Below are 60,948 nucleotides of genomic sequence, written 5' to 3' on the forward strand. Positions count from 1 at the left end.
TGAACTTATCTTTTTTAATTGGTTTGTAGAGTGGACACAGCTTTTTTTTTTTATTTCTTCTTGTTCACATTCTATATTATAGTTTTTTTAGAGTAGAGCAGGAGGTATACCCATTTTTTATTTATGCCCCCATACATTGCTGATCAGTAAGATAAATGAGCACTTGCAATGGAAGGCATGCTTTGTTATACTGCTCAAGGAACCACTAGCAATGTCTACAGCACGGATACGCAATTAGCGGACCTCCCAGCTGTTGCCGAACTACAAGTCCCATGGGGCATAGCAAGACTCTGACGGGCACAAGCAGAGGCATGATGGGACTTGTAGTTTTGCAACAGCTGGAGGTCCACTGATTGCATATTTCTGGTCTTTTGTAACCCTGGTTGAACAAGACTGCTCTAATGAATAAAAGAAAAAGAAGGCCTGGGGCAGAAGACAATCTGCCATGTCTTTGAGGTAGGTCCTGTACTAGTGCTCTCCTCTTGTCAACAAGTGTTCTCTGCAGAACTATGAAAGAAGCCACTGCAGCAAATCAAAGGCTTCATACTAGGTCCTGCATTCTTTAAAGTGAAATGTAAACTACAGGATCAGAGTGGAGTATTTTATATGATGTTCTGCTAGTGGAGAGGGATAAGCAACAAGTAGGCCCCTTAGGCCCCATGCACACGAGAAGCAATTACAAACACCTCTAAACTCACGTTTTCAAAGGCAAAAAACGGCATTTAAAACGCCTGTTTTTGCCGCGAATTTCGCAGCGTTTTACCGCGTTTGCGGCTGAAAAAAAACAAAAGCTTCTGAACTCAAAATTTTGCGTCTGAAAAAACGGACATAAACCCAACTGCTTTAAAACGCCAAAAAAACGTGATTGTGTGCATGGACACATAGGATAACATTAAATGTGTTCAGGGGCAGTTGAAAAAAATGCCCAAATGCCTCTGAACTCGAGTTTAGCAGCGTCTCGTGTGCATGGGGCCTAAATGTCCAGTAAACAAGCTGAAGCTGAGAGGTGGCTTTGGACTTGAACTTATAAAGTGTTGCCATTTGCCTGGATTTGGCAAGAGTTGAAAGTGTGTAAATCACCAGGCTGGCTGTACAGAATACAAATCCTGGGCAAGTAAAACAGTAACTTTATAGGAGTCCCGATTTCGGTTCTAGCCGTGTGGCTCGCGTTCCGATGGTTGTTAAATTTTAGTGTTTTAACCTGTACTTTCTGCCGTTTTAAGATGACCCTGTCATGAGAAAGTTTTAGTAAAACCGCTATTATTTGTTCGGACCGCTGAAATCTGCTCTGATCACTGTAAGGCTTCGTACACACGGACAGACTGACTGTCCGCTGAAAACGGTCCGTTTTCAGCGCACATGTCCGCCCGGAGATTTCTGTCTGATGGTTGTACACACCATCAGACAAAAATCCGCGCGTAAACAATACGCGGGCACGTGGCCGCGACGATGACGCGGCGAGGTGGGCGGCCCTGGAAGTTCAAAGCTTCCATTCATGCGTCAAATCACTTCGACGCATGCGAGGGATGGCTGCCGATCGAACATGTCCGGTGAGTCTGTACAGACGACCGAACATGTCCGACGGACATGGTTCCAGCGGACATGTTTCTTAGCATGCTAAAAAACATTTGTCTGCTGGAAACTGCCCGATCCGCCGGACAATTGTCCGGTCGGCCCTACACACGACCGAACATGTCCGCGGAAACTGGTCCGACAGACCAGTTTCAGCAGACATGTTTGGTCGTGTGTACGGGGCCTAACTGGTCCTGTGCAGTTCCTTGGCTCCTGGGTGCCTTGCAGCTCTCGCTGGTTCTTGCCTCCTGAGCTCACATCACCATCACGGGGAGGTCAGCAGGAGGAACCAGTTAGTGCTGTGGGGTACGCAGGAATTTGGCCTACATTTATTGTGGATTATTAATTGCTGCCGTCACATACATCATAAAATATACCTTGCCCATGCACATAAAATAAGGGTCTGCCTTTGCAGTAGCAATCCCATAAGTTCCCATGTTGTGATTGTCAATACTGACCCCATGGAACCTGGACATCTCGACTTTAAAGCGGTTCTCCACCCTAAAGTGAAGTCGCGCTGATCGGAACCCTCCCCTCCTCCGGTGTCACATTTGACACCTTTCAGGGGGAGGGGGGTGCAGATACCTGTCTAAAGACAGGTATTTGCACCCACTTCCGGCCCGGCATTCACGGGCATTGCGTCACATCCCGTGGCCCCCCCGTTGTGTGCTGGGAACACTCGGCTCCCAGCACACAGCGGGAGCCAATCGGCGGGCGCGACTCGCGCATGCGCCGTAGGGAACCGGGCAGTGAAACCGCAGCGATTCACTTCCTGGTTCCCTCACCGTGGATGGAGGGGGGAGCAGCAGGGTGACGAGCGATCGCTCGTCATCTGCTGTGGACGGCGCTGGACTCAAGGACAGGTAAGTGTCCTAATATTAAAAGTCAGCAGCTGCAGTATTTGTAGCTGCTGGCTTTTAATATTTTTTTTTTTGGTGGAACATCCGCTTTAAGATGCATTTCCCAGTGCAAAAAGGAAAAAATATATATATAAGGATATTGCGGGGCATGTGTGTAATTTGATTTCAAGCTTGGTGCGGACTTCTGCTACGGACAGTAAGTTGGTTCCAAGAGCAAAGCAGTGGAAATGCTTATAAAATCCTAATAACTCCGTAGTTGGCATGGCGGCACGGAGGGAAGCAACCAGAGATTGTTAAAAATAAATCGTCTAAATCTGATTGGGTGGTAACAGCAAAAGCTACACTTTTCTGCCGGGGACCAACATGTGAAAATAGGACCGAGAATAGCCACGCCTCCTTTACTTGGATTTTCTTGCAGTACTTTGCACTTGAGAACTACATGGGTGGAGCCATTGTTGGACGGATTTCACAGTCTGCATTTAAAGGAAGGCACTATAGGCTCTTCAAGAACACAGAGAGCAGCACCTTGTATATATGTATTCATGCTATCAAGTTTAGAAATTTGTGGACCCAGCAGTGTATATAATGTGTGCTTGGTTAAATCAGCTTGAATAAATGTGTTTGTTTGTTTTTTAACTGATTGTTTAATGTGTTCAATCTTAAAGTGGCTGTAAACCCACTTTTTTTACTTTTACCTACAGGTAAGCCCAGGGATCGACGATTTTTTTTTTTTGTGAGCTGGCGCCATCTGGTGGTGAGCCGTTGGTATTACAAGTTATTACCACCAGATGTGAGCTGGCGCCATCTGGTGGTGGCCGTTGGTATTACAAGTTAAGCATTACAAGTTAAACAGCAATTCTAATGTCTTTTTTCACTATTTTCACTGCCATCTTCTTCCCTCTAATTAGAACCCCCAAACATGTATATATATTTTTTATCCTAACACCCTAGAAAATAAAATTGCGATCGTTGCAATACTTTCTGTCACGCCGTATTTGCACAGCGGTCTTACAAGCGCACTTTTTTGGGAAAAAATTACACTTTTTTTAATAAAAAAAATAAGACAACAGTAAAGTTATCCCCATTTTTTTTAATATTATGAAAGATAATGTTACGCCAAGTAAATTCATACCCAACATGTCACGCTTCAAAATTGCGTCCGCTCGTGGAATGCCGACAAACTTTTACCCTTTAAAATCTCCATAGGCGACGTTTAAAAAAAATCTACAGGTTGCATGTTTTGAGTTACAGAGGAGGTCTAGGGCTAGAATTATTGCTCTCGCTCTACCAATCGCGGCGATACCTCACATGTGTGGTTTGAACACCGTTTACATATGCGGGCGCTGCTCGCGTATGTGTTCGCTTCTGCGCGCAAGTTCGTCGGGATGGGGTGCGTTTTCTGGCTCCTAACTTTTTTAGCTGGCTCCTAGATTCCAAGCAAATTTGTCAAACCCTGGGTAAGCCTATAATAAGGCTTACCTGTAGGTATAAAGAATATCTCCTAAACCTGTACGGTTTAGGAGATATTCCCCTCGCAATGTGCCGCTGATTGCAGCGGCGCATGCGCAGGGGGGATCCTCGGCTGAAGGGCCGGCCCCGCCGACCCATGCCGGAAAGGAAATCTCCCTCGCGCATGCGCGGGAGTGACGTTATCGCTGCTCCAGCCAATCACATCGCTGGAGCGGCGATACCCGGAAGACACGCTCGGCTCGGCGTGGACCAGGTAAGTTCCCTACCTCGTTCCGAGGTAAGTATTTCATAATGAGCTAATATGCGGTGCATACTAGCTCATTATGGCTTTTGCCTTGCAGGTGCAAGAAAAAAAAAAAGTATATGCGGGTTTACATCCGCTTTAAGATGCAATTTTTGATGCAGGAAAAATGTATTACAAATTTCCCTCCCACCCAATGACATTACCACAAATATTAGATACAACTTTTTTTTTTTTTTTTTTACTCGGATCTATGGAAAGGTCATTGTAGTCAATGGTAGATGTTTGGAATTGCACAACTCTGCTGTCTATTTGGAGCCGAGGTTACCACAAACATCTTATTGGAGGTCTGCGATTTTATATCTGCTAATGTCATAAGTAGTGGGAGTTGCATTTGGAGTGTTTTTTTTTTTTTATAAAATGTTAGTTATACTAATGCAGGGTTTGACAAATTTGCTTGGAATCTAGGAGCCAGCTAAAAAAGTTAGGAGCCAGAAAACGCACCCCGTCCCGACGAGCTTGCGCGCAGAAGCGAACACATACGTGAGCAGCGCCCGCATATGTAAACGGTGCGTTCGCTTCTACGCGCGAGTTTGTCGGGACGGGGCGCTTTAAAAAAATATTTTTTTGTTTTCTTATTTATTTTTATTTATTTTATTATTTTTTACACTGGAAAAAAAAATGTGATCACTTTTATTCCTATTACAAGGAATGTAAACATCCCTTGTAATAGAAAAAGGCAAGACGGGTCCTCTTAAATATGAGATCTGGGGTCAAAAAGACCTCACATCTCATATTTAGACTTAAATGCAAAAAAAAATTGAACTTTTGTCATTTGAAAAAATGACAACCAAAAAATGCGCCTTTAAGACGCATGGGTGGAACTGACCCTTTCACGTCACTTCCGCCCTGCTATGGGGACGGGTGGGGGCCATCTTGCCCTCACTTGTATCCCCACACAGCAGGCTGAAGGACCCGATCTCCGGTAAGCGGCGGGAGGGGGGCTCCCCCCCTCTCCCGCCCACGATAACGGTGTTCTCGCGGCGGATCCGCCGCGGAGACCACCGTTATCGTTTACAGGACCGCTCATGCTAAAGATGGATACCTCGGTTGTGGCAGTAGCTGCTGCCGTTACTGAGATATCCATCTTTAAAAAAAACGATGTATATGTACATGAGCAGGTCCTTAAGTGGTTAACACAGCCAGCGGAACTTGGCCCTGCCCCCACGCTCACGTGTCACTGGATTTGATTGACAGCAGTGGGAGCCAATCTCTTCTGCTGCTATTGACCGCTTCAACGAGGAGAGAGAGAGAGAGACAGTGACTGGAGCTGCTGCACTAGTGCACATCACTGGATTAGATCAGATTCAGGTAAGAAAAAAAAAAGGGGGGGGGGGGGGGGGGGGAGCTGCAGCACAGAAGTTTTTTCACCTTCACGCAAAGAATGTGTTAAGGTGAGAAACTTTGATGCTTTATGACCACTTTAAGGTTCTCGGACACTGGTAAAAGCTTTACTGTGCCCCCTCTTATACCCCTACCCACTCTGTGGGACAGTTTTATAGCCAGCAATAGGGAGAGACAAAGGCGAGATTACTTGTGTGTCTTGTATTGTGCTCCAAGATTTACTAATAAGTCCAAATTCCTATGATCTTAATCGTACATGACAAAACGTCATAGACTGTGGGACATTTCCACTGAAAAATAAGGGGTGGGCAGCAACATGGCAAACAGGCCAACAAAAACCAAAGGTAACGGTCCTGAAACACTCACGATTGCTTGCAACTGAAGCTCGCATTGGCAGAGCCCTGGAGATCGACACGGAAAAACTTGGAGAAAATATGGACAGAAGACTAAAACAGTGAAATGGATGCTTGATGTTGGGGTGGGGAGTCACATGAGCAGGGGCAGACTGACAACTCATGGGGCCCCCGGGCAATAGAAGATTCTGGGGCCCCTGGGCTTACAGATGGCCACCATGCCAGGAGGCAGAGGGGGGGGGGGGGCAGCTAAAATCTCGAGGATTTTCACATCAAAAGCATGTCGGTTTTGGACATATCAGGGACAGATCTAAAAAAAAAATAGATTTTTACATACTGTCCCTGGTTTTACTGAGCCTGGCAACCCTGATGGGGTCCCCTAGTGGCATGGGGCCCTCGGGCAGTGCCTGAGTGCCTCAATGGTCAGTCCGCCCCTGCACATGAGCAACTCCTTGTATAAAGGAGTGAACAAGGCAGAAACCTGACACACACTAGAGTTCTAATGGCATTGAGGTGCTTGCTCTCACATCAGCCAAACTAGGCCTTGCAGGGGCGATGTAGATCTTACAAGAGTTAGATTTTCTCACCATGAGAAAGGTGAAAATATCCATGTCAGCAATGCCCTTTTTAAAAAAAAAATGGGTTTTGATACTTATGCCAATTAAGCCAGCAACTGAAAAGCAGGGTGACCTAGAGGCCCCTGTGACAGGAGGTCTGGCCTTTTTGGTAGCGGCCAAGGCTCCTCTGCTAGAAGTTTGTATGGCAAGTTCTCCTGATGCCAATGACCCTCATCAATCCATATTGGCATTTGTTCATCCCCTATTTTGCAGGGCAGTCGGGGGGAGAACCCTGGAAATGACAAATTGGACCCCAGAGGTCCAAGATGTCTCTGCTCCAGACTGGTGCAAATTCACAAAAATGTCCCCCTACTTTGGTGAGTCGGGGTTCCCCTTTATTGTATGGAGGGCATCTGGGTAGGCTTGGAGAGTTTTGAGGTCCAAGGCTTGTGATGAAAGGATGGACCTGCCCTTCACTTAAAGTGGAGTTCCACCCATAAATATAACCTTACATCGGTAGTTTTAAAAAAATGTCATTAGTCCTTTACGAAAATTTTTTTTTTTTTAGATGCCTTCAAAGTGTTGTTGCTAGGCAGAATAGTTAATCTTTCCACTTCCTGCACCTAGGTGCTTAATGCACCGCACAGACTCCTGGGAATGTAGTGGGTGTAACTTTCCAGGAGTCTGTGCACTCCCCAGTCTCAAAGAATCATGTGACTTGAACAGCACAGGTGCTGAAACCTGATCTGACACTGCTTGTGCAGCACTGAGCATGTGCGAGATCTGCAAGGCTGAAATCCAGGAAGTCATACAGTCTTGCTTCATGATGCCCACACTTAAGATGGCCCCAGTCAATTTCTATTTTATAAAGTGTCTAAATGCTGTAACAACCTAACAAAACGGACCTTAGTTTACAGACTAACTTTACTAGAATACATTAAGCTTGTGTATTACAGGGGTATTTATATTTAAAAAGTGAAATTGTGGGTGGAACTCCGCTTTAAGAGGAAGATACCTGAGTAGAGGGTAATGTTCCCTTTCAGAGAGAGAAGTAGTAGACTTAGGCCGTGTACACACGGTCGTTTTTCGGCATGAAAAAAAAACCGACGTTTTTAAAAACATCATTTAAAATGACGGTGTGTGGGCTTCACATTGTTTTTCGTCAAAAAAAAAATAATTCGAACATGCTGCATTTTTTAATGTCGTTTTAAAAAATTTTGTTTTTCGGGTTGTATAAAATGATCGTGTGTGGGAACAGACGATCAGTGACCTATCACTAGGAAGAACGGGGAGATGTTGTGTTTACAATGACATCTCCCCGTTCTTCAGCTCTGTGACCCGATCGCTGGACACCGGCGGACATCTAGTCCCGCGGTCACGGAGCGTGCGACCATTCTGCTATTCTGTCAACGTAAAAACGTAATAGTCACCAAGTGCAGAAGTTTTTATACACAATTCGACAAAGTCAGAGAGGCTCCGGATCGAGCACGCACAAGTGCCCCATAGCAGGCAAGGGGAGGAGCCAGGAGCGCAGAAGGGGACCTGAGAAGAGGAGGATCAGGGCTGCTCTGTGAAAACCATTACGCAGAGCAGATAAGTATAACACGTTTATTATTTTAATGAAAATTTGTAAAGCTTTACAGTCACTTTAAGAAGCAAGAGAATTGTACAATTATATTGGAGACGAGAGAAAGGCTTAATACTAAAGTATAGATTGTAAGGGAAGGAAAACCCCTTCTTCTGAATAAAGCAGATCCTCCAGCCCTGGATAACAGGAAAGAATTCCCTATATATGTTGTGAGGAGAATGTGTAGGAATAGAACATTTATTAAAAATGTACATAAAATTCCCTGAGAACTTGATATATTTTCCTAGTTAAGGGGAATGTTTCATTACAGGATTTAATTGTAGATCCCGTTCTTGGGGTGAAGCTAGAAGACCCCTGATGTCTCCAATGAGAGGACCTTGTTGTCACTACTGTCACATAAGGGGCTTGTCAGTACATACATATATACATGGTTAGGACACATGTTAATACATAAACACCTATTATACATCCCTATACACACCACAAGAGGAAGAAGTAGCCATAGAGCCCCTTCCAGACTTACAAATGTGGCCTGTGCATCCAAGTGGTCATGAAAGGATTAAATAAAAGAAGAAGCAATTCAAATGTAAATATTCCAATTTTTATTGTGTGTTTTATGAAAGTATAATTATGGGTCTGTACACATTTTTTCCTTTTCCAACTATAAATACTCTGAATAAATCAAGAGTCCTTTGGTAAAATCAATTGGCCAGAAGTGAAGATCTAGTGATCCTCTCGCCCAATCACTGACACACTTTTGACCAAGAGATTCCAAGCCTGCCCACCACGGCAAGGTAGACTCTTCTAGGGCAGGATCTACACTGACTACACTAATCTACCCTACTGGATGCTAGTCATCCTTTTTCTAATGTTGGGTGTATGTTTGTAGTACGGCCTCATCCTATAATCTGTGTGTGCGATCTACTCTCTCCTAATTTGGTTGTCTGTCTGTGTGCATCTCTCTAAAGCATGGAGCGGTCAGTTTAAGTACATCTGGACGTCCTCGGTTAGTGTAGGTCAGTGCATGCCAGTCGATGTATGTTGTCCAGTGTGTGTCAGTAAATAAATGTTCATCAGTAATCAACAGAAGAAAATATCCGTGAACCAATCTGGGGCTGTCATAAACATTTTATTTTTATAGCTTTTTTTTTTTTTTTTTTTTTAACAAACAGAAGTGAGGAGAAAGGGAGAGGATCGGGAGGTAACAGAGGATGGGACAAGGAAATGATTTCATTAAAAATAAATTACAGATACATGGAGTAGTAGATCTATATGGATTATGTAAAATATTATATATTTAGTGTTGTGAAAAAAAAAAATCCGGCCTCCTTCCATCACCCAATAGCCGGCCAGCTCCACCTTTTATGTTAGATGTCTGGGAGCCTTCCCCCGAGCGATAGAGGCTGCATCAGGGTGAAGGGACTCCCCTTCTGCGGAAAGTGTCTGGGGCACTCACCCCGAGAGCTAGAAGCTACATCAGGAGGAAACGACCGCTTTTCGGCGGTGTCTTGGGCACTCAACTGAGAACTAGAAGCTCCATCAGGGTGAAGCAACCCCTTTCGGTAAGAATTGTCTTGGAGTCCTGGCCTGAGAGCTGGATGCTACGTCAGGATAAAAGGCAGGGCTGTCTTAATGAGAGGGCACAACTGGGCACTGCCCAGGGGCCCCAGCTGCACAGGGGGCCCCTGTTTTTCCCCAAAGCAGCTGGTCCTTGAGCCCACATTGCCCGATGATGGCACTGAGAGTAATACATACACAGGGGAGGCAGTCTGCCTTCTACCTACTTGATGTCTGTTTACCTGCCCTGTCATCATTGTAGGGGCCCCAGAGCATTACTTTGCCCAGGGGCCCATGATGCTATTAAGACGGCCCTGATAAAAGGACTCCATTTCTGTGGTATTTGTCACAAGTATATTTGTTTTCTAATCATTGTCTACTAGAAGCAGAAGATAGAAACAAATATACATATCGGTATACATTACCCCATGATGTCTCCAGGGTACATGAAATATACATTACCCCATGATGTTTCCAGGGTACATGAAATATACATTACCCCATGATGTTTCCAGGGTACATGAAATATACATTACCCCATGATGTTTCCAGGGTACATGAAATATATAGGTGTTACGTTATATGTACACGAAGATGATGTTGGGGTCTCCATGTTGGTCCAGTCCCACGTTGATGGGAACACACACGATGTCCTCACGTGGAATGGGCGCTCGGCACATCGGACAGGTTGGGTTCCGCTGGAGCCACCTGCGGATACATGTAAAGTGGAAAGCGTGAGAACAGGGCAGAGTCATGCAATGCTGTACAGCATACTCACAGAGGCAGATGGCACAGGTAGGCTGCTCCACTGCCGGTGGTCCCTGTGGTGGCGCTGCCTCCTCCCGCCCTCTTCTCATGAGATAAGCCTGGCGGGATCGCCTTCCCCGGTGTCCACGTCTTACAGCTCGTGGCATGGCGGTGACCTAGAAAAAGACAAAAAATGTTTATAATAATAACAATATATACAATAATACGATAGCAATATATTCAAATAGAAAACGCTAATAATCGCAGGAGACACAATGTGACTCGGTCAGCTCCCAGTGCAGGAAAGTTATGAAACAATTGCAGTCCGGTTTGCAGCCCACTATGACATCAGACACCTCATACCAGCTGCCACTTTTCAGGCCTGGAAACTCTGACTGGGAATACCTCGGTCATGTAACAATGTAGCCAAATTTGATATCATTTCATAGATTTTACATAAACTGTACTATGGTCATTTTAATGTCTGGGTGTCATTCCTTGTATCTGTTCTTCTCCTGTATGTATGGACTCTCCACAGTATCACTTCTCTTGTCCCGTATGCTGGGTGTTTTTTCCAGTATCATACTTACCTAGGTGGGTGCTGCATCTGCCCCCCCCCCCCCCCCCGGAGCCTGTACACTGAGAACCGAGCGATGGAACACCATTGATCGCTCGGTTCTGCCAGCTCCGTGAGCAGAGAGCTGCAGACTGTCAGACACTTCCCTCCTCCCTCACTGGAGCGCCGGGCTGTGGAAGGGCAGAGCGTCCTGCTCAGGCTCTCATTGGCTCGCTGAGAGGATGAGCTGGGTGTCGGTCCAGAGCCTTGGCGGATCCCGACTTCCATTGTCGTGATGATGCGGACCCTGGACCGACTTCTGTGATGTCAGCAGAGAGTGGATTTGGCTGTACTTCTCCTTTAACCACTTCAATACCGGGCATTTTCACCCCCTTCCTGCCCAGGCCAGTTTTTCGTTTTCAGCACTGTCGCACTTTGAATGACAATTGCGCGGTCGTGCGACGTGGCTCCCAAACAAAATTGACATCCTTTGTTTCCCCACAAATAGAGCTTTTGTTTGGTGGTATTTGATCACCTCTACAGTTTTAATTTTTTGCGCTATTAAACAAAAGAAGAGCGCCAATTTAAAAACAAAAAAAAACGATATTTTTTACTTTTTGATTTAATAAATATCACATTTTAAAAAAATAAAATAAAAAAAATAAATGTTCCTCAGTTTAGGCCGATATTTTTTTACTTTTACACTTTTTTTTTAATTTACTTTTATTCCTGTAAACATCCCTTGTAATAAGAATATATTGTGACAGGTCCTCTTTTCGGAGAGATGCAGGATCAATAAGACCTCACATCTCTCCTCCAGGCTGGAAAAAAATGTCACCAATCTCATGCTTTCAGCCGCGATTGCGGCTTTGTTTACTTCCGGGTACCCGGGAGTGGCGTCATAACGTCGCGCCCGGGCCTCCGACGGTCTTAGAGATGACCGGTGACCAGAAATCTCTATCCTCCTCATCCGGTGCTGGCAGATTCATTCTCCGGGCTCCCGATGGCACGGGAAAGCCCAGATGGCGGCGGGAAGGGGGGGGTGTCCCCTCCCGCCGCCTATAAGAACGATCATGCGTTTTTTTTCCTCCTCCTCCCGCCTTACATACTTCTGTCCCCCCTCCTCCTCTACCCCCCTTGCCCCCCCGATTGGGAGTGGGGGGGGGGTAACGATGCGGGTAGGACATTGGTATGGTTCCTCTCTGGAGTGCTCCCCCCTGAATGTTTCATGATGGTTTGTTCCCACTCTCTGTATCGCCGGGGTGATATCCCATCATTGCTGTATGCTTGTGAGACTGTCCGCCGCAATATATCACAGTGCGGCTAGAAGTCACTAATCGCGGCCATTACTAATAATACAAATATCACATCGTTTTTTGGACGCTATAACATTTGCGCAAACCAATCAATATTCACTTATTTGGATTTTTTTTACGAAAAATCGGTAGCAGAATAAATATTGACCTAAATTGCTGAAGAAATTCGATATTTTTAAATACTTTTATTAGATGTTTTATAGCAGATAGTAAGAAATATTGCGTTTTGTTTCCATATTATCGATCTTTTTTTTGTTTATGGTTTTAAAAAATAAAAACCACAGAGGCGATGAAATACCACCAAAGAAAAGCTCTATTTGTGGGGGAAAATGACACCAATTATGTTTTGGGGGTACAGCGTCACACGACTGCGCAATTTTTAGTTAAAATAACGCAGTGCCGTAATGGAAACAATGGCCTGGTCAGGAAGGGGGGGGGTAAACCTTCAAGAGGTCAAGTAGTTAAACCCACAAGTGCATTTTTTACCACAAATATTCCTTTTTTTGGCTTTTTCCATTTACAAATACAGTAATGTAGAATTTGGATGGAAGGGCCCCCCCTGTCATGTGAGGTGTTGGGGGAGGAGAGAAAACACTGAGAGATCAATACACAAGGCGGTCCAGCTCTCTATCGCCCCCCCCCCCCCCAATCCTTCCCTCCCCTCCCCCCTCCTCCCCTCCCCCTTACACACGGTGATTTTACCGCTAAAGAGACCTACTGTGTCTCCGATGGATGTAGGATGAAAAATCTTTGGTCGTAGTCTCCGATTTGTCCACTGGAGGGCGATCTGTGAGAAGCGCTCCGAGAAAACACCGTCGACTCAATCCAAAAACGACATTCAAAATGGCGCCGCTCCGCGGCGCGTACTGGTATGACTCTGAAGGACCGCCCCCTTCACAATCACCAATGAGTCATCAGCCGTCCTTTCCCCCGCGCGAGGTACGCGCTCTCCGCTCAGCGCGCTGTACAGTATAGGAGAGCAGTACTGAGAGAGCTGGAGAGAGGATTCAGTTTTCTCCTCCCTCCAGCCTGCAGGTGGCAATAGAGAGCGCCGCTGTGCAGTGAGGAAAGACTACATTTCTCCTTCAGTCTTTATATCCTTGTCACATGACTGGAGGGAGGAAAAAGATGTTCCATACACAGCGTGTCCGTATGTACAAGGGGGAGAGACAACTTACCTCACATCTTCCCCCTCCATTCCTCACACCCCTCTATTCCTTACACCCCCCTCTCTTCCCTGGACCCCCCTCCCAGGGGCTGCTGTTAGAATTAATAATTAATGTCCCCCCTCCCCCATAGAGTACAGGTGTCCCCCCTCCCCCGTAGAGTACAGGTGTCCCCCCTCCCCCATAGAGTACAGGTGTCCCCCCTCCCCCGTAGAGTACAGGTGTCCCCCCTCCCCCGTAGAGTACAGGTGTCCCCCCCCCGTAGAGTACAGGTGTCCCCCCCCTCCCCCGTAGAGTACAGGTGTCCCCCCCCCGTAGAGTACAGGTGTCCCCCCTCCCCCGTAGAGTACAGGTGTCCCCCCCCCCCCGTAGAGTACAGGTGTCCCCCCCCTCCCCCGTAGAGTACAGGTGTCGTCCCCTCCCCCCGTAGAGTACAGGTGTCCCCCCCCCCCCCGTAGAGTACAGGTGTCCCCCCCTCCCCCGTAGAGTACAGGTGTCCCCCCCCCGTAGAGTACAGGTGTCCCCCCCCCCCCCCCGTAGAGTACAGGTGTCCCCCCCCCCCGTAGAGTACAGGTGTCCCCCCCTCCCCCGTAGAGTACAGGTGTCCCCCCCCCCGTAGAGTACAGGTGTCCCCCCCTCCCCCGTAGAGTACAGGTGTCCCCCCCCCCCCCGTAGAGTACAGGTGCCCCCCCCCCCCCCCGTAGAGTACAGGTGTCCCCCCCCCGTAGAGTACAGGTGTCCCCCCTCCCCCGTAGAGTACAGGTGTCCCCCCCCTCCCCCGTAGAGTACAGGTGTCGTCCCCTCCCCCCGTAGAGTACAGGTGTCCCCCCCTCCCCCGTAGAGTACAGGTGTCCCCCCCTCCCCCGTAGAGTACAGGTGTCCCCCCCCCGTAGAGTACAGGTGTCCCCCCCCCTCCCCCGTAGAGTACAGGTGTCCCCCCCCCGTAGAGTACAGGTGTCCCCCCTCCCCCGTAGAGTACAGGTGTCCCCCCCCCCCCGTAGAGTACAGGTGTCCCCCCCCCCCCCCGTAGAGTACAGGTGTCGTCCCCCCCCCCCGTAGAGTACAGGTGTCCCCCCCTCCCCCGTAGAGTACAGGTGTCCCCCCCTCCCCCGTAGAGTACAGGTGTCCCCCCCCCGTAGAGTACAGGTGTCCCCCCCCCTCCCCCGTAGAGTACAGGTGTCCCCCCCCCCCGTAGAGTACAGGTGTCCCCCCCTCCCCCGTAGAGTACAGGTGTCCCCCCCCCCGTAGAGTACAGGTGTCCCCCCCTCCCCCGTAGAGTACAGGTGTCCCCCCTCCCCCCGTAGAGTACAGGTGTCCCCCCCCTCCCCCGTAGAGTACAGGTGTCCCCCCCCCGTAGAGTACAGGTGTCCCCCCCCCCCCGTAGAGTACAGGTGTCCCCCCCCCCCGTAGAGTACAGGTGTCCCCCCCCTCCCCCGTAGAGTACAGGTGTCGTCCCCTCCCCCCGTAGAGTACAGGTGTCCCCCCCCCCCCCGTAGAGTACAGGTGCCCCCCCCTCCCCCGTAGAGTACAGGTGTCCCCCCCCCCCCGTAGAGTACAGGTGTCCCCCCCCCCTCCCCCGTAGAGTACAGGTGTCCCCCCCCCCCGTAGAGTACAGGTGTCCCCCCCTCCCCCGTAGAGTACAGGTGCCCCCCCCCCCGTAGAGTACAGGTGTCCCCCCCTCCCCCGTAGAGTACAGGTGTCCCCCCTCCCCCCGTAGAGTACAGGTGTCTCCCCCTCCCCCCGTAGAGTACAGGCATCCCCCCCCATAGAGTACAAACCAGTACTATCACTTGGATCTAGCTGCTAAAATAATAAAGGAGGAGGATTCGGCTCATCATCACTCCCATAACCAGAATAATCTGTTTTGGGCCGACTAAGGCAGATCACAGATAACAAATGGTCAGTTCCCCATCAACACTGGCTGCTCCTTTCCCGGAGATATTATGTTCTGCTGGGGGGGGGGGGGATTCATGCTGGAAGAACACAGTGATTATTGCCAGCGGCTATAGCTGCTGGCAATAATCACATGCTAAAAAAAATGATATGCTGGTTGCACCCAAGTTGATGGATGGATGGACTTGGGTACAATCAGCCTGCCCATACATGGATGTAATCTTGGCCAATCCCTGCTGAAGGGGTCAACATTCAAACCATCTATGGCCAGATTAACCCTTTAATGTGTACCAGTCACCAATGTACAACAAAGACATGGACAGGTGACCCAAGGCACAGGCTACCGTCATAAATTGCCTCCAGGCAATGTACTATTACTGCAATTGTACAATAAATGAGAAGACGGGGGGGGGTTCACATACTGCCTTCCATCACTCCGGGGGAGGGGGGCGGGGTTCACATACTGACTGCCTTCCATCACTCCGGGGGAGGGGGGGTGTTCACATACTGACTGCCTTCCCTCACTCCGGGGGAGGGGCAGGAACATGTTATAGTGATGAAGAGTTTTCACCTAGAAAGATCATACAAATGTACATAACACATGAATAGAATGCCAACAGCACTTCACCACTCGCCCACCAGCCTCCGCACTTTTATGTCGGCAGGTTGGCTCGGCCGGGCCAAATCTGTGGCCACCAGGGGGGCGTGTGCGCTCCCTGCTCGCCACCGGTGCCGATGCGAGTGCCTGGCAGGCATGCTGACAGCCGGGCCCCTGCAAGCGCTCATGACAGCGAGAATCGGGAGCGGCGTGTGTGTGTGTGTGTAATCACACAGCTCCCGGTTCTTTCAGGGGGAGAAATGACGGATCGTCTGTTCATACAATGTATGAAGAGCGATCTGTCATTCCCCCTAGTCAGTCCCATCCCCCCCTTCAGTTAGAACACACTTTAGGGAACATAATTAATCCCTTGATCGCCCCCTAGTGTTAACCCCTTGACTGCCGGTGCTATTTTTACAGTAATCAATGCATTTTCATAGCACTGATCGCTGTAAAAATGACAATGGTCCCAAATATGTGTCAAAAGTGTCCGAAGCGTCCGCCATAATGTCGCAGTCCTGATAAAAATCGCAAATCGCCGCCATTACTAGTAAAAAAAAAAATAATAATAATAAAAATGCCATAATTCTATCCCCTATTTTGTAGGCGCTATAACTTTTGTGCAAACCAATTAATATAAACTTATTGCGATTTAAAATTTTTTTTTGCAGAACCTATCACCCCAGGTTGCTTTGGGTTGTACAGGGACAGCTGTCAGTTCTGGAGACACTACAAGTCCCAGCATGGCATGATAATCGCCACTGGTTGCCCTGCCTTGTATAGGGCAGTCCAAGGACAGCTGGCATCTTTAGAGGCACTACAAGTCCCAGCATTGCAGGATCCATCACCACAGGTTGCTCTGGATAGGCACTACAAGTACCAGCAATGCAGAACCTAACACCACGGGTTGCTTTGGGTTGTACAGGGACAGCTGGCAGTTCTGGAGACACTCGGTAACAAGGGAAGTATTAGTCTTGGAACGCATAGCCCAGTGTTTGCATTGTCTGTAATGTCACTTCCGTGACACTATCTGACGGTTTCACTGGTCTGTATTGTCACAAATCGTTTGCAACGCGTCGCGCATGCGCAGTGCAAAATTTCTTTAGCGCGACGTCACTTCCGGAGCATTCAGTGATAGGGAGCCGAATGTGACGAGACACCATTGGCCCCTAGTCACATGGGATGCTGAACTTCCTGTCTTCAGCTTCCTTTCAACAAAGGGGGGGGGGAAGAGTTTTCAGAGCACACAGGAAGTTGGTGTGCTGTACTCTCCTGCTGTTTCCGGTATTGGAATGTAGCTGGCATGGTGCGCTGGGACTATTAGTTCCCTATTGAGGACAGGTTGTCCCCAGGTCCTCTCCCAGGTTCAGGGCTCACACCACCTTCTTCCATACACATGAGGAAGAATCCTGCAGACTGATAGGAATCACAGAGTTCCCATTGTATGGTCTCTGACCCCCAAACTCTCCTCATTGTAATGTATGGAGTGTGAAGGAGTCGGATCCTCTGCCAGGTGTTTATTTCTGACTGTGTCCCCATTGGGGAGGTTTTCCCTCACTTCCTGTGCTAGTGACCCCCGCTCATGCTCTGACATTAGGGGATCCTCCAAGGACAGAAGTGAGGGGAAATCGCAATGGGGCCCCAGACAACTTCTAACCCTTCCCCCACTGTATACAGAACATAAAGAGACCCTGTCACCACCTGATCACATGGCAGAGAAAAGCTTGGACACTTCTAGGATTTTACAAGTTTTATTTTCAGTTTTTCCTTTTTATAAATCCATTTCTCTTCTCTTGTGACGTTGAACTTGCTGGGAGATGTGACTCTTCTTGTTGTGAATGGATCGCTCTACAGATCTGCTCTGCTTGTGGTTTAAGCCTCGTACACACGACTGTTTTTTCCGTTAGGAAAACTGCCATGAGAGCTTTTGGCCGGGAAAACCGGCCGTGTGTATGCAGGAAAACAGCCGGGGAAAAAAAAAGAACCAGCTCTCTTTTTTCCCGCCGGGATTCCTGGCGGTTTTTAACCCGGCAGTTTTCCTATTAGAAACACTGCGGTGGAGCATACACACAGCCGGGATTCCCGACCAAAGCTTTCATGGCAGTTTTCCTGTCGGGAAACCCGGTCGTGTGTAGAGGGAAAAAGTTACAGAGCAGGTTTTTGGTTTTCCCCTCGGGTTTCCCGGCGGGAAACCTGTACGTGTGTACGAGGCTTCATAGTGATCATCCAGGTTGGAGGGGAGGCGGCCATGTTGTACACTCTCTGTAGAATCTCATACCGGGGACAATTAACCAACAAGCCTGTTGTGGAGTGTGGGGGGAACCGGGATGTGAACTACGGACCCCAGTGCTGTAAGGCAGATGTGCTAACCACTGAGCCGCTGTGCTGCACATACTTCTCCAGGAAGAATCCGTTCCCTAACGCGGCCCCCTCCCCCTTACACGTCATAGCCCTTGCCTCTCATGGGGTCTAATGTTATTCTCTGAGCTGGCCCAGCCCATCAGCCCCTACTTTAGGCACCTGACAACCTTTTATATATCGGGGGTAAAGAGCAATGCCAATGGTACTCGGCCACCAGGACCCGACCTCCCTCCAGGCAGTGGCATCCTGTTCTTCACCTCTATGGCCCTGGGAGGACCAGAGCAACGTCATTGAAGTCACTTCTGGTCCAGGATGGAAGAAAACTTTATTTTTATTTTATAAAGCAATTTTTTTTATTTTTATCTCTTGCTTTTAATGGTGAAGGAGAGATTTGGGGTCTTTTTTGACCCCAGATCTCTCCACAAAGAGGACCTGTCATCCCTATTTATATTACAAAGGATGTTTACATTCCTTGTAATAGGAATATAAGTGCTGTGGACTCCTTACCTGTGGTCAGTTTGTAATGGGAAAGCAGAGGGACTGGCAGGAACACCAGAGATTTCACACAAAGGAAGCAATTCAAAGAGAACAGGAGACTTTCTCATACAAGTACATTGTACAGCAGCCACATATCAGGAATATGAAGTGTTGGGGTAACAAGTGCTTTGAGTGAGCCTCATACCAACCGTTACATAGTGTTGTGGCCTTCCTAAAAATGATTACGTTTTTATATAGTCATGTGGCCCTTCACCATGCATAGTGTTTTGAAGATGTACAGATGGTCAGATTGATATCACATTTAGCTGAGGAGATCGGATTGTCTGGAACTGGCAGAATATGTTCACTTACCATGGAGCATTTGATGTATGCAGGTGATACTTTGGCAGACATGCTACGAGAGATGCTCAGAGACGGCAGACATACTACGGGAGATGCTCAGAGACGGCAGACATGCTACGGGAGATGGTCAGAGACAGCAGACATGCTACGGGAGATGCTCAGAGACAGCAGACATGCTACGGGAGATGGTCAGAGACGGCAGACATGCTACGGGAGATGCTCAGAGACAGCAGACATGCTACGGGAGATGGTCAGAGACGGCAGACATGCTACGGGAGATGCTCAGAGATGGCAGACATGCTACGGGAGATGGTCAGAGGCGGCAGACATGCTACGGGAGATGGTCAGAGACGGCAGACATGCTACGGGAGATGGTCAGAGGCGGCAGACATGCTACAGGAGATGGTCAGAGACGGCAGACATGCTACGGGAGATGGTCAGAGACGGCAGACATGCTACGGGAAATGGTCAGAGATGGTCTATATCTTATCTATACCTTCTCTATTTAATTTTTTAGGGAAGGGGAGTGAGAGGAAAAGGAGAGGTTTTGGGAGTTGGTAGAGAAAGTCAGGAACACACACATACTATATAAGCTATATCTTTTCTATACCATATCTATCTTATCTATATTTTTTTTTGTGGGGGGGGCGGTGAGCAGAAAAGGAAAAGCAATCCTGCAAGGACCCCCCTAGATGTAAATAAAAGAGGGGAGAACCCTTGGGACTGCACTGATTGTGGCTTTGGGTAAATAAATAGACACTTAAGGTTGTTTTTTTAAGCCAGCGAACAGTTAGGGGTGAGTGAGAGGGATGGGCTGTAAATTTGTGAAAAGCCATACTTGCCTTCTCTCACTTACCTTATTCAGCCTTGGGTCGTTTGGCTCCTTGACCCTTTGGCTTGCCCTGTGCTGGTCTTTTGCGCTCTTTCAAGACCTCCAGGAGACCTTCAGACACCAGCTCTTTGTATTTAGCCCCTTTGCTCGCTCGGGAAGAGCGTCTCTGGGTCCCGGTGGAAGGCTCCTGGGTTGTGGGGATGTCCATAGGCTGTCCAATGGCTTCGCTCTTCTTGGGCTCTCCCTGGAGGCGATTTACAGCCGACACCAGGTCTGTGTGTATAGCTCTTTTACCTGTGTCAATATCTCTTTTACCTGTGTCAATGGCTCTTTCGCCCCGTTGGGAGGAGTGCCCCAGGTTGCTGGTGGAAGGTTCCTGAGATGTGGAGCTGATGGTGATATCCCTCCTCTTCACTTTGGCGGCTGATCCATCTCCAGTCTTCTTCTTCCCGGATGTCTTTGGGAACCTCACTGGATAATGATAGATGGGCGCCATGGAGAAGGTTGTAGACATGTCCAGAAGCTGTTCAAGCGCCTCAGTCTTCTCAGCCTTTCCTCCCTGGAGAGTCTTCACAGCCGCCATGATGTCCTCCTCTCTCTCCTTCCCAGTGGAGTCCGAAGAGGCGAACTTCAGAAGGAAAAAAGGGTCCGCTGATCCCCAGTTGAAGTTCTGATCCATTTTTCAGGTTGTTGATAGCAGAAAAGGTGAAATATCGCTGAAATATAACAGATATCCGGGAGCTCCCAGTGTCTGTGTCCTCTCAGCTAGCCACCAACTGCCACTTGTGTGATGCCCTGGTGTGAGGTTGTTTACTCCTTTCTGCTGACCTGAGGTGGCCAATGGCATGCTTCCATGGATTCACCCCTTTAAGCCCATTTATATTAAAGATCAGACTTTATATAATTCCTCCCCCAAATATCATTCTCTGGACATACACACAGTAATATTACCATCAATTTATAAAAATCTGAACTTGGCCAGTTTAACCCTTTCTCTGCCAGAGACGGTGTGTTTTTACACTCCTGTTTTCAAATTCATTTAAGGTAATGACTGAAGATCACAGAAAATTTCCAGATATGATATATTTTCTTAAAGCAGAGACCCTGGGAAGTAAAATAATGGTATTTCCAAGTTATGTCCCATAATATTTGCACAATGGTTTTTCAAACGCAATTTTTTTTTTTTTTTTACAAAAAATGTCACTAAAGTTAATTTTAAGGCCCCACAACACCATCTATTACCCAAGGTTTTGGTAAAAATGTTAAATAAAATGTGTGAGCACATAAACAAATAATATTTCTGTGCTGCTACTTTAACCACTTAAGACCCGGACCATTATGCAGGTAAAGGACCTTGCCCCTTTTTGCGATTCGGCACTGCGTCGCTTTAACTGACAATTGCGCGGTCGTATGACGTGGCTCGCAAACAAAATTGGCGTCCTTTTTTTCCCACAAATAGAGCTTATTTTTGGTGGTATTTGATCACCTCTGCGGTTTTTATTTTTTGTGCTATAAACAAAAATAGAGCGACAATTTTGAAAAAAATGCAATATTTTTTCTTTTTGCTATAATAAATATCCCCAAAAATATATATAAAAAAACATATTTTTCCTCAGTTTGGGCCGATACGTATTCTTTTACCTATTTTTGGTAAAAAAAATCGCAATAAGCGCTCATCGATTGGTTTGCGCAAAATTTATAGCGTTTACAAAATAGTTTTATTGCATTTTTATTAGTACATTTTTTACTACTAATGGCGGCAATCAGCGTTTTTTTTCGCGACATTATGGCAGACACATCGGACAATTTTGACACATTTATGGGACCATTGTCATTTTCACAGCAAAAAGTGCTATAAAAATGCACTGATTACTGTGAAAATGACCATTGCAGTTTAGGAGTTAACCACTAGGGGACACTGTAGGGGTTAAGTGTGAGCTCATATGTGTTTGTAACTGTAGGGGGGCGTGGCTGGACGTGTGACGTCATTGATCGTCTTTCCCTATATCAGGGAACAGATGATCACTGACATTGCCACAATGAAGAATGGGGAAGGTGTGTTTACACTCACCTCTCCCAGTTCTTCAGCTCCGGTGACCGATCGCGGCACACCGGCGGTGATCGGGTCTGCGGGTCCCGCGGCGGGGTCACGGAGCTTCGGACCGGGTCGCGTGCGCGTTGGTGGCGGCGCGCTAGCGACCCCACGGCTGGGCCTTAAAGAGACACGTACAGGTACGTGGTTGTGCCCAGCCGTGCCATTCTGCCGACGTATATCGTTGGTAGGGGGTCTTTAAGTGGTTAAATACAATAATCAAACAAAATTGGTGAATCCAATACAATCCAAAAACATGCACATGCCACAGTAGCACATTAATGTGTGCAAATCATGTGTAAAATCACAACCAATAATCCTAATACATGAAAGAAATATCCGTAAAAATTGTGTCCATAAACAAAATGCATATATATATATATATATATATATATACACACACAAACTATCTCATGTGACAACACTGAAGAAATGACACTTTGCTACAATGTTGTGTAGTGAGTGTACAGCTTGTATAACAGTGTAAATTTGCTGTCCCCTCAAAATAACTCAACACACAGCCATTAATGTCTAAACCGCTGAAAATAAAAGTGAGTACATCCCCTAAGTGAAAATGTCCAAATTGGGCACAAAGTGTCAATATTTTGTGTGGCCACCATTATTTTCCAGCACTGCCTTAACCCTCTTGGGCATGGAGATCATCAGAGCTTCACAGGTTGCCACTGGAGTCCTCTTCCCCTCCTCCATGATGACATCACAGAGCTGGTGGATGTTAGAGACCTTGCGCTCCTCCACCTTCTATTTGAGGATGTCCCACAGATTTTCAGTAGGGTTTAGGTTTGGAGACATGCTTGGCCAGTTCATCACCTTTACCCTCAGCTTCTTTTTTAATCATCAACCATGTGATTTGCTAAATGTTGTACCTTCATTAAATGTTACCATATTGCTACACTTAGAGTGCTTTCACACTGAGCCGCCCCGGGCATCTTTGCAGCGCTTTTTGGCCGCTAGCAGGGTGCTTTTAACCCCATGCTAGCAGCTGAAAAGGGGTTAAAAGTACCGCTAGAGCAATGATTTGACGGTGATTCGACGGCGCTGACCATTGATTTCAATAGGCAGGGGCTCTTTAGGAGCGGTGTATTCACCACTCCTAATGCATTGCAAAGAAGCTGCTGGCAGGACTTTTTCTGATGCCCTGCCAGTGCACCGCTCCAGTGTGAAGACCCTCGGGTTTCCACACTGGAGTGAATGGTGTGGCTCTTTCAGGGTGCTTTACAGGTGCTATTTTTAGCGCTATAGCGCCAAAGTGTGAAAGGGGTCTTAGAGGCACCTCTCTTCTCTTTTATACTCTGTAGCCTCTGATGGATTTTTCTTCTATTCCCCTTGTGGAGGCTTCCATTTGTGGATGGACATTTTATGGATACACAACCTATCAAATTGCTATAATCTTTTATTTTATTTTTTTATATATATATATATATATATATATATATATATATATATATATATATATATATATATATATATATATATATATGAACTATAAACTGAAATGCACAAATAAATGGTTGTGGAACGAATAATTGGAGTTTACATTATTTCTTATGGGGAAATTTGCTTTGATATAAGAGTGCTTTGGATTACAAGCATGTTTCCGGGAACCAATTATGCTCGCAATCCAAGGTTTTGCTGTGTGTGTGTGTGTGTGTGTGTGTGTGTGTGTGTGTATATATATATATATATATATATATATATATATATATATATATATATATATATATATATATATACATATACATATACAGGTGCATCTCATAAAATTTGAATATAATCAAAAAGTTTACTTCAGTTCAGTAATTCAATTCAAACTGTGAAACTCCTGTATTTTATATAGAGGCGTTACACACAGAGTGATATATTTCTAACATTTCTTTCTTTTACTTTTAATTATTATGGCTTACAGCTAGGAATGGGCTTGCGTGTGTTCAGGATCCCACCTGCCCAATCCCTCCAGGAAGCCAACACAGCATAGGACTAATCACCGGCAGTGAGACATTTTCCGGTCCGCAGGTGCACAGATTGGGATATGTCTCACTGCCTGTGATTGGCTGTGTAGTGTCAGGTTCCTGGCGGGATCGGACAGGTGAGATCCCGAACACACCCAAGCCCATCTCTTCTTACAGCTAGTGAAAACCCCAAATTCTTTATCTCAGAAAATTAGAATATTAAATAAGACCAAAAAAAAAAGGATTTTTAATACAGAAATGTTGGCTTACTGAAAAGTACAGTATTTATCGGGGTATAGCGCGCTCCCGCGTATAGCGCGCACCCCTAAACTTGCCGCGAATTCCTGTGAAAAAAAGATGTTTTGTACTTACAGTTTTGGTGTCTTCCGCGGCGTCCATCGGCGGCCTCGTCGGGTCCGGCGTCCGTCTGCGGCTTCGGGTGTCCTCTTCGTCGGGTCCGGCATCCTTCTACGGCGTCCTCGCGTCCTCCCGCGCCGAGTTTGAATACTGAGCCGACATATACCGAGCGCAGTACACTAGTGTATCGTCGGGCAGGCTCGGCTACTCTCGCGCTGACGTCCTGTACGTCCAGGACGTCAGCGCGAGAGGCGCCGAAACTGCCCGAAGATACATGAGTGTACTGCGCTCGGTATATGCCGGCGCAGTATTCAAATTCAGCGTGGGAAAGTGGGTATCAGCGTATACCGCGCACCCACGATTTTGCCCTGATTTTCAGGGCAAAATAGTGCGCGGTATACGCCGATAAATACGGTATGTCCATGCACAGTATAGTATGCACTCGATACTTGGTCGGGGCTCCTTTTGCAAGAATTTCTGCATCAATGCGGCGTGGCATGGAGGCGATCAGCCTTTGGTACTGCTGAGGTTGCTTTGATAGCGCCCTTCATCTCGTCTGCATTGTTGGGTCTGGTCACGGTGTCTCATCTTCTTCTTCAAAATACCCCACAGATTCTCTATGGGGTTTAGGTCAGGTGAGTTTGCTGGCCCATCAAGCACAGTGATACAATGACCATAAAACCAGGTATTGGTACTTTTGGCGGTGTGGGCAGATGCCAAGTCCTGCTGGAAAATAAAATCAGCATAAAGCTGCTCAGCAGAGGGAAGCATGAAGTGCTCTAGAATTTCCTGGTAGAGGGCTGCGCTGTCTTTGGACTTAATAAAACACAGAGGACCAACACCAGCAGATGACACGGCTCCCCAAATCATCACTGACTGTGGAAAATGTTGCATTTCAATTGGATTCTCTCCACTCTTCTTCCAGACTCTGGAACCTTGATTTCCAAATGAAATGCAAAATTGTCCACAGTCAGTGATGATTTGGGGAGCCGTGTCATCTGCTGATGTTGGTCCTCTGTGTTTAATCAAGTTCAAAGTCAGCACAGCCCTCTATCGGGAAATTCTAGAGCGCTTCCCTCTGCTGACCAGCTTTATGCCTGCGTTTCCCCCCTGCTGCCTTCCGGGGTAGACACACTTGTCCCAGGATACAGCGGAACCATTCAGAAAGCACAGCGTGACTCACGCATGCGCAGTAGGAAACGGGCTGTGAAGCTGCAAGGTTTCACTTCCTGTTTCCCTTAGTGAAGATTGGGGTGCGGACATCGCTGGATCCATGGACAGGTAACTTTCCTTATATTGAAAGTCAGCAGCTACAGTATTTGTAGCTGCTGAACTTTAAAATTAATATATATTTTTTTTCCCAGGCTGGAACTCTGCTTTAATAATAAAAAAAAAAAATCTATTGCTCTCGGCCTTCTCCAAATTCCTTTTTGTTTTTGTTGCTGTGACTTCTTGTTAGAGGATGGCTACGTTCATTCCCTGTGGTCACACTACAAGTAAGAGCAGTCCCCATTTCTTCCTCACTCCCGAGGTTCATTATGGATGATGGGATATGTAGTATACATAGAATAGTGCACATGACCACAACTAACGTGCACTGCTCATTTATAACAAATGGAAGGGAGGAGGAAAAGGAGATGTTTGGGATCTTACAGAGCATGTTACATGGAGACAGAAAAACACAGTAAAGCCCCATACACACGGTCACACTTTTTGCCAACCAACTTCAAAAGTTTTCTAATTTGTCTGACCGTGTGTACGCTCCATCGGACCAACTTTTTCAGGTTTCATCCAACAAAAAGTTGGGTCTGCAAACGGACCAACTTTTTGGCAACAAAAGTCCGATGGTGCCTTGTCTGACTGTGTGTACAGCAATCCAACCAACTTTTGGACAAAGTGCAAATACGCATGCTCAGAACCAATGTTAAAAGCAACAAACAATAGCAGAAGTTAACCAAAGGGTGGCGGTAAAGAGCAGAAAATAGCAAAAAAAAACACGTGATGTTAGGAAAGTTTTAGAAAAGTTTGCAGAAAAGTCTGACTGTGTGTGGCCGGACAAATCAATTGGGAAAAAAATCCAAGGGAAATTTTGTTGGATGTCTGAGGCCCCATACACACCATAGAATCTATCCGCAGATAAATCCCATCAAATGGGTTTCAGCGGATAGATCCTATGGTGTGTACACTCCGTCGGATATTTATCCGCAGATAAATCTCCCCTGGGATGGATTTCCAGCAGATGGATATTTGCTGACATGCTCAACAAATCCATCTGCTGGAATCCATCCCAACGGATGGATCCGCTCGTCTGTACAGACTTACCGGATCCATCCGTCCAAAGGGATTCCCCGCACGCGTCGTAATGATTTGACGCATGCGTGGAATTCCTTATATGACAGCGTCGCGCCCGTCGCCGCGTCATAATAGCGGCGACGGCGCGACACGTCATCGGCAGAGGATTTCAGCGCGGATTTCAATGCGATGGTGTGTACACGCCATCGCATAGAAATCTTCTGAAATCCTCGAGAGGATTTATCCGCGGATACGGTCCGCTGGACCGTATCTGCGGATAAATCCTCTCGTGTGTATGGGGCCTGACTGTGTGTATGAGCCTTAAGAAATGATTTAATGTAAAATAGATCACACAGCCATTAAGTAGTGCATGTGTATGAATTATTATTTTAATATGAGGATATTGTTTCATGTCCCTATAATCTATAGAGGAGGTATAGATTTTTTTTTTAATATAGAGTTTCAACACACTATTTCCATGAACAGGTTCATACAGATGGTTTTTACTTAAAATAACCTTTTAATTTATTTATTTTCAGAATACACTGAGTTTAATTTTCTTGGCTTGTGAAGTTGTGCTTCTAAAGTTTCCATGTGTGGAAATGTTTTTCTCAAAGATGGTTTGATTACATCCTTTGTCTTCTCCCAGGTCCATTATCATGAAGAAGTGAAACGCGTGGTAGGAGAACCCATGCAGCTTGCACAGAAATTCTGGAAGTTTGATCTCGACAACCCCTAGGAAGCGGTCCCAGTCCACCTGAAGGTACAAGAAAGCTCAAAGCCGGAGAATGGAGATAAGAAAAGGGATACAAAGTAGGGCACATATGCTGTAGAGCAGTGGTCCTCAACCTCAGTCCTCAAGTAACCCCAACAGGCCATGTTTGCAGGTTTTCTTTTTATCTTGCACAGGTGCTTTAAATTGGAGTCAATGGCTTGGTATTTTGGACAGCTATTTAATGTAAGAGAAATTCCCAAAACATGACCTGTTGGGGGTACTTGAGGACTGAGGTTGAGAACCCCAATGCTTTAGAAGACTATTGTGCTGTTCATGTACATACAAGAAAACAATAAAGTTTATTTTATAAGAAAATGCCTCTGCGTTTATGTGAGGACATCAAGGCTTCATGTACACTGGCAGCTCCTAAACTTGAGTTTATAAGCTTTTGGCGTTTTTTTTTTTTTTTTGTCAAAGCTCCCAATTCCATAAGAAAAAAGAAAGAAAATTACATTTTTAAAAATGTCATTTAAAATGATCGTGTGTGGGCAAAATGTCATTTTATGTCTTCTGAAAAATGACAAAAAAAATATTCGAACATGCTTGAATTTTTTATGTCATTTTTTAAAATGTCATTTTTTGTGTCATAAAAAATGATCGTGTGTGGGCAAAAATGACGTTTTAAACCCGCACATGCCCAGAAGCAAGTTTTGAGACGGGAGGTAAAACTACCATTCATAATGGAGTAAGCACATTCATCACGCTGTAACAGACAAAAAAGCACGAATCGTCTTTTACTAACAAGTAACCAGCTAAAAGCAGCCTCAAGGCGAATAGAACTTCCCCTTTAGAGTGCCGTCACTTTGTTCATCATTTTTCAAAAACGATGGTGTGTGGGCAACATAATTTTTAATGATGAATTTGGAAAAATTTCATTTTTTTCATGATAAAAAATGACATTTTTTTTCATCACAAAAAGTGATCGTGTGTACAGGGCATTAGGCTTTTAGCAGTGTTTAGGTGAGGTTAAACCTCCCTTTCCTGAACATGGAAGAGACACAAGGGTCCCCCTGAACCCCCCCTTTTTTTTATTGGTCTTTTCCCTTTCCCACCCCCTCCCCTTGTTTCCTACGCAATACCTTTTCCCTGTGGCATAACTATTCTCAGTTCTACAGGTCAAAGTGGCTCATTGGGACTCTATATAGATAGATTTCCGATTCGTTAGGGACTATTTCATGACCATGCTACTAACGATTTGTTTCCAGGAGAATGTTTGTAATCCAAAGTATTGCATATCAAAGCGAGTTTCCCCATTGAAGTCAATGGAAATGAAAATAATTTGTTCCGCATTGACTTCAATGGCATGCAATACTGCATGTAGCTAGAGGTGGGGGGCGTTGGAGAGCCTCGGAAACAGCCGAAAAGGCCCAAGGACAGCTCGGCTGACCTTGGAAAGGCTCGGGAATTGAGTATTTCCGTGTCTTTCCAAACATTTCCAAAAGGCGACGATCGTTCGGCTCCGGTGACCACCCCCCCCCCCCACCTTACGCCAATTTCGGTACTGCACACCGCTTTGGCCTGAATCCTGCTTGGTTTGCGAGACAACACTCGCAAACAGAGTTAGGACTTTTCAAAATACAGTGCTTGTATTGCGAAACGGTCGTTAACCACGTTACTCGCAATCCGAGGTTCCACTGCATGTTATTTCGTTTTGTCAACCTCACCAGTATTTCCACCAAGTATATTTTAGAGCGAGATCTCTCGCTTTCATGTTCTGAGGTTGTGAACCCTCACCATTTTTTCACCTTAATGCATTAAGGTAAAAAACCTCCTGTGCTGCAGCATCGCCCACGAGCCCCCTCTGATACTTACCTGGTCCCCGTAATTCCCACGATGGGAACAAGCACACCAGCTCTGGCCTTGTGTCCTGATTAAATAGATTGATAGCAGCGCAGCCATTGGCTCGTGCTGCTGTCAATCAAATCCAATGACGCTGGGGTGGGGGCGAGTCCTGCTTTCTGTGTCAATAGAAGCAGAACACGGGTGTCCATGAAGGAGAGCGCTTCTCTGATTGGCCACTCGAGAAGAGGAGGAGCCAGGCATGCTGCTGAGGGACCCCAGAAGAGGTGGATCGGGGCTGCTCTGTGCAAAACCAACTGCACAGAGGAGGTAAGTATGACATGTAGGTTTTTTTAAGCCCTGAACCATTATGACCCCTTTAAATGTATGAATATCTTAATGGAGGGATGTTCTGATGCTTATGCTCAGTTTCGCTTTTATTGTTTATTGATTGTACTTTCTAAGACATTGTCTTGTTACTTGAATAATAAAAATATTGAAAGTTAAAAGCAAACGACTTTTTTTTTTTTTCTGTTATTTTTGTACATTTGTCAACTCATAAAATGTACTGAGGAGAATTTTCACCGAAAATCTTCTAGTGTATGACCAGCATAACTCTGCAGCTGAAGGACCGAGTGCATTTATTTTATTTATTTTTTTTAGAGAGAAAATAAAAATAAATTCTTGGGTCAGGAATTTATTAAAAAAAAAAAAAAAAAAAACACTGATTTGTCCACTTTAATATACCTGAACAATTTTCATCTATTGCCTACGTAGTGGTCGGCATGGAATTAGGAAGAACAATTTTATTCTGATACTAATACACAGTGATATGAACAGAGAGATTTTGGCTGTTTTTCTTTATTTATTTTTCATGGATGAGGTCAGAGTTGTAATATTCCATAATATAATCATCTGTCATTAAAGATGATTAAAGTCTTCAGTGATCAAAGGAAAAATATTATATTCTGATCAGAGCCAAGACTGTCCCTTACAGTTACAAAATGAACAAATAAATAAAATAAAAAATTACTGAGGCCTCATATAAAGACGCTGAGTCCCGTACACGGGGAAGGGCCATTTGTTTTTACCTCCCTAGCCAACAGCTGCTGTGTGCAGGTCGTCCATTTTAGCCTATGAGGACACAATCACTCGTCCTAATGTGACAGAAGTGTTGGTACGGGTGAGCAGCTATAGATGAAATATTAGGGCTCATTTCACTAAACTACAGTACGAAGCATGTCATTTCCCATAATAATAGTTATCGGCTGTATATCTGTTATTTTAGGCTCTCTCTGTTCTGAAAATAAGGATCCTTATAGCAAATAATAATTATTACAGATTTTTTAAGTGCAGTGCCTAGGAAATGGTAAAAACAAAGAACCCTGGAAAAAGGAATCCTCCAATTTTATTTGAAAATCCACTTTAACCACCTCACTTAGAAGTATGGCGGCAAAGCGCCATCGCTGCGCTGGCTCACGTCTCTGATTCATGATCCGGCACTTGTGGGTAGAGGGCACGCTTACGCACCACCCCCTGCCCCAGCTGTTCTGCAAACAGTCACAGCACAAGTCAATAGGTAGGTGCCGGCCAATGATTGGCTCCCACCAGGGCCGACATCAGGAACTATGGGGCCCCTTACACAGCTTCAGGCATGGGCCCCCTGGAGAAGAGAACCGGGAGGGGTGCTGCCGCCTCAATTGATAAGAGAAAGCGGGGGGGGGGGGGGTGTCGCCGCTAATTTTCTCAATTGGGCCCTTTAATAAAAAAGAAATAAAAACGGGGGGGGGGGGGTTGCCATCTGGGGCCCTGGGGACCACCGGGCCCCTGGTGACCTCTGGGCCCTTTAATAAAAAAAAATTTTTTTTTTTTTAAAAGAGAGGTTGCCATCCGGGGCCCTGGGACCCTCGGGCCCCTTAAAACAATTTACCAGCGTTTTTCGGGCGCTGGCAGTGTGAAAGGGCTCTGAAAGCACTCAGGCTTTCACATTGGGATTGCAGATGAGGCTTCTTTCAGGCGCTTTACATGCTTTTTTTTAACGCCAAAGCGCATGAAAAACGCTTGAATAACGCCCGAAAAATGCCCCAGTGAGAAAGGGGCCCTATGCAGAGAATGGATGAAGGTAAAAAAAAGCTTGGGCCTTTAGAACCACTTTATCACTCAGGCTGGGGTCATCATTCTTCCACCCACCATGTCCCAGGTTCCCCTGGGAGACAGGGGGAAGTAATAAAGCTCCGGTTAGACCTAACTAATCAAATAATGCTCCCCTGCTTGCAGGGAGGCCAAAAACTAGATTTATCAGAACAGTAGCTCTATGGGGCGAGACATACTGCATGCAAATCGAGTTCTGGGTCAAAGATCCTACAAAAATGAGTTCTGCTTTATTATATATGTGCAAACAATGCAATAAGGGCTCTGGCAGTAAAGGGGCTTATTCTCACTTGGGGGGTGGTAAAACCTTAGGGCTGAGCCACACTTTTACCACCACCCCCTACACACACCAAGGAAAGAATTATTCCCCCTGTGGTAAGCTGTAGTGCCTGCTGACCACAATCTATGCAAGTGAGTGGGGCTGCTGTGCAATGCATACAGTTTCAGTGTGCTGTTGTGGCAGTAAGACGGCGATACAACATCTCCTCACTGACAGATACTCTCTGAAGAGCAATCCAAATGTGAATCGCTCTTCAAAGAGCACTGCAAGTGTAACTGGTTAACGCCCGCCGCATGTACATATACGTCCACAGAATGGCACGTACAGGCAGATGGGCGTACATGTACGTCCCCGCCTTTCCGCGGGTCGGGGGTCCGATCAGGACCCCCCCCCCCGGGACATGCGGCGGTCGGTAACCCGCGGGGAGCGATCCGGAACGAGGGCGCGGCTATTCATTTCTAGCCGCCCCCTCGCGATCGCTCCCCGGAGCTGAAGAACGGGGAGAGCCGTATGTAAACACGGCTTCCCCGTGCTTAACTATGGCGCTGCATCGATCTAGTGATCCCTTATATAGGGAGACACGATCGATGACGTCAGACCTACAGCCACACCCCCCTACAGTTGTAAACACACACTAGGTGAAACATAACTCCTACAGCGCCCCCTGTGTTTAACTCCCAAACTGCAACTGTCATTTTCACAATAAACAATGCAATTTAAATGCATTTTTTGCTGTGAAAATGACAATGGTCCCAAAAATGTGTCAAAATTGTCCGAAGTGTCCGCCATAATGTCGCAGTCACGAAAAAAATCGCTGATCGCCGCCATTAGTAGTAAAAAAAAAAAAAATAATAAAACTATCCCCTATTTTGTAAACGCTATAAATTTTGCGCAAACCAATCGATAAACGCTTATTGCAATTTTTTTTACCAAAAATAGGTAGAAGAATACGTATCGGCCTAAACTGAGGAAAAAAAATGTTATATATATTTTTGGGGGATATTTATTATAGCAAAAAGTATAAGATATTGTTTTTTTTTCAAAATTGTTGCTCTATTTTTGTTTATAGCGCAAAAAATAAAAACCGCAGAGGTGATCAAATACCACCAAAAGAAAGCTCTATTTGTGGGAAAAAAAGGACGCCAATTTTGTTTGGGAGCCACGTCGCACGACCGCGCAATTGTCTGTTAAAGCGACGCAGTGCCGAATCGCAAAAACTGGCCTGGGCATTTAGCTGCCTAAAGGTCCGGGGCTTAAGTGGGTAAACAAGCCCAACGAGTTACTTCCCAGCAGACCCTGCATGTGTTTTATCATGTCTGACACGGATGCAGCAATGGGAGGATGTTACCCATAATCTACACAGCAACAATCACTTCTGTATTCTGATTTATTGTGTAATGACATTGTAACAGAAGTCCCAACACAGAGAATACAACTTTTCTTTACAATGATTCTTTTTATTGGTACATCCATGGAGGATTAGAGGACAGAGAGGAGGACATCTGTCACCTCCACACACAGTGCTGAGACTCCAGTGTGCCCTCACTCTACTATACACAGTCTATTGCTTTTGCCAGTATTCAAGATGGCGCCTTGGGAAACAACAACACGCCCTCCAGTCACATGGCACTCGGGATTCCACCACGCCTGGTCACGTGGTATGCTGAACTTCTTGTCCACTGCTTCCTATCAACAAAGAGGAGAGGGGAGGAGTTTTCGGAGCACACCGGAAGTTGGTGTGTTCTAAGATTCTGCCGCTTCCGGTTCCTGAATTGCGAACTCACCGGGCCTGTGCAGAGGAGTAAAGATGTCGTCTGTGTGGGATGAAGCAGAGGTGAGGGGAGGCGGCGGGGTGATGGAGGACGGGGGGGCTGTGCTGTAGAGGGAGGTTGCATAGCCATGTGGGACTACAAGCACCAGCAATGCTGGCAGGGTGTGCTGGGACTGTTGGTTCCTCTGTAGATCTCCCCCATCGATCTAAATGATGTGGGGGCTGTTTTCCTATGGGCCCCACTATTCTATCACATTCTCCCCATGGAGCCCACTATTGACCCCAAAACTATGGGGCCACTATTCCACTGTGTCAGCAATGATTTGGTGGCTTTGCTGCTCTGGGCCGCTATCTTACCACCCTCAATAGTTTTCTGGCTGAACTCTCTTCCAGCAGCCAGAGAAATGACTTCTTATTTAATATATGGAGTGTGGAGGAGTCGGATCCTCTGTCAGGTGTTTATCTCTGTCTGTGTCCCCATTGGGAAAGTTTTTCCCTCACTTCCTGTGTGGGTGACCCCGGCCATGTCCTGACATTGGGGATATTCCAGAGAGAGAAGTGCGGGGGAGTCTCTCCAATGAGTCCCCCGAACAGCATTACCCCCCCCCCCCCGGCTATACAAGTTTGGATCCCCCCCCCCCCCCCCCCCACTGTATACAGAACATAAAGAGACCCTGTCACCACCTGATCACATGGCAGGGACGCTCCCTGTAAAATATCACAGGGGGGGGGGGAGAATTAATTGACCACCATGTCTGTGGAAAAGAGAAATCGCCACTCTAGGATACTAATCAGAAAGTCTCCTCACCTGATCCAAAGTCACGGTTGCTGGCAGTGCATGGAATGATGCAAAATGAAAGAACAACGTTCTGGACCGCCGCACTCCAAAAATAAATTGCTTTTATTTTAAAATAAAAAAACACACATTTGATTGGGTTCACAGCTGCTATCCTTTTTGTCATGTGACCTATAGTTGTATATATACTGGACATCCACATTCTATGTTGTAAGCTATGAATAAGCACTAAAGTTTGGTGTGAAACGCGTCAGCTTTTTACCCCGTTTGCTGTGGCATGCCTTTTGTGTGTTTTTTGATTTTACCATGTCTGTGGAGTTGGGGGAACCAGGATGTGAACTACGGACCCCAGTGCTGCAAGACACATGCACTAATCTGCCCATTATACTCCAGGAAGAGTCGATTCCTTAACACGCCCCCCCCCCCCTTACAAATCAAAGCCCTCTCCTCCTCTGGGGTCTGTTTTTCTCTGTGCTGGCCCAGCTCCTCCACCCCTACTTTCAGATCCCTACATAACCTTTTATATAGCCAAGGGGAATACTACAAAGCAGTGGTTCCCAGCCACTGAGCCCTGATCTCTCTCCCTTCCTCTGAGCAGTGGCTTCCTGTCCTCCATGAATGGATGAGAACTCCCAAAGATCTGTGTTGGAATGGCAGCCAATCAGGATCCCGAGAGCAGTGCAGAGCCACACCCCCTCCCCTCCCAAATCATTGAGGTTTGTATGACAGTGGCCCCAGAGCAGCATAGTCCCAATATACCTCCCCACCCATTGTTATTGTTCAGGGGGGGGGGGGGGCGGTATTTTGTGGACTCTGGGGCTGCTGTGGTAAGATAGCGGCCCAGAGCAGTAAAGCCACCAAATCATTGCTGACACAGTGGAATAGTGGCCCCATAGTTTTGGGGTCAATAGTGGGCTCCATGGGGAGAATGTGATAGAATCAATGATTTGGTGGCTATTCTCTCTATTTCACTGACTTCACTGTTTTGGGCAGTTGTTCTACCCCGGGGGCAACTTACCTACTGACACCAATGTTTTAGGGAGATTTTTTTTCCCCTAGGTTTCGTTATTCCACTGACAGCAATGATCTCCGAGTGACTATTTTTTTCCCTGTAGCCTCTATTACACCGACATAAAGTATTTAGGGGGGCAGCCGTCCGTTTTTCTCATTGTGTGTTTTAGGCAAAAGTTTGGGAACCCCTAATCTGCTGCGTAGTGTGGTACCTAAAAACAAATTCAATTTTCAGGGTACAGTCAGGTGGGCCTTCCCCATTTATAGTGTTTGAAAGATCTAAAGATTGCACAGACTGTTCTTATTGTCAGGAGATCTTGCAAAATATGTTCCCTTATTATGAGGTACTTGAGATAACCGGGTGATGCACACAGTGATTTCTTTTTGTTCAACTTGTAGGCTGAATCAAAATAATATGACAGATTCCCCCATCCGTGCTATATAGCAGCGGTCATCAACCCTGTCCTCAGGGCCCACTAACAGGCCAGGTTTTATGTATTACCTTGGGGAGATGCAGACTAGAATTCTGCAATCGCTGAGCAGCAAATGATATCAGCTGTCATGTATTTCAGTTATATTGCAAACCTGGCCTGTTAGTGGGCCCTGAGGACAGGGATGCTGACCACTGCTCTACAGTGCAGACTGAAAAATCTCCTGCTGTGGCAATTGTATTCTGACTGGTGAAGCCAGCGCCTGTCAGAATACCTGAACAGCGGCTGCATTTCATTGGATGCCGTTGCAGTTTGGCTGACAATTGTCTACCCAGGTCCAGATGTTGGGCTGTATGTGGCTAATAGTGTATTTCATCCGGTTCTTCATTAACTGGATACAATTCATAGCTACTTGATAGACCATTGGTGGAGCCTAAAACTACAATGTTGACGTGCTATAACTTATTACTTGCCATTGTTCATCTTATTATTGTCCTTTTTTTTTTTTTTTTTGTGTGTATAAGGGTTAGTCTAGCCTTCGAATGTATGATCAAATAGACAGGAAGCGATTGAAGATCTCCCCGAGGGATGGGGGCAGAAAATAAATGACTAGCAGAGATGTTGACCCTTCACTTATACTATTTGAAGCTAAAATTAAGAGAGTTGGGCTTAATTCTAACTAACCACACATGTGTTGGGGGAAAAAATAACTATCCACAGAATTAATTAGTGTCTGTGTGTAGTATTATTATTATTATTATTGTTCTTTTCATTTTTTAGCAAGATGGAGTTGGACAAGAGGTTCTTAAAATGTCCACAGAAGAGATTATCCAGAGGACACGGCTCCTGGACAGTGAAATAAAGGTAGGAGTCACACTTCTATAAAACCACTTTATATATATATATATATATATATATATATATATATATATATATATATATATATATATATATATATATATATATATATATATATATATATATATATATATATATATATATAATATTTTTTTTATTTATTGTGGAAAAGAATTCCAGATCCTGTGCTCTATAATATACAGTATAAAAAAAAAATCTGCAAGACAGGCATAATGAGCTAGTATGCATTGCATACTATCTCATTATAAAATATATTCCTTAGATTGAAGCGGGTCCCGCTGTGACTGGCGACATGTCTCCTGGAGTTATTTCCAGGTTTGCGGGCTCCGGCGCTGTGATTGGCTGGAGCTGCGATGTCGGCGCTCCTACGCATGCGGGCAGGACCTGCCAGTCACGGCACGGCTCCTAAAGAACCGGCACGAGTGGGCCATTTCTTCAGTGCGCATGTGCCGGTGATGTCAGCACATGCGGACACAGTGAATATCTCCTAAACCGTGCAGGAGATACCTGTAGATAAAAGTGGTGTAACAGGGTTTACAAACACTTTTTAAAGTGACTGTAAACCCCAGATTTTCTCCCACTATCCTGGTGCACACCACCATCAATCAGTTTGCAAAGATGGAAACATTTTAGAATTGTATGAATACCCTTTTTAATCCGTGTGTGTGTGTGTGTGTGTGTGTGTCTGTTTGTCACACGACCACTTATTTTATTCTGCTCTGTATGGCCCAGTTTGGGGTTGGGACTAAAAGTGGATGTAAGCTCTCACATATACCCAGTGAAGTGAACAGCCTCAGATGAAATACATCTCCCTACATAGGTATATCTGCTGTCTGCAGCTTGCTATATTCTTTAGAATTCTAACATCGGGTTAGGATTTTTACTTCCTCATTCAACAGTAGGAGTGGATTCTTGGCTTAGACTGGGAGACAGCTGATTGGTGGAAAGGGACACCCCCCCCCCCTCCACATAGGTAGAGTAAGGAAGGAATGTGAAGAGCTGTGACAAGGCAAGCTCTCTGCTAATCTATTTTTCTTTATCGTACATCACGGGACACAGAGCGGCATTCATTACTATATGGGTTATATGGAGTACCTTCAGGTGTAGACACTGGCAATCTCAAACAGGAAATGCCCCTCCCTATATAACCCCCTCCCATAGGAGGAGTACCTCAGTTTTTACGCCAGTGTCTTAGGTGTTAGTCATGGTTTAGCTTGCCTCCGCATCCTTGGGATTAGGTGAGCTACCGGTTCTGTCCAAAAAAGCCTCAGCGCTAAAGTGGTCAGTAACCGGACCCCAAACCCTTGGGGTATAGCCCATAATGCTTTTCTTTTTAGAGAGCTGGACCCTGGGCCCAGAACTTAGAAACCTTTGGGTACCTAAAGTTTTCTGTTGCCAGGGTGCTATATGGGCCCAGGACAGTGGATCCTTCATAGGAACCCAGGGCCTGAAGGTCTAGACATCCCCACGGAGATGGGGGAAGATTGGGCCTCTTGCTTGGCAAAGTCCTGCGGCATGGAGCAGGTAAGTGAGGGGAAAACTTGCGGAACTTGGTTCTTAGCAGGTTTTTTCTGGGGGGTCACAGGGGACATGCCTAAAGTTATGCACTGCATCTGGCAAACTAGTCACATATCATAAAGATAGGATGGCTCTCTATGTATTATTCCCCATAAGATGTGACCTCCCTTGTAGTGTTGGAAAAGCATTGAGTGGGGCCTGTGTTATATAAAAATATATGTGTGTGTCAGAGAGCTTTGCTTACCTGCAGGCCTCCAGGCGATGCTCCATTCAGTCTTCCTCCTCAGAGCCTGCAAGCAGGCAAAACGCTGACCTCCTCATGGTTCCAGGCTGCAGGCTGCAGTTTGCTGGAACAGAGAGGTCCCTTCCTCCCAAAATCCCCCCCCCTGTCGGGAGGGGCATTTCCTGTTTGAGGTTGCTGGGGGGGAAGGGCGGGTCAGTGGCTTAAAGGAAGGGGCGGCCCTTCCTTGTTTGTTCCATCAATACTTTGGAACTGAGGAGAAAGACCAGAGCGGCAGCACGGGGCGCCGAGGACACACAGTGGCCAGAAAGGATATTGCAGTCTTCAGAGGACTGTTTTGTCAAGCCTAGAAATAGGCTGTTTCTTTTCCATCTCATAGTTTTTCTTTGCAATACTACTCAGGGGGACAGAATGTTTTTTCTTTCCTGGATTTGAAACAAAAACGAAAAAAAAAAAAAAAAAAGTCATCTAGGGGAGAGGAAGCATTTTTTTTTATCCCCCAAACAGGTGTTTGGACAATTAACTTTTATAGTTCCAAATACCAATAGGTAGCAGGTGTACCTCGGTATTGTACCATGGTATGCCGCTGTTTTCCCTACAGGGAGCCTTGGGGCCATCGGGATCTGGGGCTGGAGCTGACGCGGGTCAGTCCAACCCTAAGATGGTCACGGAGGAGGTATTACTCACCTCTTTAAAAGAGATGAGAAAAGCATGGGAAAAATGATATCCGCAGCTATGCGGGGCAGTAAGCGGAATAGATCTCCGTCGCCCGAGCGCGGACCCTCAGAAGAGGAGGTCCTTTCCTCAGGGGAATTGGACGACCTCTTGGACACGGACCAAGTAGGTTCAGGGATCGAAGACCCGGATACAGAGGAGTCTGGGGCAGTCTCCCTGAGGGAGAGCTGGTGGATTCAAGGATTGTTGGACTTGGTCCATAGGACATTCAACTTGCCAGTACCAGATCTCCAGGTATCGACGGTTTCAGCTTTGGGCTCACTGAGGGCGCCTCAAAGCAATGCTGTGTTTCCGATCCATCCTCTATTAGAGGGAGTTTTGTTCCAAGATTGGAACAAGCCAGATAAGATCTTCTTACCACCTAAAAGGTTCTCTGTCCTATATCCTATGGAAGAAAAATTTTCCAAAAGATGGGCTACTCCTGCAGTGGACGCAGCCATCTCATGTGTTAACAGATCGTTAACATGCCCTGTAGAAAACATACAGGTGTTCAAGGATCCAGTTGATAAGCGCTTGGAAGCACTACTTAAGAACTCCTTCACTACTGCAGGGGCAGTAGTACAGCCAGCTGTGGCTGCGATTGGGGTCGCTCAAGCATTATCGGATCAATTTAAGCAGATGCTTAAACTTATTCCGGCCCAGCAGGCAGAAAAATTTTCGGATGTCCCTAAGGCCATATGTTTTACGGTAGACGCAATCAAGGATTCTATCCAGCAAGCGTCACGTTTATCGTTATCCCTTATCCATATGAGAAGACTCTTATGGTTAAAAAGCTGGGAGGCTGAGCCCCCATGCAAGAAGCTCCTGGTAGGGTTCCCCTTCCATGGAGGACGACTCTTCGGAGAAGACCTAGATAAATACATTCAGACCATTTCAAACGGCAAGAGTACTCTCTTGCCAACTAAGAAGAAGGTTCAGGGACCTGCGTTTAAACGACAGTATTCCCCTGGGCAGGGGCCCTCTAATGCCAAGCAGTATTGACGGCCTCCTGCAAAAGCAAACTTCGGCTTCAACAGCAGATCACAAGGACAGGCTGTTAGAGGCAAAAGGCAGTGGTTTCGCAAACCAGCAAAACCAGCCCCCAAGCCAACCTTATGAAGGGGCGCCCCCACCCACGAAGGTGGGGGGAAGGCTGCGACTCTTTTCAGAGATTTGGGAAGCCAGCATTCCCGACGAGTGGGTACGGTCTTCCGTGGCCACAGGCTACAAATTAGATTTCCTAAGGTTTCCTCCTCCTCATTTCCAGAAGTCGAGGATTCCAAACGATCCGGAAAAGGGAGCCGCATTAAGATCGGCATTAGATCATCTACTTTCCCAGGAAGTAATAGTAGAGGTACCAGTCCTGGAACAGGGGCTGGGTTTCTACTCCAACCTATTCATCATCCCAAAATCCAATGGAGATGTCAGGCCAATTTTGGATCTAAAGATGGTAAATGCATATCTAAAGATCCGCTCATTTCGGATGGAATCCGTGCGGTCAGCAGCTGCCACACTCCAGAAGGACGACTTCATGGCGTCCATAGACATAAAGGATGCCTACCTTCATGTTCCAATTTATCAGCCACATCAAAGATATCTACGCTTCATGGTGGCTTCGCGTCACTTCCAATTCGTGGCGCTTCCCTTCGGGTTGGCTACGGCCCCCCGGGTGTTCACGAAGGTCCTAGCTCCAATCCTAGCCAAACTAAGGATCCAAGGGGTCACGATCCTAGCATACCTGGACGACCTCCTAGTCATAGATCACTCGTCTCCCGGCTTGGAGCGAGCAGTGGCCCTCACGGTCCAATACCTCGAGAGGTTCGGCTGTGTCCTAAATCGAGAAAAGTCAGCTTTCCAGCCCACAAAGCAGTTGGAATATCTCGGCATGAGATTAGACACAGAACAACAAGGATTGTTCCTACCTCTGAGGAAGGTAAAAGCCATCAAGGAATTAATCCTACTGGTTCTAAGCAAGAAAGAACCGACTATTCGCCTATGTATGAGGTTACTAGGCAAGATGGTGGCCACATTCGAGGCGGTACCATACGCCCAGAGCCACACTCGCATCCTACAGGCAGCCATCCTGTCAGCATGGAGCAGAAGGCCACAGGCCTTGGATATCCCGTTGCCGCTCTCATCAAGAGTCCGACAAAGTCTGTGTTGGTGGTTAGACCCTCAGAATCTACTGAAGGGGAGGTCTTTCAGCCCAGTGGCTTGGAAGATAGTGACCACAGACGCCAGCCTGACGGGCTGGGGAGCAATTTTGGATGGTTGCACTCGCCAAGGTACTTGGGCAAAGCCAGAGAAGCAGTTGCCCATCAACATCTTGGAGCTCAGAGCTGCTCGACTAGCCCTCAGGGCTTGGACGTCAAAATTGCAGGGGTTCCCGGTGAGAATTCAATCAGACAATGCCACGGCCGTGGCACACATAAATCACCAAGGGGGGAACCAGGAGTCAAGCCGCTCAGAGAGAGGTGAGCTTGATTCTTCTATGGGCAGAGGCTCATGTGCCCTGCATATCGGCAATATTCATTCCAGGAGTGGACAACTTTCAGGCGGACTTCTTAAGCCGCCAGACTCTATGGCCGGGGGAATGGTCTCTGCATCCACTAGTCTTTCAAGCACTCTGCCAAAGATGGGGAGTGCCGGACGTGGATATCATGGCATCGAGACTCAACAAGAAACTAGACAGGTTCATGTCCCGCTCAAGGGATCCGATGGCCTGCGGAACCGATGCGTTGGTTTGCCCTTGGCATCAGTTCAAACTTCTTTATGCGTTTCCCCCGCTCCAGTTACTACCCCGCCTGCTGCGCAGGATCCGGGTGGAGCACATACCAGTCATCCTGGTAGCTCCAGCATGGCCCAGAAGGGCATGGTACTCACTAATCTTAAGGATGGTAGTGGGAGACCCTTGGACTCTTCCTCTACGGCCAGACCTGCTATCGCAAGGTCCGATCCTCCACCCTGCCTTACGGCATCTAAAATTGACGGCCTGGAAGCTGAATCCCTGATTCTCAGGGGTAGAGGTCTGTCTCAGAAAGTAATCTCTACCCTAATCAGAGCCAGGAAACCGGTCTCTAGGGTGATTTATTACAGGGTCTGGAAGGCCTATGTAGGCTGGTGTGAGTCCAAGCGATGGCTTTCTCGCAAAATTACCATCGATAGAGTATTAAGTTTTCTCCAGCTAGGAGTGGATAAAGGATTGGCATTAAGCACAATCAAAGGACAGATTTCTGCTCTGTCAGTGTGGTTTCAGCGGCCGCTGGCCACCCACTCGCTGGTTAAGACCTTCCTTCAAGGGGTCTTACGTATTAGACCTCCAGTTAAATCCCCGCTTTGTCCGTGGGATTTAAATCTTGTTCTGTCAAGTTTACAGAAACAACCGTTTGAGCCGTTGGCTGATATTCCTTTGGTTCTACTGACAAGGAAGTTAGTATTTTTGGTTGCCATAGTTTCCGCAAGAAGAGTTTCGGAGCTGGCAGCCTTATCCTGTAAGGAACCATATCTTGTTTTTCATAAGGACAGGGTCGTTCTCCGCCCTCATCCTTCCTTCCTACCGAAGGTCATATCCAGTTTTCATTTGAACCAGGATTTGGTATTACCATCCTTCTTCCCTAAACCTACTTCCAGAAAGGAAGGGTTGCTGCATACCTTGGATATTGTCAGGGCCATGAAGGCCTATCTTAAAGCTACAAAGAAGATCCGGAAGACAGATGTGCTGTTCATTCTACCGGATGGGCCCAAGAAGGGGCAGGCAGCTGCAAAGTCCACCATTTCTAGGTGGATTAAGCAATTAATCACTCAGGCCTACGGCTTGAAAGGGTTGCCTCCTCCAGTATCATTAAAGGCTCATTCTACTAGAGCCATGGGCGCCTCCTGGGCAGCACACCACCAGATCTCTATGGCTCAAGTTTGCAAGGCGGCAACCTGGTCTTCTGTCCACACGTTTACAAAATTCTACAAGTTGGACGTAAGAAGGAATACTGATACTGCCTTCGGGCAGGCAGTGCTGCAGGCTGCAGTTTGAGACCCTCGGATTCCGGGGGCTCCTCTTGTTCGAGTTAATTTTAAAAATTTTATTTTTCTCAACTAAGTTGGATTTATTATGATTTGAGTATATCTCTAAATTAAATCCTTTTGTCTTGGAGATGTTCTCCCTCCCCTCATTGTAAGCATTGCTTTGGGACATCCCATATAGTAATGAATGCCGCTCTGTGTCCCGTGATGTACGATAAAGAAAAAGAGATTTTTAATACAGCTTACCTGTAAAATCTTTTTCTTGGAGTACATCACGGGACACAGAGCTCCCACCCCTCTTTTTTGAGGACCATTTTGGGAGGCATACTGCTTGCTACAAAACTGAGGTACTCCTCCTATGGGAGGGGGTTATATAGGGAGGGGCATTTCCTGTTTGAGATTGCCAGTGTCTACACCTGAAGGTACTCCATATAACCCATATAGTAATGAATGCCGCTCTGTGTCCCGTGATGTACTCCAAGAAAAAGATTTTACAGGTAAGCTGTATTAAAAATCTCTTTATAGCAACCTCCCACAACACAAATTTCAGGCTGGTTGGAGAACTTATCATGCTGATAACGGAACAACGAAGCAGACATGGGACTTAGTGCTTTGGGGAGAGGTAAGTATACACTACAGATATATGTGCTTGGGTCAAATTTTGTGAATCAGGTTTACATCCACTTTAAACCTGGAACACACATTATGTTTTTTTATTTTTTTTCCTCAGGCTGAACGGGAAAAAAAAACCTGACAGATCGCTGTACTAACTAAGCAATGTTAGTGCAGTGATCTTTCCTGCTGGTCCTTTGTGTTCTGACAGAGGAACTCCCAAACTCGCTAGAACACACTGATCTGAGCTCAGACATTGATTGCTAAGCACTGATCGGATGTTGATTCTCCTGCATGTCCTTAGACCGGCTTCTGATCGGACAGCTGCACACATGGTTTAATTGTGGTCTGGTCCCGCTGAACCAGACGATATTCGGACTGTGTGTACCCAGCTTAAACCTCAACATGTCACTAGCGCCCCTCCCGGCCATGATGCAGAACGGAGTGAAGTTGTGCACCCTGCAGGTTTGCTACTATGACTTGGGTGGCTGGGACAATTATGCCCACACAGTAAGCCATTTATAGTTATTTTTTTTAAGCTGTGCTGTCTGTAACCTGTTGAGGATAAATCCCCCTCGTAAAACAAGTGTCCCCAAGTTTCCTCTCGCTACTTGTTCAAGGGGCATTCTTTATATCGGGGTGTCACTTAAAGAGAAAGGAGACCTTTAACTGAAGGGGACATATCTAATAAAGCCTGACTCTAGCCTATGTGACTGTATACAAGAGCTTGATTATTTCATGTTTTTCTCCTCCACACCAAAATAAGGGCTCTTCTATTATACAGATGACATATTTTGTCCAAGTAATGAATTATTTGACTGCATTTCAGATCATGAAGAGCGAGGTTTTGCGAGTCACTCACGAGTTGCAAGCCATGAAAGATAAAATTAAAGAAAATAGTGAGAAAATCAAAGTGAATAAAACTCTTCCCTATTTGGTATCCAACGTCATTGAGGTGAGTGTCTAATCGTTTTCTTTCCCAACAGGTTTAAATAATGTGCCAGTGTGAAAGTAAAATTCAGGTGGTACAAGCATATCCCTCCTATTGCATATTGATGCAGCTGCTGTAAGTGTTGTATCATAGTAGCATTAGCTGCGTCTTCCACCGACGTTTCAGGAGAAGCTTTGTATCTTTATTTGTAAATATTAAAGCTTCTTCTGACTGAGGTGTAGAGATGAGAGCGCCTCAGCCAGTTGGAGGAAGCCTTGTAATGCACCTTGTGATGGTGTGGCAATGAGACAGCACTGATCCTGAATTTAGAGCAATGTTGCCACTCACTTGTGTAAGCTGTGCCTCCTCCCTCGCACTACGGTGAGTTGAACACCTTCATGCCATCTGTATGCAAATATGCTGCTCCATTGGACTGGGCATTTTTTGGCATGAAGGCTGCATATTTGTGTATCTCCCTTGTTTTGGGAGCGTGCTGTACGGCGCACTCCCAGCACAGAGACCAGTGTCTCGGGGAGAGCATCGGGCCCTGTACTAATGGTCAAGAACCAAAACTCCCGATTCCAAGTCACCTGAATGCTGTAATAGCCTCTGATTGGCTATCACAATGATCAGTCACTCTGAAGCCCCTGTTTTTTACTTTTTCTGTGAATGGAGGAGAGGGGTACTTAAAGCGGGGGTTCACCCAAAAAATTTTTTTTTTAAATTGCATCTATCAGAGCCTGCATAGTAAGGACATTACATTTCGGGGGGTCATTTTTAATTTTTCTCTGTACATATCTTTATATCCTGATGTTGTCCAGGGCTTCCGGGTTCCGATGACTGCGGGACTGGGCGTTCCTATTCTTCCGTTCGATGATTGACGGCTTGTGAAACAGGTGACCTGTCGCACAACGCGCGTCACCAGATGTCTGGAAATTGCTGCGAGTCAGCACTATACGGCGACTGCGCAGTCAGCTCTACACGGCGGGCGCAGGTGCCCGTATAGTGCTGATTTGCAGCTCTGCAATTTCCGGAAATCTGGGGACGCGTTTGTGCGGCAGGTCACCTGTTTCACAAGCTGTCAATCATCGAACAGAAGAATTGGAACGCCCAGTCCCGCAGTCATTGGAACCCTAGGATAGGCTGGGATAGGAACGCCCAGTCCCGGAGACATCAGAACGCGGAAGCCCTGGACAAAATCAGGATATAAAGGTAAGTGCAGAGAAAAAAAAAAACATGCCGAAATGAAATGTTCTTACTATGCTGGCTCTAATGTAAAAAAAATCGTTTTTCGGGTGAACCTCCACTTTAATATCGCTCTCATTAATTAATTAATAGTGTGCAATAAAATAAAATCCCCAAAAAATAACTATCAAGGTTTGATCTAGGTCAGTGTCGGGGTTAGTGTTTGGGCCAAGGTCTGTATTGTATTTTTAATTTTTTAATTAGTATTGGTGTGTTTTTTTTTTTTTTTTTGGGTAGGATAAAAAAAGCAAAATGCGCACATTTTGGGATACATGGTATCGCTGCGATCATCAGGAGCAGAATTTATTTTGAGTAGTTCTTTGGTGGTAGGTTATGGTAGTAGCAAGAAATTTACAGCTACATTTAAAAAAAAATATATATATATATATATATATATATATATATATATATATATATTCAGGAGATCATTACCATTTACCACCAAATAAAAGCCAAACTTGTCCTGAAAAAAAACAAGGTATCCAAAGTAGTTTTTGATGATATGTACAGTTTTACTAACTTGCATCAAAGTTGTAAAATTGTGCTTGGGCATTGTGATTTGTTTTACCCTTAGGCATGAAGGATTTAAAAAAAAAAAAAGGTTGCAGAGGCATAGCTATTAGCATTGCTTATTCTCAAGTCTGTGCTTTAGACTGTAGCTTGACAATCAGTACCTGGCTGCAGCTAGTCCTTCCCACTGTTTTCTGGATTGACAGTACTACCTCTGTTATTAAAACCCTCCCAATTCGCATGTCAGGGAGGGGGGGGAGTGCATGACACGCAAATGAAGGAGGAATGGGCCAGTCGGAGGAGGTTTTTAAAACCTTCATAGGACTCTTATGACTGCTGCTAAGGTATTGAGACAATCGGATAATTGACTAACGGCTCTGTCAGTGTCTTTGGCATTTGACCCTTCCATAGTGTCTGATGTCTGTTTCTTCCTCTGTGTGCTGTGGTTCTGTCCTTCTGGCCCTTTTTTGTCACTGCTGAGCCCTCTAGTGCCTTAGGGGTTTGAGAATGGAAGAACGGTGTGTAGACACAGGTATACAACATTCCTGGAAGTGTTGAAGGCCCAATAGTCTTACAGAGGTTACAATGCTGTCCCTAAGGGAGGGTTGGAGATGAAGGCCATACAAACCCTGTATGGCCTTCAATGTCTTGTTCTCTATTTTTCTCTGTATGTAAAAATCCTGCCGCCTCTGTTTTTTTCAGCTGCTTGATGTGGACCCCAATGACCAGGAGGAAGACGGTGCCAACATTGATTTAGATTCCCAGAGAAAGGGAAAGTGTGCCGTTATTAAAACATCCACTCGACAGGTAAAATGCGCAATTCCTATATACTGTTTTTTGCTGTATAAGTTTACATTAAATGTCAAAAAAATTTACAGTGCAAGTTTTGTGTGCAACTCCTAGTTATATGGGCATTAAAGTGTTGTTGAGCCCCCGTTCACACCAGTGCAACTTGGAAATCACGCTTTTTTTAGCTCGATTTCAAAGCCACATATTTGTACGATTTGTACTGCCGATTTCACTGCGGTTGTGACTTAAAGCGGGGGTTCGCCCCGAATTTTTTATTTTTTTAACATTAGATTGAGGCTAATTACGGGAAGCACAATCGGGTGTTTTTTTTTTTTTTTTTTTTTTTTTTATCAATGCAGTACTTACCGTTTTAGAGAGAGATGTTCTCCGCCGCTTCCGGGTATGGTCTTCGGGACTGGGCGTTCCTATTTGATTGACAGCCTTTCGACGGTCGCATACAGCGCGTCACGAGTTGCCGAACGTTGGTGCGGCTCTATACGGCACCTGCGCACCGACGTTCAGCTACTTTCGGAAACTCGTGACGCGCTGTATGCGACGGTCGGAAGGCTGTCAATCAAATAGGAACGCCCAGTCCCGCAGCCCATACCCGGAAGCCACGGAGAACATCGATCTCTAAAACGGTAAGTACTGCATTGATTTAAAAAAAAAAAAACACCCGATTGTGCTTCCCACAATTAGCCTCAATCTAATGTTAAAAATAGATTTTTTGGATGAACCTCCACTTTAACAGAAGTCGATGCAAGTTGCAGTGAAATCTGAAAAAAGTAGCGCAGGAACCTTTGTTCAAAGTCACCGTGACATGAGTCGCCATGTTTGACCGTTTCTTTGCCAGCAACCAGGTATGTCTTTCCATGCGATTTGGAACCATCAAATCACACTGGTGTGAACGGGGGCTTAATGTCACATGTGGCCTGTTTTGCTTTGCCTTGTAAATGGGGGTGTTAAATCAGATGTTGCAATACTTGCAGAGACACTGTTTACTTTTGCCACCCCACCTATCTAAATTATTGTAGGGGGGTATGATATTTGACTCGCATTTTCCCTGTGTTCTGTGGAACGGGGGGATGAAATTATCGTACTCTGAAATCACAGAAAATGCTCGGTACAAGCAGACCCTGCAGCACAGTACTGGAAGCATATTCTCTGAGATTGAGTACTATAAATTCCCCAGATCTTGCCCAAAGGAGGATAATATCGCCCTCATGTAAGAGCCAATGGTGGAGCCGGGGGGAAAAGGTGAGCATAGTATGACATTTGCGTGAAACCCATTGACCCTTTTGTCCCCTGCTCCATCTGTCAACCACTTGTCGTATGAAGCTTCAATTAAAGGATTTTTGGAAGTGCAGCCATCCAGAATCATTTCCTTTTTATGAGTATAGTATATGTGTTTTTTTTTTTTTTTTTTTTGTTCTGTGGAGTTTTTTTTGTTTTGTTTTTTCAGCAGTTCAGCAAGGGGACAAATAAAATAGAAAAAGTGCAGCGCAAAACTCAAATATATAAATGATACTGGTATACTCAAACACCAATACCATAAGTGTGAATATGAATATGCAGAAAAAATGGGAAAAAAAAAAATATTAAAAATTAAATACAATTCAAACAAACAGTCCATAAGTGTCAGAAGATGAGTGAATTAAACGAAAATAAATCTCCACCACGTGACAATCCACCAAAATTTTGAAGTGATCCCTCCACCGTTGTAGATGGCTACTCTCACCTTCATATATGGACCACTGAGTTAACAGATGGTCAATAAAGCAAATCAAATAGGCAGGTCATGAACAGGAACCAGGCTGATGTATTAGATCCTCATAAGACAACCAAACCGCAAAGGACAGGTGCATGTAAAGAGATAATCACAGACTAAGTGCTCACTGTTGCAATGTGTGGATTTATTCTTTAAAAGAAGCAAAAGTCAGGCTACTCACATTTGGCCAGACAAAAAACGGCATGAAGTAACAATCTTTAGGAATGAACAGCAGATGAGCGACGTGATGTTTCAGGCTCCTAAATACACTTTTAATATCATCATTTTTTGATCTATATATTTGCGCTGATTGCACCCTGTTTTTTATATATTTCAGCAAGGGGACACACTGAATTTTAGGTGCAAGGTCCACTCAAAGGAGTCAAAGCCAAACTTATTTTTGCTTTGCATAGAATGGGAAAGATTAGAAGCTCTGTCATGTTTTTACTGCTATCCCCTTATTTACTGTCCTGTCTGGTTACAGTGGTGTAACCAGACAGAAATGGAGGAAAATTCTGCAGCCAGGGCTTAGTCCACAATATAACATTGACATGGATTCTGTTTTTTCTGACTCTGCTTAAAAAAATAAATTAAAAAAAATCAATGTGGAAAAAAGCAAGAGCATCTTCTTTCTTTTTTTTTTTTTCATCCGTTTTGCAATTTCAGACTTTTCCTGTCTGGTAAAATCACTGTTGCTGGGACAGTAGCCCCTGTAACAAAGCCCTTGATAGCAGGAAAAAATAATCTCTTAACTCTTGACTATGTTCACTAAAGCCTTTGCTGTAGTTAAAGTGTAAATTCAGCTTTACAAAAAATACCCTATGCTCTCTTTTATATGGGTAAGTAGTGCCGTCTTGTTCATTCTGGCCACTCATGCCCAGATGTACGCTCTCCTATTTCCTATGATGAGCTCAGCAGCTACAGAGTGGAAAGTACACAGTGTGCATATGCAGGACGTCGCTCCCTCCCTTGGCCCAAAAAAAGGGCAGTGGTCCCAACACCTGCTCTGTCCAGGTTATTGTAGTCATTAATACTTCATTTAATGTATTTTAAAAAAGGCAAGCAGTATAAGTACCGGTATTCTACCTGGTACCAGCCTCTGGAAATTTCTGTACAGCAGAGCTCATTTGGAAGGTAAAAAAAGTTCCCATAGTACAGGTTTCAACGGTTTGCCTGGATTTTGACTTTAACCATTTTTTTTTTTTCTGTTTTCGTGTAAAGTGAACCCCTGTTCTGATCTGGGGTTATCCATTCCATTTGACATGATGATGTTGTCTGTGCAGCAATTCTTTCTGTTTGAAGGAAAAAAATGGAGCTTCTGATTAACACTCTTCCTTTCACCAGACGTACTTCTTGCCTGTCATTGGGTTGGTTGATGCAGAAAAACTGAAACCTGGAGATTTGGTGGTACGTATTTTACATAGATATGTGCTGTATGTCTATTTTGAAGCCAAGAAATCCCCCTTGCTTCTAACTCCCTGTGTAAGCTGAAAACCCAGCCAGTGTTGTCAGCCCTCCCTAGTGCTCTTTTTTCAGAATACAAAATGCCTCCTCCTTACCTCTTCTCTATAGCATAAGTGTAAGATGTTCTGTAATCCAGCAGGTGAGAACTAGGCAGTGTTGACAACACTGCTTGGGATTTCAGTGCATCCGAGGCTAAGCCGTCGGCTCACAATGGAAGTTAAAGAGGAGGTAAACCCTGATGGGTTTTACTTAATCTTTATTTCCCTGCAAAGGTGAAGCATAATGGGCTACTATGCATCGCATCGTAGCCCATTATGTGTCGCTTACCTGAAACTGAAGCCTGTAATGTCACTGCTGTCTCCAATGGCAGCAAGAGTCCATCTTCACCCCTCCTCCTTCCCGGGGCTGCGAACTTAGGTTCTGTGACTGGCCGGAGTGGCGTGACTTTGCACATGCGCGCGGGAGCCACTGGTCACTGCATATATTCCTCCCTTTTATCCCTGGTATCCAGAGCCATGTGTCTCAACTGAAAAACTCGATGGTCGGAAGACATAGGACATATTTCTGAAGAGGAGTTGTCCACTGTCCTAGATAATGCACCCAAGGTGCCCGAGGTGCGATGTGAAGGATGGCACTCGCCTTCATATGCTATGGAAGTGTCCAAAATTGGTTCGCTCCTAGATGAAGGTGATCGATTCTATCGATATATAGAATCTTAATCTTACATTAGATCCTAAACGATACTTACTGGGCTGGTTAGATGAGGAACAACACACCCCTCGAACGTATTGCACAGAAGTGGCTCTCTGCAACACCCCCCTCCTTATGATGAGTCGGTTACAGCGGTTAACACAGTCTTTTTACAGGGAGAAAGTGGTTTACCAGCATAGGGGTAGCCCAACAAAATTTGATCAAATCTGGGTTGCATGATTAGACACCCCAGGACTTGCCTCATTGCACCTAGTTCACAATGAATCCTTGATAGAAGGCTTTCCTTAGGCTTGGTGTAATATGGTTCTAGATGCAGTTCTCCTGCTAAATATGGAATATCAACTCTTACAGGATTTCTCAATATTATTGAGTAATGTTGCTATATCTTTATGGTGCCTAGACATATAGAAGCTGTTTATCTGTTTTTTCACTTTTTTAGGTTCCCCCCCCCCCCTTTTTTTTTTTCTTCTTCTTTTTATTCTTTCTCTTGTTTGGAGGGGAGGAAGAGTGGAGAGAGAGAGGGATTGAGGTTTTTATGCATACCATTCTAAATATGTATTTCCAGCAATGAGAACAAGTTGTTTTATTCTGTATAATTCTGTGTACGAATTTAGTTCCTCTATCTCTTGTGTATGTTTGATGAATCTCAATAAAAAACAAGTACTGGTAAGTTACAGTATATTACAGTTTTGTTTTTGGGTTTATTTATGCTTTGTCACTTGGAGTAATATATTGAGGGCAAGATGCTGACATATGGATGTTGCAATCTTACTCATTGCTGAACCTATTATTTATAGTATGTAAAGGATTATTCCACCACCTCAGATTGGGAAATGGTTGTAGAATTCCCTTTTAATTATAATCTGGTCTCTGTTTCTTCAGGGTGTGAACAAGGACTCCTATCTTATCTTGGAGACCCTTCCTACAGAATATGACTCTCGTGTTAAAGCAATGGAGGTGGATGAAAGGCCTACTGAGCAATATAGTGATATCGGAGGACTGGATAAGCAGATTCAGGAAGTACGCCAGACCTTGCATTTATTTAGCCTTCATTTTTTTTCATTGCAATCTTCATTTTCAACATATAACTTTTTTTTTTTTTTTCACAAGAAATAACATATAACTTTTTATTCTTGCAGCTGGTAGAAGCTATTGTACTACCCATGAACCACAAGGAGAAATTTGAAAACCTGGGCATCCAGCCCCCTAAAGGTGTGCTCATGTACGGCCCTCCTGGCACAGGGAAAACCCTGCTGGCAAGAGCATGTGCAGCACAGACCAAGGTAGGTGGTAGTGGAGTAGCACTAGGACACAGTAAGTTTGGGAGGAACATGTGGTTGTGACACTTGCCTTTTGTCTTATAGGCTACATTCCTGAAGCTTGCCGGACCTCAGTTAGTTCAGATGTTTATCGGAGATGGAGCCAAGCTTGTCCGGGACGCCTTTGCTTTAGCCAAGGAGAAGGCACCGTCCATTATTTTCATTGATGAGTTGGATGCTATTGGAACAAAAAGGTTGGTTTTCTTGTTCAGCATAGAGTAGCAATGCATAGCCATGCTGAATTCAAATAACAGACTGCTTTTTAAAGGTGCAACCCAGAAATTACGACCCTAATTCTAAATAGGTTGAGACGCTGTGAGAAAACGACATAAAAACAGAAATCGATGGTTTACAAATCTCCTAAACCTATATTTTATTCACAATAGAAAATAGAAAACATATCAAGTGTTCAGATTGAGAATTTACTGTTTTTAAGAAAATAAGATCATTTTGAAATTTGATGGCGGCAGCACGTCCCATAAAAGTTGGGCCAGTGCAACAAATAATTGGCACTAACAAGTAGTACTGACCAGGAAGAGCTGGAGGAACATTTTATAACGAATTGGGTTAATGCAACAGTTCAGTAATATGATTGGGTATAAAAATAGAATCTTCGAGAGGCAGAGTGGCTAAGAAGTAAGGATTGGCTCGGGCGTGTTTGCAACCCCACGTGCCCGAGCCCGCCAGGAAGCTGACACTGCGCAGTGCTAATCACAGGCAGTGGGACATTTCCCGATCTGAGGCTGCACTGATCGGGAAGTTTCGGCTTCCTCTCGGGCACATGGGGGATTGTGAACACGCCCGAACCTATCACTTCTCAAAAGTAAACGTGTCCAGAGGTTCAACAATCTGTGAAAAAGCTGCATCTAAAAATTGTCCAACAATTGCAGAATGATGCTCAACATAAAACTGCAAAGACTTTAAATATTGCCTAGAGTACATATTATCCAAAAATTCCAAGAATCTGGAGAAATCTGTGTTCAAGCGACAAGGCCACATGTGATATCCTGACCCTCAGATGGCATTGCAATAAAAACGGGCATGACTCTGTGAAGGCCATCACTGCATGGGCTCGGGAATAATTCCAAAATGACGTTTTCCGTGCCATCCAAAAATGTAAGGTAAAGAAGCAATATCTGAACATGAAAGCGAAACAGCCCTCTTCTCTGGGCCAAAGCTCAATTAAAATGGTCTGTTGCAAACTGGAAAACTGTTCTGTGGTCAGACGAAATTCTTTTTGGCAACCATGGAAATTCTTTTTGGCAACCATGGACTGCACCTCTCCCGGACTAAAGAGAGGAACCATCCGGCTTATTGGTGCTCATGAAAAAAGCCTGCATCTCTGGTATTAGGGGTGCATTAGTGTGTAAAGAATGGGCAGCTTGCACATTTTTAAAGACACCATTAGTGCTGAAAGATGTATCCACATTTTAGAGCAGTATATGCTCCCATCCAGATGGCATCAGGACAATGCTAAACCGCATACTGCATCTGTGACAACAGCATGGCTTCCTAGTAGATGAGTCCAGTTACTTGCAATCCAGACGTTTCACCATTTGAAAATATTTTTGGCACATCTTGAAACGAAAAATACAGCAAAGAAGACCCTGGACTGAGCAGCTGAATTCCTATATTGGGCTAGAATAGGAAATATTTCTCTCCCAAAACTCCAGCAACTGGTCTCCTCAGTTCCCAGACATTTGCAGAGTGTTGTTGCGAGGGTATGTACACAAAGTTACATTTTCTTAGTGTAAACATTTATTATGTTTTCTAATTTCTGTTGTGAATAAAATGTGGGTGTGTGAGATTTGCAAAATCGCTTTATTCAAATCATTGTATTATATGTTTATGTAGATTTTACACACTGTCCCTACTTTTTTTTTTGAATTGGGGTTGTAGGTAAGCCAGGGGGCTGTTGGGGGTCCATGATTGATCTTAAAGAGGGGGTTCACCCGAATTTTTTTTTTTTTTTCCATTAGATTAAGGCTAATTGTGGGAAGCACAATCGGGTTTTTTTTTTTTTTTTTTTTTTTTTTTTTAAATCAATGCAGTACATTTTTAGAGATGGATGTTCTCCGCGGCTTCCGGGTATGGGCTACGGGACTGGGCGTTCCTATTTGACAGATTTCTAACAGTCGCATACAGCGTGTCATGAGTTGCCGAAAGAAGCCGAACGTCGGTGCGGCTCTATACGGTGCCTGCGCACCGACGTTCGGCTACTTTCGGCAACTCGTGATGCGATATATGCGACGGTCGGAAGTCTGTCAATCAAATGGGAACGCCCAGTCCCGCAGTCCATACCCGTAAGCGACGGAGAACATCCATCTCTAAAAAGGTAAGTACTGCATTGAGTTAAAAAAAAACACCCGATTGTGCTTCCCACAATTAGCCTCAATATAATGTTAAAAATTATTTTTTTGGGTGAACCCCCGCTTTAAGCCATAAATATGGGTGTACCATAAAACATGATCTAAAAGGTGAACCACAACTGTGCAGTTATATTTGGAGAATTTAGAAATTCTAGAAATTCTTCTTTTTGTTTTTACGGGAGTTCTTCATTAGGCAGCTCTCATAATAAAATAATGCAGCCTTTTTCTATGTTGTTTAAGTACATTATCTTATGAAGTGTTTTTGTAGGTTTATTGGCTTCTACCTAGCTTTGTTTTGGTGTGCATATACTGTATATGTCTGTATTCTAGCAATGTATGAACACTTAAAATCAACAATGTCATTTGTATTGGGTTTAAGGAGAGATTTTTATTTTGTCTTGCAGGTTTGACAGCGAGAAGGCTGGAGACAGAGAGGTACAGAGGACCATGTTGGAGCTCCTTAACCAGCTGGATGGTTTCCAGCCCAATACTCAAGTTAAGGTATGTACCCCTCTTCACTGTGCTGCAGACATTATTATTAATAAAGTGGTTGTAAAGGTTTCTTTTTGTCCCCTTCTGCATTCAATGCATGAAGGTAAAAAACCTTCAGTGTGCAGCACCCCCCTTTCTCTTACCGGAGACCCATCTAGATCCAGCAATGTGCACAAGAGCATTGGCTTTCCTGGGTATCACTCTCTCCTTGTTGGCTGAGACACAGTAGGGGAAAACCAGCTCCCGCTGCTGTCAATCATAGCCAGTGAAGCATGAGAAGGGGGCAAGCATGCACAAATCCCCCCCCCCCCCCATATTAAGCACTTGCTTCGTGGGGCACACAGCACGGGGGAGGGGCCAGGTGCGTAAGTGGGGGGACCGAGAAGAGGGGGATTGCACAGAGAAGGTATGACGTTTATTTATTTTAAAGAACGTTTAATAAAACTTTAAGGCTGGGTTCACACATGCCACAGCAGGAGGTCTGGTGTGTCCCTGTTAGTTTATATTCTGGGGATCCCTGTGATCAGGCAGGTGTGTTTAAAAAAAACAAAAAAAAAAAACGTTGCCTGCTGTTAGTATGCAACAGCAGAACTTTAATTTGGAACATTTAATCAGTGACTGTTTTTTATTTTACCCTGATGGATTATTAACCCTCTATGTTTTGCAGTCCCAAACTAGCCTGTAGATTTTATTAATTTTTCTCTTTTTTTTTCATATTTTCTTGCAGGTTATCGCTGCTACAAATCGAGTAGATATTCTAGACCCTGCATTGCTCCGGTCAGGGCGATTGGATCGCAAGATTGAATTTCCCATGCCCAATGAAGAGGCCCGTGCTCGAATCATGCAGATTCACTCCCGAAAGATGAATGTCAGGTATGAAAAAAAGAATACACTAAGGTTTGCTGTTTTTTTTTGCTTATGCCACTTATTACATTTTAGGTGCAGCCCCTAACTTGGATTCCTAAAGCGAAAGTAAAGTACACTTTGATTTTTACCTCCTGGTAAACCCACCATAAGGCTTAAAATGAATATCTCCTAAATGGGCACCATTTAGGAGACATTCACACTGGATGTAGCTGGTGACATCACCGGCTCAGGCACTCTGAAGATCCAGCATACCGCGCCGGACCTTCAGAGCACTGTGCCGTAAATTAAAGTTTCCATAACTGAACTGTATAAAGGTGTGGTAACCAGTAATTCTGACTGCCAAACATTTTAGCAGCTGATGGCCTAATAATGTGATGTAAAGAGATCAAGGTTTTACTGCAGATGGCCACGACTCCCATCAGATGAACTGTGGCTCATGGTGTGTCCAAGCAATGTTTCAAAATGCAATGTTCAAAAACAGGCCTCGATATTACTGCCTATTGCTTACAGTAATCTATCTGCCTGTCTACCACTGCCTGAGATGGAGCTATTGGATACAGCTAGAAGCGATTTAACATTTAATTGGTTTATTCCGGTCTCTTTTTCAGCCCCGATGTGAACTATGAAGAGCTTGCTCGCTGTACTGATGACTTCAATGGAGCACAGTGTAAAGCAGTCTGTGTAGAGGCGGTGAGTATAGTGTTGTTTGATTGTTTAAACAGGGGTCTCAACTTTTCAAACTAAGGGCCAGTTTATTGTTCTTCAGCCTCTAGGAGGGCCCGATTGTGGCCAACGGGGGCAAAAAAAGCCCCAGGCCCAGCATGGGTGAGAATAAATATAGGCATCATATATGGGCGTAAAATGAAGGATGGATGGCCGCACTCCAAACCAAACAGGTTGTCTTTATTTAAACGAACAGCAAAACATACCAGATCACAGCAACAGAAACAGGAGGATAACCGACGTTTCGCACTGACTTGGTGCTTATTCATGGCAGTGCACTGCCAGCACCCTTGGAATCCTACACCTGTGTATGACCCTATAGCAGACCCACCTTGAGCGGTGATTTTCCTTCTTCATAGGCATCATATAGTTTGGGATCAGTAGGATAAGGAGTAGTGGCCCTATTAGTAGGAGTAATTGTATCTCCTCATTGGTATCAGTGGGGAAAAAAAAGTCCTTGTTGGAGTCATTTGGAAGAATAGTGCCTCATATCGGTGGGAGGAATAAAGCCCTGAGGGCCGGATAAAGGCTAGCAAAGGGCCGCATTTGGCCCTTGGGCCGTAGTTTGGAGACCCCTGGTTTAAACCTCTGTTTAGTAGTTGTTCAACTTTTTTTTGTTTTTTTTTTTTGTTTACAGCTTAAAAATAAAAATTAAATTTTTCTTTAAATATATCAAAGAGATCAGAACAAATGAACATTTGCAAGGCTAGGTTCACATCTGTATGGGTGGTTCCCGCTGCTGGCCCGCACCTGTGCTCTTAGCCACAACCACCCGCACAGAAAAACGTAGGAGATGTGTGCGGGTGCCATTAATCCTAATGGCACGCGCTGGAAATCTCTCCTGTACTGGGAATCGCACTGCACTCGCCGCAATTCCAGAAATGGTGCAAGGACCTTTTTTTCCCTGCATTTCAGGAGAAACTGCAGGCTATTCTAATGAATGGGCTTCTGTGCCTGCACAAAACGTGTCTCGCAGATGAACCTGACTAAGGGGAATTTATAAAAACTGGAGCATGGCGATCCGCTTCTATCCTTCATTTTCAAAGCTTAAAGGGGTGTTCCAGCCTTTTTTCAAGTTTATTAAAAGTCAGCAGCTACAAAAAGTGTAGCTGCTGGCTTTTAATAAACAGGTGCTTTCCTGCTCCACGGTTCCAGCGACCGGCCGGCGTCTTCATTCCTAGTGTGGGCACCCGGCAGTGACAGCTTTCGGCTTCACGGCCGGGCACCCACTGCGCATGCGCGAGCGGCGCCGTCCGATTGGACAGGCGCTCGCCTACAGGGAGGGGCTGCAATAAGGCGATTAAGCTATTCGCCTTACCAGCCCCTCGGCGGAAGGAGGAAGTGGGACAGGAAGTCCCACTCCTGAAGCCCCCACTCCCCCCCCAAAAAAAAATTACATGGCATGTAAGGGGGTGAGGAGTGGATTAAGCGGAAGTTCCATTTTTAGGTGGAACTCCGCTTTAACTGAATAATCTAAAGCTAGAAGCTGATTGGTTGCAATGCACAGCTGCTGCAGATTTTATCTGCCCCAGTTTTAATAAAGTGTGTGTGTGTGTGTGGGTGGGGGGGACCTACCTTTTTAGTAGGTTTAGTTTTGTACTGTATATGTTTCTGCTCATTTTATGTATGCAGGCTTTACTTTCTAATGCATTTCATCTGGAAACGGACATAATTGTACAGATACTATCTCTACTATTGAGCCTTTTTTCTGGTGAAAAATATCTGAAAAGTTCCAGGTAGGGTTTAATTTTGTGCTCCTCGGGGACAAAGTTTTACTATGTCACTGAAATGTTTTGAAGTGGGGCTGCTTATCTTCTCTAGACTTTCCAGTGAAGAGTGAGCAATTATGAGTCAAGCACTGGTATGGGACAAGCCGTTCACAAGAGCTCTGCAAGTCTCTGGACTTAGGAGTGGGGTTTACTTATTGCTTGCAGGCTGCTGAGATCTTCAGAATGCTGCAGAGTGGTACTTGTGCATATTCACTGCAGCTCCCTTTTAAAATAGAAGAATGACTGACTCCTGCCTGGTCTGAACCCTCTCCTTTTCTCCCAAATTCTCTTCCCCTAGGGACCCTCATTTCTCCCCTCACTCTTATTCTCCTCCTTTTCCCCTTTTCTTCACTATTCTCTAAGTTTGATTCCCCAAACCCCCCCCCCCCCCCCCCCCCCAACATTTTTGGGCTATACTTTGTTTTGAATCACAGTAGTTCTCCTGTGACGGAGTCATCTGATAGTGGGCTTTAAGTTCAGGAATGATTCTGACAATATTGTCAGGATGCACCTGATAGTGCTCAGCCCCTTGCACAACTCTGAAGCTGACCCGTTCAGCATGGCTTGCAAATAACTTCTGTAATAGAAGTCAATGCCAGCCACTCAAAAGTCACCCCCCAAGTAGCACAGGAAGCTTTTTCTAAGTCGGAGCTTGGATTAGAACTGTTCCATTGTTCTGCATGGAGCGCGACTTGTCAGACAGCCAAGTTGCCTGACAGGTCACCCCAGTGTGAACCGGCACTTACAAAAAACTTGCATACAAAAAAAAACATGAAAGGCGATAAAAGAAATATACTGTAAAATAGGAAGCAACTTTTCAAGTGTAGTCACTGCATAAATGGGGACATATCTGGTTACACTAGGCTGATTACCCCAGTATTGTGCAGTACACTACAGTTATCTCTTTATTAGGCAGACTTCTGATTAAAGGACTCCTGTGCACTAAGCATGTATAAAAAGGTAGCGCTAAAATTGGGGTAATTTAATTAAATCTATTGGAATTGATGGATAACACCAGATGTGTGAGGCTACATGTATTGTTTGTGTAACTATGCAAGTACATTTTTGCTTTTTTTTAGTTGTATGTAAAATGACAAAACCTTTGGGGGGGGGGTTAATATTACTGTAATAACACCTTAGAAGGCTTTTTTGAATGGCTAATATAGCGAGGCAATCCTGTCTTCTCTAAATGAGTTGCAAATTGCACCCAGACTATTGAGATCTGACACTCTAAAATACAGAAGCCACTGCGCTTCACAATATTTCTCCAGTATTGTTGGAGTGCGAGATAAAGAAGGTGTCTGTTAAGGGACACAAACCTTCCTTTAGAACATTTCATGCCTGGGTTCCCTTTGTCACCTGATTACACCAGCATCACACTGCAGTCCTTATTGGTGCTAGTAAACCTGACCTGTGGCATTCTTTTTATTCCAATCCAGGGTATGATTGCTCTGCGCAGAGGAGCCACGGAACTGACACACGAAGATTATATGGAAGGCATCTTGGAAGTCCAGGCTAAGAAGAAGGCCAATTTGCAGTACTATGCGTAGAGCCCAGATGGGGGTGATCTGGTGGGAAAACTCACTACTTGTTGTGTCTGGACTGTTTTGCTTTATGTTACAGAAAGATAGAAATAAACCTCTTTTAGTTGTACAATCTTTTTCCAAAAACCTTGTCTGCTTCTGTATATATATTATATATATATTGTATGTATTTATTTTTTTAAAGGATATTTGTGAGGGGGTGGAGTGAGAGCAGCTCAACCTAAAATGACACACAATCTACAAAGTTATCCCAAATATAGTGCTTAGGACTGATGGTAATCGTGAAACTGGCTCTTGAAGTGTCCATTATGTAATATAATCCCACTGGAGATCCTTCATAAATCACAATAAAGTTTATGAAATGGCTTAAATATTTTATGTCTTGTAACAATACAATTTTGTCCATGAGCAACAATCTAGAATATAAAAATTAAAATCGAGTCCCTGTGTGAATGAAGCTTCTAAGGTGCTGACACTTCCATGTAACAAAACGGCAGTAGTGATGGTGTATGATAGCTTTTGGCTCAAGAAAACACCTCCCAAGGACAGGACCTGTGCTGAATGGTTGGGGTCCCCCCTGCTGGAGCAGAGCTGGTCGAAGATGACCTCATGCAACTGCGCCAGCAGCTGTAGAGAGCCGAGGACAGCCAAGGGACTGATGTTGGAGAGAACCGAGGGACAGAGAGTAAATGCCATAGCAGTGGAGGCTTTATCAAGTCATACGACCCTGGTCATGAACACAGAAATATATAGGGGAATGTTAGGAGTGGGTGAGGAGAAATGGGCAAGCTCATATTACTAATGCCTCGGGTATGATGGCACCACCTCCCTCACATCAATGATTAATAGTACC

General features: G+C 45.3%; 1 protein-coding gene across 1 annotated transcript; it reads left to right on the forward strand.

Moving 5' to 3' along the window:
* The first annotated feature begins 33,320 nt into the window (after positions 1-33,320).
* On the forward strand, positions 33,321-60,209 carry PSMC3 (proteasome 26S subunit, ATPase 3). Its single transcript, XM_040328237.1, has 12 exons — positions 33,321-33,438; positions 36,394-36,477; positions 44,424-44,549; positions 46,983-47,087; positions 50,182-50,244; positions 51,895-52,032; positions 52,152-52,295; positions 52,377-52,525; positions 55,105-55,201; positions 55,920-56,065; positions 56,668-56,749; positions 59,991-60,209. Exons 1-12 carry the CDS (start codon positions 33,412-33,414, stop codon positions 60,099-60,101), a joined length of 1,272 nt encoding a protein of 423 aa, XP_040184171.1. The 5' UTR covers positions 33,321-33,411; the 3' UTR covers positions 60,102-60,209.
* The last annotated feature ends 739 nt before the right edge of the window (positions 60,210-60,948 follow it).

The sequence above is a fragment of the Rana temporaria genome, chromosome 11 (assembly GCF_905171775.1).
Source record: "Rana temporaria chromosome 11, aRanTem1.1, whole genome shotgun sequence".
In the NCBI taxonomy this organism is placed as follows: Eukaryota; Metazoa; Chordata; class Amphibia; order Anura; family Ranidae; genus Rana; species Rana temporaria.

Bases quoted from the DNA above. Each gene is read 5' to 3' on its own strand.
- PSMC3 (XM_040328237.1), top strand. From the start codon at position 33,412: ATGTCGTCTGTGTGGGATGAAGCAGAG. The intron at 44,550-46,982 runs GTGAGTGTCTAA...TGTTTTTTTCAG, and splicing joins TGGTATCCAACGTCATTGAG to CTGCTTGATGTGGACCCCAA. The intron at 56,750-59,990 runs GTGAGTATAGTG...ATTCCAATCCAG, and splicing joins AAGCAGTCTGTGTAGAGGCG to GGTATGATTGCTCTGCGCAG.